This window comes from Oryza brachyantha, chromosome 3 (assembly GCF_000231095.2).
Source record: "Oryza brachyantha chromosome 3, ObraRS2, whole genome shotgun sequence".
Classification (NCBI taxonomy): domain Eukaryota; kingdom Viridiplantae; phylum Streptophyta; class Magnoliopsida; order Poales; family Poaceae; genus Oryza; species Oryza brachyantha.
In genome coordinates this window covers 28,865,691-28,917,546 of record NC_023165.2, presented here as the reverse complement: position 1 = coordinate 28,917,546, position 51,856 = coordinate 28,865,691, and the positions used below count along the sequence as shown (strand labels likewise).

The following is a 51,856-nucleotide window of genomic DNA, read 5'->3' as shown; positions in this document are numbered from 1 at the left end:
TGTGCCCTGCAGCTGCCATTCCCTGTCTTACCAGGACTCAAATGTCTTGTGCTGTTTGGAATCCAGGATTAGCAAAAAGGATCCAGCAAGAACTTACTTACACCTCCTCCTGGAATAAAAAAAAACAACCGAATTTTCTGTGTGTTTCAAAATGGCCATCTAGAAATGGTACATGTGAACCTTCATTTTCTTCTAACATCCAAATTAGTTTCTACATGCAGCCAAAGTTCCAGAAATCTGCAGCAGCATCCACCGTAACAAACAGTGGGGAGACTTGCCGGTTAAGGACCATAAAGCCGGTGATCCACCTCATGAATATGATACAGCCAAGAGTTGGGGGTCCAGTGAGCGAATCCAGCATCATGTGGAGCACAGAGGGTAGCATTGCATTCATTCATTGCTTGCAGATTGCAGAAATTCGCAGTGATTGCACGGGCCACCAATGGGGGCCAAAGGTTTTCGTCCTTGGAATCACAGCCAAGACAGGTGTGAGATGTCTTGCTTTCTTTCTTCCCAGCCAGAGCTGGCTCTCTCTCTGATGAATGTTCAAGTACCATGTTGCCCTAGTACAGCCATTATATTTGCAAGGGAAAGCTACATGTTGACATCAAGAATAGCAGGTGGAGTGATGAGCTGCATTGCATGTTCCTCAGACCGACATTGCCTTGCCGACATTTTCTGTAGTCACCAGGAGTCATCTTGTTAAAGTCTGCCTTTTTCCCCCTGAATTGCGTAGATGTATAGGGTAGCGATAAACAGCAAACAAATCCACAGTTACCAGGGACATTACGCCATTGAAGTATTGAACAAAGCGGCACCTTTACAAATTACAACACTTGATGAGTTAAATACTAACACTAGAGATCTCTTTGTTCTAACAAGGAAACCCAAAAAAAAAAAACTAGAAAGAGAAACAAGGAATTGACAAGCCCTTCAGGCATATTTTAACTCACTACATAATAATGTGCATATTCCTCTATTCCAGACGGCAGATCCATTCCTGCCTTATTGAGAAACAAGTACTGAGTTTTTGTAGATGGTGGAGAGCAATGCAGAATCAAGCAACTTTCTGTTCGGCTCACCCGATCAAATTTCCACCAAACTAATAAAGAATCTGAACAATCAAACACTGGCATTGACTGTATTTTTCGTGGCCGAACTGCACAAGGTTGTCGCAGCCTCCCGTTTGCTCAATATTGCAGATATGAGGCTGAGCTACCACCATGGAACAAAAGAAATGCAAAGTTTTTTTTTCGTGTTTCTATCTACAGAGGAAAAAATGGAAAAAAAATATGGGCACAAACACCTGCAAAAATACTTCTTCAAGCACACACTTGATGGGGAAGTTCACTAGCTGACCTTCTAGTTGCAATCCAAACCACACTCCTCCAGAAGAGGGCCATCATTCTTTGCCAGGAAAGGGTCTATCCGGACCCAGAGGAGCGAGAAGATTGATGCCAGGAGAATAGACCAGACAATAACAATTGTTGGCGTCCTGTTTTGCCTTCCAACCAAACCCTTCAGGAACGGATATAGATGGACAATCACCCAAAATGCAAAGAACAGCTTCCCAAAGAGCGGCCCCCATGATTCGTATCCGTTATTGATTGCATTCGAAACACCAGCCACTACCCCAATGAAGTTTAATAGGAGCAAAGTGGTAGGGGGTATTAACAAGGTTGTCCATTTGAAGGTATACAGCTCTGAGAACTCTTCATCATCTCCACCCTTTGATGTCACAGTGAAGCTTGTATCAATACCAGCTATGACCTTGAGAAGTCCTTGGAAGACGGCAAAGAGATGTGAAGAGACACCTCCAATGACCCAAAACTGCTCATTCCTCCACCAATCATCAATGCCTACACCACTCCATCTCATTTCCAGAATGCCAGTAGCAAAAATACAGATAAAAAGTGACATGAACCATAGGCTGGCGACATTAGTAAGCTGCACAATGGAACAAAAGGAGGAAAGGTAAGGCTCTTATCTTTGGTCTTCTACAATTTCACACCATAGAACTACAAGCTGAACAAACGTTACCTCTGGAGTGATAAATTTTCCCGTTAATAAACAGATGGCAGGCAATGTACAGTAAGCCAATAGTGGAATGGATGTCCAAGGATACACGATGGAATTAATGTAGGAAAATCTTTCCAAAAATTTCAATCCACCACCATACCCATACCAAAGAGGGCAATGGTTGCTGAAGAAAATTTCAATAGATCCAAGAGCCCACCGAAGAACCTGGTGAAGACGGTCAGAAAGATTAAGAGGCGCAGAACCTTTGAAGGCAGCCCGCTTAGGTATGCAGTAAATTGACCGCCAACCATGGCAGTGCATCTTAAACCCAGTAAGAATATCCTCTGTAACAGATCCATAGATCCAGCCAATCTGCAAAAGGAAAGAAAAGTTATGGTTTACTAGGCAATGAAAGATATTCGACCTGTCAACTAACACACAATAACCATGCTTCAAATTTTACCTCTTTTCCCCAGTCTGTCTTGTCCTCGTAGCCACAGCTGATGACATGTATAGCTTCCTTTAAGAGTGATGCTGGGCTTGCACTCTTCAGGGTTCCACCATTCTCAAGAAGTGTGGAGGCAACAAAAACGGAAGATTGGCCAAATTTCTTTTCTAACTTCTGTTGATTTACAATACCAGCCTTTTCATTTTCAGCTCCTGCAGAAACCATTACAAGATTAGGTGTGTTATTACAATGAAGACGAGAGCTTCTAGAATAACCACAAGGTCTTCTTGGAAGTTAAAGTGATACCTGGAGCAGCTTCGTCAATCTCACCAAGAGCATATGCAGGAGACTGATTCTCTGCTCTCTTGAAAAACAACCTCTTTTTCTTCTCTGTTTTAGGTTTCGTGGTCTTCTTCTTGTTTGTCCTGTTACCAAAGCAGCAACAGCAAATGCACCACTTTGGCCAACAGTTGCAAGTCCTTGATGGTGGCTTCTTTGATTTTGGGGCATCATAACCATATAGTGCCTGTCTTCTAAAGACACATCCAGTACCGACATAGATTGGGCCTTGAATACCATCCAAACCTTTCATGTTAATCTGCAAGGAACAAACAATAGGGAAATGTCATCAAGTTTAACTACTCAACGTAAATGATGAACAGAATTCCAGAATATTGGACAAAAATCTTACATCGAAAAAGACGACATTCCTATTAGCATATCGATCATGACGGTCAATGCCATCGAATCTTTGTGGGAATTGCACATAACAAACTTTCTTTCCTACCAAGGGGTCCATCATGAAACACATTGCTTCCTTTATAGCCTTGCTGTTGTTGATGTAGTGATCACAATCCAAGTTCAGCAGGTATGGAGCATTAGTTAGTACAGCAGAGACTCGGACCTGAAAAAGAGAAAGGACATCAAAATCCACCACATGTTGCTACAAGCTATAGAAAGCAGACAAATGCATCGAACGTGTTGTCTTTACCAATGCATTCATAGCACCAGCCTTCTTATGATGGTTATAGCCTGGCCGTTTTTCTCTTGAAACATAAACTAACCGAGGCAGTTCGTTTCCTTCCACATCATGGCCACCACTTTGGCCAAGGAAGACCTATGGTTGCAAAAGTTTGAGCTTTGTTATGGTAAAAGCAAGAGAAGGGAGAAGTAGCCAACATGCCATGTCGCGGATAATTGAGCAGCACCATAAAATGCAAAAGCATACCTGAATCATTCCAGGATGATCACGAACATTGTTTCCAGGCCAGGGAGTTCCATCCTGCATTGTCCAGCCTTCCTCAGGAACTTTCTGTGCTTTAGCAACCAACGCATTGATTCTGATCTTGAATTCCTCATACTCCCTCTGAGAAAGGAATTGAGGCCAGAATTAGCATAAATTTTATCAGCTAAACATCATAGCAAAACATGACAGAAGGGAACACGCAATGCACCTTCATTGCTCTCCTCTCCCTGACAAAGTTTGGTGCCACCTTGTCCTTCAGGTAGTCTATCTTCTGTTGGAAGTACCATTCCGGGGCACGAGGCTCAAGGCTGTACCTCTTGCAGAAAGGAACCCACTTCTTTGCAAATTCAGATGTTTCAGACAGTGCTTCAAATGTCAGCATGGCAGCACCATCATCAGAAACATAGCAAGAGACCTTGTCGACAGGATAATCTACTGCAAGGATGGACAGTACAGTATTTGCTGTGACCAAGGGAGGCTCCTTCAAGGGATCAACCGTACTGACAAAAAAATCAACTGGAGCAAGTTGAGATGGCTGGCCTTCCTTGTCAAACCTATCCAGAAAAAATAAATAGTAAGTCACAGAACTTTTGGAAAGAATAGAGGGCAGGTGATACTAGGTGGCGACAGCAACGAACCTCAATGTCAACCGGTCAAGGTAAGTCTCCCTCTGAATAGGAAACCACTTCGGGAACTGATCAAGAATCCAAGACATGGCAAACCAGATTTCACAGATTACGGATATGAGCCATAATGCAAACGCATCAGGCACTGGATGCATCACTCGATAGTGGAAGAAGAAACCCAGAACCACCAGTCGAATTATGATAATCATCCTATAGGGATTGATCAGGCTTGAAGAAATCGGAATCTTTCTGGACAATGGCTGTCTAGCTTCATCCATTCTGTTGAAATAATCAAGAAAGAAATGATAGTTGAGTCACTACATACATTTTGCAACAGGGAGACGCATATCTACTTAAGCAAATACCAGATGGAAATTATTATTAGCAGTAGCAACAACCACAAAGTTTCTTGGCCACATGCTCAAGTGGCTGACGACGTGGTTCTCTTCATCCAGCAAAACATATATGATGGTTGAACTATGCGACAAATATGAAGCAGCCAGTTTGATTCCGAACTCTAGCGCAGTGACACAATCTTAAACTTTTTCCTTAGTTGGCCGTAACCATAATTATTCCCAATTTAAGGTTTGACCCATGGATGGACACTAAAAGTAGCATATCAGAAGCACCAAACTAATAGAAGTCAAACAAGTTTCCAGTGTCGTACAGTGGTAGATCTGCATCATCGCCATCACCATCCCAATCTTTACCACCACCGTCATTCCTCATCTGGTGTAGCCTCTCCTGCTTCTGCTTCCAGCTTTCCATCCTCTCTTTCCACGCGACACTCCCATACCCATACGCAGCGAGATCCTTGGACGGGTCCATGGATCTTGGTTGCACTGCACAACCACCACCAATTGATTCAATTGAAGCACTATAATACAACTAGAAGCTAGTCCTTGCAACAATCAAGACACGCACCAGGAAGGTTTGCATCCGCATAAGGAAGCGGGTGGATCCTCTTTCCCCCACCGCCCATGAAAGACGGCACGAGGGCGTGTTGCTCCGGCGGGATGTCATCAACCTACAGGCACATCCAGAACAAAGCAATTGAGCAGCCAGCATTAGGGCTGAGACACCTTCTCAATGTGGCAGCAGCGTGGGATTTGCGGTTACCATCTCCCCGTTGGTGAGGAGGGGAACATTGGGGATGGGCTGGAAATGCTGCGGCACGCCATCGAGATCACCGCCCCGGCCATAGCTCATGTGGCCGTGGAGCATGGACTCCGCGACATACTGCGAGTCGTTGTTGTCCATCCAGTTGAACTCGTTCTCCAGGTCGTCGACGCCCTCCTCCTCCTCATCCCCGCGGACGCGGGCGCAACCTGAAACCAAGGCGGGACGTGAGCAACCTACGGTCAAACGGACGGCGGGGAATCCGGCATTGCGCGGCGGCGGGGACTTACCCTTGAGGCGCTTGAAGCGGGTCTTGCACTGGGGGCAGTTCTGCGTGCCCTCGCGGCGCTCGTACTCGTAGCAGTCGCGGCAGACGGGGAAGGCGCACTCGTTGCAGGCGACGAAGGGCTCGCCGTCGGGGTTGAGCCCGACGTCGTCGCCGCAAATCTGGCACACCTGCCCGTTCGTATGCTTCAGCGGCTTCGGCTGCACAGAGAGAAGGCACAAATCAGCACCCAACAAACAACAACAACCCAACTCAGCGGCGCACCAGAAACGGGAGGGCGGCGCGTACCCCGGGCTCCCCGTCGCGGCGGATGACGACGAGCTCGTTCCGGTTGTGGGAGCCGGCGACCAGCCCGGCGCTGGCCTCCATCCCGCAGGCGCACCCGCCACCCCCCGCGCTACCAGATCTCCAGATCCCCCCAACCCAAGCGCGTCCCGGCGGCGGCGGCGGCGGAAGAAGAAGAAGAGAAGGGAAGGGAAGGAGAGAGCACTGGATGCTTCGGCTTGTGCGGCGCGGGGGGGAGGAGTAGAGTAGTACGCGCGTGCGTGCGTGTGTGTGTTGCTACTGCTTGCTCGGCGAGACACAGCTCATCGCTGCTGTTTCTTTCGGTAGGCAGCTTTGCCTTTGCCCCCCACTCACATGCACGCTACTACCGGTGTCGTCTCCTCCTCGTCGTCCCGTGCCGCCGCCGCTGCTGCTGGGTTAATACTACTGCTACTACTATCTTTGCTTGTAATTAACCACGGCCCACCTCCTCTGATCCTCGCGCGCGCGGCGGGGTTTTTCTATGGAGGAGGGAAAACGAGTGGAAGGGATGGATGAAAAGTGTCGGTGACACGGGGCGGGTGGACTGTTGACTTAATTCATTAGAGTGAGTGTGAGGTGGTTAGGATGTCTACCTTAGCAACGCTGTTAGGTTGAGAATTAGTAGGGGACTGTTCGTCGTCAGGAGAAGATTTGCAGTGACAGGCATCACCTTAACTGAAGGTTAAGGTATTTTCTTAGGCTGTATTTACATGTACTCCCTCCGAAAATGAATTTCTGGCTTGTTTTTTCTAGGATGGAGTAAATATGAGTGTATGGATGATCCATTATGAGGGATAGAATGATTTTTAAACATTTTGTAGGGAACTTTTCACAACAGGGAAAAGATGTGCAGATCGCAGGTCATCAAACTTAGCTGAAATTTATGTATTTTCCTAAAAAAGAAAATATATTCATGTTGCTACTATTTCTTATAAGAATTTTTCTCTGTAGTCCAAGGAAATGAAAGAACCTAAGCTCAATCCAACAATGGGTAGTGGCAACTCCCTCCTTTTCAAGTTCAAAGTAATTAGCGCATAATTAATCAGACGCAAATAACTTATCTCGCGTTCGAGAAAAAAAAACTTATCTCGTTTGATGCGAGACAATTTAGTAAGCTCTAACGGCTCAAACAAACTTGCCCTTAGTTTTGCATGAATTCCAGAGCTTCAGTTATGTAGGTAGGAGTGCACACAGAGATTCATGGAGGTGTATCTCATGAGAATTTGCTTTACATTATCATATTCAAAACATGAATTAAAGATATTTTTAGGTTGAGCGAAAAGGAATGCTACCGAAGAAAAGAAAAACAAAAAGAAAGAAACCCACTAACTAACAAAACAAGAAATAATTCATCAGAGGAGGAGCAAAAAGCCGTTAGGTGGAGTGTTATTAGCAGTTGGGGTTAGCACACAAGGCGTGTTTAACTGATTATCCTCCTTCCTTTTTGCACCAACCTTTTTTTTTCTATCACCTTTCTTCTCACTAACCTCTTGTCTCTGTGACACCAGAATATCACTACTGCTCATCATCTTTAACTGTTTCTTTAATATTATAGTTGCTGAACGTAATAAAATACACTAATCGGATTAGTTGTTTATGATAGGAGCGGCAGGTGTCACTGTCAGTGGGCCCGTCACAGGCACTAATGGATGGAAGGAAACACGCCGAAAAAAAGGATTACTGCACGACGAAACGATGCTGGCTGCTGACCAAGCTCGATTAGTTTTTGCCACTACCACCTGCTTTCTCGTGGATCATCTGCTATTATATTCTTCAGAGACGTTACAACACCCCGACTGTAGAAGATGGCTTCAGAGTTTCAGTAATCACAGATCAATACTAGTATACTGCAACCAGCTTACTGCATCCATTTTATATGAGAGAATTTCCTATATACAACTGAAATTATACACAATTCCTTCTATGCCACGTAAAAAATCAAATTTCCCACTGTGTCATTTACTTAATTTTTTCTTCCTTACGTGCCATTGCCGTAAACTTTTCATCCATCTCCGTTAACTTATTTTGCTTATGTTCCTTCTATACCACTGCATGCCAAATGACCCAAAACATAGCACTGGAAATTAATATTTTCAAATAAAATTTGAAATTGAGACAACAGAATTGAAAAATGATATTTTTGAATAAAATTTGAAAATTGATATTTTTAGATAAATTTAAAATGACCCGTAACATAGAATTGAAATTTTGAAAAATATCAATTTCCGTACTTTGAAGAGTACTAAAGAGCAATATTTGACCTCAGTCTCTAACTATCACAGCCTGAGTATCTTTTTTAAACCTTTTGAAAAATTTCAAAACTAAAATGGTTTTAAATCTCTGAAATAAAAATTAACGAGTAAACAAAGTGACAGAAAATCTCTGAAAAATTCTAAGCAGGGAAATTGATATTTTTTTAATTTTTCAATTATATGTTGCGGTTTATTTCAAATTTATCCGAAAATATCATTTTTCAAAATTTATTCAAAAATATCAATTTTCAATTCTACCGTTGTAATTTCAAATTTTATTTATTTGAAAATATCAATTTTCAATTCTATGTTTTGGGCCATTTGGCATGCAGTGGCATAAAAGTGACGTAAGCAAAATAAGTTAACGGAGTTAGATGGAAAACTTAACCGCAGTGGCACGTAAGGAAGAAAAAATTAAGTGAATAGCATAGAGGGAAGTTTGATTTTTTGCATAGCATAAAAGGAACAGGGTATAATTTTAGTGGCATACAGATAATTCTCTCATTTTATATTATAAAATTTTAGAATTTATCTAGATTCATCTATATATGAATGTATATATTTTTTATATGTATCTAAATTTATCAAAATACATATAAATCTATACTAAGAGCAGAAAGTAGTATCACGTGGAACAGAAAGAACAGTAGATAGCATGAAGGTGTATAGTTGTAGTGAGCTGTTGTTTATGATACTTCCACTTGCCTCAAAGTCCGAAGATTTCTACACAATACTAGTAGTTGCAGTATGGCACTCCAGTACAGTGCACTACACTGTGGTGCCGTTGCCACTAAAAAAAGAACGAGAATTTGCTGCATTGATGAGTCTCCATGGGTCGTTACATCCATGTGTCTGCAATTAGTTTCGCATTGAACACAATTAGTCGTCGTCGTCGACCGATTTGCCAATCCAGTTCAGCACGAACGTGACTTAATTTCTGACGCTCTCCATCAATCAAAGCCTCCGGCGATCGACATCTCCTAAATACCGTACCACTGACGATGTTTTGATCCTGCACTTGCACAGGTTGAATTACAATATTGCGCATACGATGACGGTTTAATTTCACACCCCGCGGTTTTAATTCCATGCCGTAACTGAAAAACGCGTTGATGAAATTTCCAGACTCCAGAGCACCACCAACGGGAAGACATTGTGAGAAACAAACTGCCGGCGAACAAATTTGGTTGAAATTTGTTCAGAATTTGAGCGAAATTCAGCTGGAATTCCTCGGCCAGTCACATGCTTTTTTTTTTTTTTACTTTGATCGAGCTGGAACGACTATTGCACGCTTCCCCCCACCTTTTCTCTCTCTAGGTTCGCGGTGGCCGCCGACGCTCTCGCCTGTTTCTCTCTCTTAATCATGGTCGTTTGCAAAGTAAATCTTCGTGTGTTAGTGGGTGGGCCCAGGGTCACTAAATTAATTATACTGTCCCGGATTGTAGACCCCTCCTTCCTTGCTTCGTCTTGCTCTCAAGTCTCGAGCCTCGTGGATCCGCAAGCAGCTTTTTTTTTAAAAAAAAAAAACGCTTGTTTTTCAGATTTCAGAGCTATCTGAATAAGAACATCACTGGAACTCTGCATTTGTTCATAATTCCTTCCAAGCTATTCCTTCAAAGAAAAAACGTGTTAACAATAGAAGGTTGTTAAACATTTAGCACTAAGTATAAAAGATGTCTGGATAAAAGAGATTTGTAGGTTCCTTGCAAATTTGCACGGCTTCTTAGGCAGGAAGGGAACTCAAATTATACGATTCTTTCATCAACTCAACACCTACTTCATACTTTTGCCCCTGAAATCGATGTGATTTCGTGTCATGCAATTGCATCATTGCTTGGTTTACCTGCAGAGGCAGCAGGAGGAGACCCGGTTGTTGCTTCCCGGAAAGCCTGGGTACGTGAGCCTATCTCGACCCTTGATCCCTGCATACCGCCATGCCCACCCTAGGTCATCACAGAAGTATTCTCCATCTGCACAAAAATAAATAATCCTATTGTTATATTGTATATTAGTACTCTCCCCGTTACATGATACAAACGATTTTAATTCCAATTTTTATACTAAAGTATAAGAGATCTTATGATGCGAATGCAACACTTTACTGCACGTTAATTAACTTTTATAATATTTATTCTCCGCTCTTCAACTTTTGTTTACTTTATTTTTCATTCATCAACTTTTATATCATTTTATTCGTCCAACTACCACATTTTATGAGATGACTTGTATATTTTGCTACTTAGTTACTCATAAAATGGCATAACGTAGCTTTGAGAAGCTACAGGAGTATGCATGGCTCACATGAACATTTGACCGGCAAATTGGTTTAGTAGTGCCAACTGGGCAAATTAAGTCCATGCGTCTTGATCTCTTCTTCTGCCAAGTCAACGTGACCCACGCATGTTACTACAAGGAGAAGACAGCTTAGCTCCAGCTCTTCCAGTCAATCTCCTTTTGGCGACGACTAATACCATACTTAATTAGCAGCTTCTTTTCGGCTTGAAGACAAGGGAAAAAAATGCTTATCATATTACACGGATCATATGCTTCCGTTCCCTTTTGCAGATTGTTTGCTCCTTCTCAGAAGCGAAGCACTGGGCATTTCGCCGGCCCGCTAAAAAGCCCATCAAGGTTGGTGCCCGACCATTAGTAGCTTAGGTCAAAGTCTCCCTTTGTGTGGCCCATATGGGCCAAATTTGGCATGGGCCCCAGTGTCGGGAGGACGAGATGGCATTCGACCTTCAAGTACAATGGCAGGCCCGATTTATGTGCCACGTCATTAGGACAGCTGGCATAGGTGTGCCAAGTCGCCGCTGATAAAAATTCAAATTTTATTTTATAAGTATAACCATAAGCAAAAAAAGGGGTCGATAGACTAGTTTTGAGCTGTATTCTCCGCGCAGAAAAAGTTTTGCTCCAAATACCATAAATGCTGAAACCTAACTACACAGACAGTTGTATTTTGCCTACTTTACTTTCTTGCCTATCACAAGTGCTTGTCAGGAGAATATGTACAGCCTCCTGGGTATTCAACTTGGAACCAACGATAAATAATGTAGTGAGAATAATTTGGAAAGTGGAGCGACTTGGTTTCACTGTAGTTGAGCCCATATGAAATACACTGACGAGTGAAAACAAAACAAGCTTGGAAATGATTACACCAACGCTCCTTCCGCTTGCCAACTGGAGTACTTTTTGGAGATTACAGTCTTAAAACAATGCAAAAAAAATATATTTTATGAATAAAAATTTTATATACGTATTCTTAACGATCTAGAACTAAGGCTGAAAAATAAACTTCGGTGAAAAGTCTTAAAATTAGCTCTAAAATTTAAGATTGAAAATTTAAATTTTAGCTTATAGCGTAAAGAGAAGCGAAAAGATGAAGCGTCAAATTGCAGGCCGTGTTTCTTTATACCGATGGCTGGAATAGCTGAATAATTTAGGTAACTTTTAACTATTAAAAAGTTTAGAATAAATTTAAAATAATTTGAGTAAATTCATGAATAGAGTGAATAGAAAGGTTTTATGAAAATCACACTGTTCAGGGGCTCGGAAAACAAAACTTGTTGATATTTTGTTCCACTTTATCCGGAGCAAATGAAAATTCAACGTGATTTTAAGCCAGTTCATTCACGACGCGCGACGCATCAGGGCTTAGGCAAGCCAGAGGCGGCGTTGCTGACTTGCTGTTGAGGTACTCGATCGCGACGGCGGCGTGGAAGGCGGCTCCGACGGGGAGCGCTTCCTCGTCGATGACGAGGTGCGGCGAGTGCAGCCGGTTCGTCTCCCCCGTCCCGCCGCCGTCGGTGGCGGCCCCTACGCCGAAGAAGGCGGCCGGGATCCTCTCCGCGTAGAATCCGAAATCCTCCGCCGCCATGGCCTGGGGACACAGCCTCACGTTGGCCTCCCCGAGCATGCTCTCCGCCACCGCCTTGGCGTGCGCGTACATCCCCTCGTCGTTCACCGTCGCCGGGTACGGCCGGAGCTTCTCCTCCATGAAGTCGACGGCCGCCGCGCAGCGGCTCACGGCGGCTTGCCCCTCTATCACCTTCCAATGCAAATATATATGCTCATAAGAGATACTATTTCCAACATATGCTAAGTATTATTACTTACGTTCTAAAATATAGTCGTCTTTAAATCTGACATGGTTTTTGTGATGCTACTTAATTTGGTTAATAATATATATAAAAATGTATTATTTTAAATAAAAATTACATATTATGATAGTTTGTTTAATGATAAATCTACCAATATTATCTTACATGACCGACTTTTTCTATTAATAGTCAAAATTTAAGATGTTTCACTGTTCTAGAACGCATGTAGTGTTTCTTTAAAAAGAAAATATTGTTATATGTACATACTCCCTCCATTTTTAAGTAAATGATATTAGATACTATTCACCCTTAAATTTAATCCGATATACCTTTTATAAAAGACCGCATAGCTAAATGTATGTCATGTTAGTAATGTGTGTTAAGCATTTACATTTTATTAATAGTCAAAGTTACAATATGGATGCTTAATAGTGACAGTAAATGAGATCGTACCTCGTTGATTCTCTTCATGAGGTAAAACAAGCCATCGGTTGTCATGCTTCTCAAGGTGCCACCCAGAGTGACAGATTCTGGAATCACATTGAAAGCTTCACCTCCCTTGATGAAGGTCACAGACACCACCTGCAATATTGCATGCAAATGCAAGACCAACAAATGCACATCAGCACATGCATGACTGTTTTTTTCTTCTCATCAACATATATTATTGCTCTGTGTAGCATGCAATGCAGGAGCAACAAATGTGCATTGATGCATGACTGTTTGCTCTAAATTATTGCATTAAGTACATTGTTGAGGCACAGTTGAATGAACAATGCATTGCATATTAATTTGCATGCAGCTCAGCTCGATGGATATGTGAGCAATTGATGCATGGAGTACAGCATATCTACCGTGCCTTGGAGGGGATCGGTCTCGCGAGCGACGAGCTGCTGGAGGCTGAGGACGGCGGCGGCGGCGGCCACGACCGGATCGGCGGCGAGGTGGGGCGCGGCGGCGTGCCCGCCTTTGCCGGTGATGGTCGCCGTGAAGCGAGCCGAGCCGGCGAGGTGCGGCCCTGGCCTCGACCGGACTGCGCCCGCCGGCGAATCCGTGTCGACGTGCACACCGAAGATGGCCTGCACGTCGTCGAGGACGCCTTCCCGGAGCACGTGGTACCCGCCGGCGTTGCCTTCCTCCGCCGGCTGGAACACAAGCTTCACCTTGCCCTAATTAATCACTTCCTACAAATTAATCACGTCGTACGATATCGAGAGCATATTGTATATTTGTATTATTGTATATATGCAGTGCTTTTGTTTTTGTTTTGTGTGTGTGAAATTGTTGAAACCTTGAAATGATCTCTGCGAGATTGCAGCAGCTTAGCGGCTCCCAGCAGCATCGCGACATGAGCATCGTGGCCACACGCATGCATCTTGCCATCTTCCAAGCTTTTGAATTCCCATTCTACCGTTTCCTGTCAATTATACATCAGTGCCAATGGATCATCAAGTGTTAATATGGTTAGCTTTCACGAGGATCGTATCAGAATTCGCAAGCAGCAACACGAGTGACAAAAATAATTAAAAAAGGACGCACGATTAACGTGGCTAGTTTCCTATTGGTTGGTCGATCGACCGTGGATTAATTAATTAATTAATTAATGACGCGCGAAATGCATGGAGCTAGCAAGCGAGCGCATTGACCTGGATGGGAAGCGCGTCCATGTCGGCGCGGAGCGCGAACACGGGGCCCGGGCCGGCGGCGCCGGCGATGGTGGCGACGACGCCGGTCCGCGCGACGGGCCACGCGTACGCGACGCCGAGCGCGTCCAGCTCGGCGCGCACGAGCGCGCTGGTGCGGTGCTCCTGGAAGGCGAGCTCCGGGTGCTGGTGGACGCGGCGCCGCAGGCCGCGCAGCCACCCGGCGAACTCCGGCGCGCGCGCCGCCTCCAGGAGGTCGCGCCCCAGCGTCGTCGCCGTCGCCGTCGTCATCGCTGCGTTTGCCTGGATCAATTCTAGCTCGATCGATCACCTGGTTCTTGGTACTTGTGTACTACGGTCTTGTGATATAAGTATCGTCCGTCCCACTGGCAACTTATATGATTTTTTTTAGCTTAAGATTATTATAATTTAGAGTATTGAGTCAGATTATTATAAGCTAAATTGTTATAATAATAAACTGTGAGTTGTTCCTTTTCTAGATTATTATAGCCTAGATTATTGGGTTTGCAAGTCTAAAGAGGAAGTTGAGTGGCACGTGGGTAATTTTTCTTCCAATAAAGTAAAAAAGCTCACCTAAATGAGCTTATTAGATTATAATAAGCTGGACTCCAGATTATAATAAGCTACTTTAATAAATTGTCTGTTTCTTTCAGCTTACTCCTAATAATCTGGAGTATAATAATCTTAAACCGAAAGAAATAAGCTCTTAGTTCATGAGGCAGACAAGGATAGGATTATTGGAATACACGGGTCGTCGATATTTGTTATCGGCAATAATAAATTTGGGGCTACCTGTGTGTGGTTTGGTTGCTCCGATCAATCAATCATTCAATCGTAATCTAGTGCTATACACTACAATATGCCTTTGAAATTAAATAGCGGGTTTGGGCGTGGATTGTAAGCTCTCGAGACTTTGCCATCTAAACAGTAATTACAAACTTCTAAAAATAGAATGATATATTAATATAAGATATATCATTATATAAATATTTATGAATAACTTTTGAATATGACCTTTACAGGTTACAGTAAAAATAACAAGTTAAGCTTTATAGTACAGACATAATCACAATGGTATTTGTTATTTTTGTTTGTGAGGAGATATATTTTATATTAATCTATCTTTTTAAAATAAAAATATTTAATGACTATTTACCTGACATGCAATTAAAGAGAAGATATTTTATCGAGAGTTATAGAATCATTTTCCAGCGCGTTTGCTCAAACTTGTCAGAAAACGACTTGTTAATTATGATCCATCTGTCCCTCCATCCATTTGTTAGACGCCTTGTTACTACGTGTGCCTTTGTTTGAGATAGATTATCGATCGTGTGTAGTTGCGGGTTATCAATTTGATCGTAGGAGAAATTGTATCTTAATATTTAGATTTAACAAATAACTTAAAACAAGAAGTATAAGTAATACAATATAAGAAATATTTTTTAACAGAAATATAATATTTCAAAGTATAAAGTATACAATATATTTCAATAATCAGAACAGGGCATAACTACCGTCCTTCACGTAATACAGTTAATATAATAGTTTCGCTAGATGTATAGTAAGAAATAGTTGTATTTAGAGACAGATAAAAGTAGTTATATGTTGTTGTTTATTTGAAATAGTTGTCGCTTTAGATTTTCTACTATACTTGGACATATTTCGACTGGTACCAATTTATATCTTATCGACGTTTCGGTAGCTTCAACACTAGGGCCTTGTTCAGTTTGTAATTTTTTTCAAAAACATCGTATCGGATAAACGTAGTTTAATTATAAAATAAATTATAGATTCCACCAAGAAACCGCGAGATGAATCTTTTGAGCCTAATTAATCCGTCATTAGCACATGTATGTTACTATAACACTTATAACTAATCACGTACTAATTAGGCTAAAAAATTCATCTCATGATTCCCCTCATAACCGTGTAATCAGTTTTAATGTTCATGTATATTTAATGCTCCATTTAGATGTCCAAAAATCGATATGATATTTTTGGGAAAACTTTTTTTAACTAAACAGAGCCTAATTTGTTGCCATTTGAATTAAAGCCAACCTGTGCTCACGCTAGGCTATGCTCAGTCCTAGCCAGTTACAAATCTGCCCTGCCAAATTTTGTAGCACAAAAATTAACTAGGTCTTGGCACTACCGCACTATTGGGTCTCTTCCTTTTGTTTTTCTTATACTTATAAGCCAAAAATTAAATTTTAAATTTTAAATTTAAAGTTCATTTTTTAAGTAGTTTGTTTTACAATATTTATTTTTACATCACTATGAACACGTATATACGTGTTCATAAGAGAAAAATATTACGTATGATCTTAGCATGATCAAACTAACGGCGTTTATGGGCCCTAAAATCCAATCATAAGAGAAGCATTTCATCGTATCGTAGAAACTTTATAAAAAATCATCATACGTATAACAACGCTGCATATAAAATTTATATTCATAAATTATTATTTATTTATAAATATAGTGTTTACTTTTCCCTCCACAGGCAAGCGATGGCCAGTAGAGCCCTTTTCCTCACGCTACCCGCATTTTAAATTCTGGTGCAAATATGTCTAATGGTGAAGCCCAAATACAAAGGCCACTGTCAACAAGCCCAACACGCCCGCTTTAGCGCAATCGTAATTTCGTGGGAATTCCAATCCAACGCGTCCAAAGGCCCAATCTCCACGGTGGAATGTTGCTGTTTCACACTTTCCTTGATGAAGGTAGCGCACATGGACCAAACTCCTGATTATTTTATAAGCGATGATGACGAGAATGGTAGTAATAAGAAACAAATTATGTCTTTGAAAAATTACCTAGGGCCATAACTTTGGCCATAACTTTTAATTGTAATATTTTGACAAATTTAAATAACTAGAGGTTGCTTTATTACCTTCTAACTTTACCAAACCACATTCTAAGTAATATATATAGCTGTCACAAAAGTGTGACCAAATACTAGCATAATTTAGCCCATATTAATAAGAAATGAGACTATGACATGTCACACAAACCTAACAAGTATCTAGAAATTTGTTGCCTCCTAACCTTTGGTGTGGCAGGTTGAGAATCCCACCAAACAATCACAATATCTTAAGCTAGCAAAGTTTGACACAAGATAATATCTCGCGGTATCATCATAAGAATGTTAAAAGTAACCTACTAACAAACTTACAATTGTATGCGTGGTAAACTGTTGGCGCGATATGAGACGTATTCTCAACAATTCATCAGCAAAAAAGAAAAAATCAAACAAACAAAAAATTTATGACGACGATGTACCTTCCACGAAAAATTAAGTATAAGCGAAAAGATTTTAAAAAATAATTTATAAATGAAGCTGAGATACAATAAATATCCAAAAAACTAAACTATTATAGAAAACCTTTAAAATCAAAAAAATATAGTTTTAAAATTTAACTTATAAACATTTATATAAACGAGAAAATACATGGGCGCAGGCCGTTTCGAAGTCTTCTACAGAAAGGCAGAAACTTCTCCAAAATCATAAGATGGGGAAAAAAGGCAGGGGGAGAAGAAGCAGTCAAACAGAGGGCGGCGGAGGCGGCGGTGGCTGGTGCCTTGTGGCGATCTGCGCGAAGAAATCGAAGAACTCTGCCTCTCCTCCCGCGGAATTCAGCGTCGATTCCCCCAAATTGACCCGCGGGGGCCGCGGTCAGCCGCATCCTGAGATGGTACGGCCTCCTCTCCAGTAGGTTGGGCCGCTCCTGTTCTTTTTTCTCAGTTCCCGTCTATTTGTGTTGGTTGGATGAATTTCGATGGGGCATCGGATCTCTCGGTAATCCGTTTGCGGCTACATGATTATACTTCTTATTTGAGTTCATCCAATTTTAGGATTTTGGTGGTAGGCTCCGCCTTCGAGCTTTTCAGTAAATATTGTAAACTTATGCCTGGTGTCTGCCTGATTCATTCCTCCTGTAGGACGGGAGGTGATCCGTAGGAACTTGATGAATATTATGAACTATGATCATCTTCTGCAGATCTCCTCCCACTCGTAGAATTTTGTGCAAATTTCTAGTGCTCCTTGAAGACCTTTTGTAACTTGTAATTTGTACCTTTTCCTTTTTCTTTGGTTATTAAGAGCACCGAAGGGGGCAAGTTTTGGTGTTGAATCTTTAGATGCCATGGAAATTCTAATCAGCTTATAATGGTATATGTTTCCTTAGGTTTTCTGATTGCTGAGTGGAGTGATGAATTTGAGACCGGTCGTTCTCATCTTCCTCCTGCTTGTGCTCATAATCACATCACAGTTTGAATGGAAGCAGCAGATTGGTGAGGCCGAGGCAAACCCAACAGCTACACGGCGAAGGCAACAAGCACTACTAAGGGAAGATGCTGTTAAGGAGAAAGTGAGCAATCGCCTTTCTTGTTAAACTAGCTGCACTTTTGGTTGATTTTAGGCTTCCAATATTGTAATCCATTGGAAAATTGGGCTACCTTTTTTCGGCCAAAATCACCAGAATATATCGGTAGCATTTGTTTTGTTGCTCTATGAGGTGGTTTAGTCATATGGCAGTTGAACACACACATTGACAACACCAAATAGAAACCTACCCTTTGAAAACTGGCAGGGACTTCTGCTGACTGTAGTTCATTTTACCTGGTACCCTGGTGGTCAACTTAACCTGATTTTTTCTGAAACAACTGTGACATTGCTCCATTGTATACTAATTTTCAACTAGCTACTTATTGCATAAAATTGTAGCTGAATAAAGGCCTCACCAACTCTGAAGACCGATAGCTTGGGGAGTTGTTCAGCATGAGAGTTAAGTGTCAGCAAAATAGTCTTGACTGTTCTTGTATCAGAAATGTATTGTGCCCAACTGCCCATTGGCATTTTAACTTTAACAGTGGCCTACAAGATGAACATTTTGCACACTTGCTCTCACAAGCATTCAGTTCACATATGCAAGTCTTTCTTGCTAAGAAGTCAAGTGAACTTTGGAGTTTCCAGGATAAATATTTATTCACTTCCTGATATATTCGGAGTATATTGCTTTAGTCTCATGTCTTTGTCACTGTGGTTTCTGAACCTTTCTAGTTTTATGTGTATGCTAATAAATCTGGACACATATATAAAACATATTTATTGATCCATAGATGAATCTAGGTAGCGTCAAAACATTTTATAATATGGAATAGAGGGAGTACATACTTGTGCTATGTTACAAATTTTAGCTGCAGATATCTTATATTCATGGTAGAAAGAAAAAAAACACATGGCTGCTTTGGTATTGAAAAAAATAAACAATTGGCTGCTATTATGAAATAATTTATTGACAGAACCTTGTGCAAGGTTTTGTGATGTTTGAGTATTAGTAGCTATGAAAACCTACTTTCTGGACATTTGTTGCTTTTCTTTTTTACGTTAGTTGAAAAGATGGACACTCATAAGTTTATGTTATCTACAGATAATATTGGCACAGGAGAAAAACATTCAACAGCTGAATGTGCTTATCCAGAGCCTTCAGCTGCAGCTACTACATTGTCGTCTCAGTAATAGTACTACTCACACAACCTCAAATCAGTCAACGAACAATAGTGCAGTGGAGGGACATGAGATGATTGATGATTAACCTCTCAGTTGTAATGGCATAATATAGGTAGATAACTTCATGGTATACAGCCAACTCAAGAACAGGTATCTTTCAGGCAAAGAATACCTTTATCGTCATCAAGAAGTAGGACGGTAGAGAATCGTGTTGTTTGATGTATTGATGCTCAAGCATTATCATCACAGTATCATCCTTTTTCTCTGCACAATCTTGTAGAGGATTTTAGTGCGTACCATTTTTTCTCCTGCTTGTGTTGTATCATAATGATTGAAGTTACTTTCCGGGTTAACTTTCAAATATGATTGTGCCAATGTTCCATCTGATTCTTCGTCCGTTTATGAGACCCCTGAATTAACATATGTTCTGTGATCATATTTGGTGGGTCAGTTCATTGTGGTGTCAATTTCATGCTCTGTTTTATGAGACCCCTGAATTTCTCTGGGACCTTTGTGCAACGCAATTTCTCCAATCAAAACAGAGAATACCACCTGGGATTTATTTGTACCAACTTGAACAGTGATTGTTGCTTCTGCAAGAAAGAGATAAAGCACTAAAGCAGAACTGTCTAACATGAAGCAAGGCATTGAATTGCATACACTTTTGAGCTGTTGAGATCGCCGCCATGTTTGCACACCGTTCTTTTACTGATTCTGCATTTCTGTTTCAGTCTCAGGATTGCTTTCTGTGAACCAAAACCTCTGCGTGCATGCGTGTGTATGACTAGGCTTTCTTGAATGGAAAGGATGGCATACCTCGAGACAGCCAATTCATCTAAAGTGCGTGTTGCCACTGGCTACTTTAATTCAGCTTTCTCTAAACAAATATGAAATATGCATAGCCGAAAGGTGAAGTGCATTAACCTATCTGAAGATGGAAGAAAATCAGACAGCAGAAACACACACAGAAGAACTGATTCAACCATAGAACAGAAGAAAAAAGAGAGAGAGAGAACAAACTCAATCAGTCAGAAGTAAATTCAACTATACATGGATGCACGAATTTGTGCAGAGTTAATCATGAACACAAGCATTCACCTCAACCAAAATAAATAATAAAAAAGGAAATAAATCAGAACACGAGTAGTGAGCTGTCTGCTGCACTGCAGCAATGAGATAGTTGGACGATGATCATTCGCATCAGCAGTTCAGCACCCACTCTGCGACGAGCGGAGCACATCGCAGGTGACCTTCTGGAAGACGACGCTGCTGGCGTCGGGCGTGGCGAGCTGCAGCTTGAGCGGGCACTTGGCCTCAAGCCTGCACGACGCCCGGTGCAGCTTGTACTTCACCTCGCCGGACAGGTCCACCTCGACGTCGAACACGCCGGCGGCGGCGCTCTCCTTCTTGTATTCCTGCACGCCGGCGCTCCCCAGCGAGGCCTGGGCCGCGTCGGAGCCGGAGGTGAGGCGGAACACGGCCGTCTTCCTCGCCGCCTGCGTGTAGCCCGGCTGGACGACGGTGACGCTGTCGAAGCGCTTGCCGCTGAAGAGGTAGGACGCCTCGAGGGAGCGGTAGGTGACGCCCATTGCCCAGTTGGGGTTGCGGACGACGAGCGCCACAGTGAGGTTGTAGGCGACGGAGGTGGCGGTCGCCGTGAAGCGCGTGAGGGAGGCGTCGTCGACGGCGACGCTGAGGCGGGAGACGCGGGCGTAGGCGACCACGAGCACGACGGCGGCGGCGGTGGTGGCGAGGATGGCGAGGCCGAACCAGAAGCCGAGCGCGAACCTGCGGTACCGCGACGAGCCGCCGCAGCACTCCGACTCGTAGCACATGGCGCGGCGCCGCCGCTCGTCGTCGTCGGAAGAGGCGGCAGCAGCTAGCAGAGTACACGTAGCTCCGCAACGTCGTGTAACCGTTACGACGGTTTGTGGGGAGCCGTACGTACCCAACTGCTGACTGTTCATAGCTTGTCTGGCCACTCTCTGTATATATATATATGCCCATGTGTAACATATTTACGCCCTATCTTTTCGTTTTTTTATTAAATTTATAAATCAAAATTTAAATTTTTAATCTTAAATTTACAATTGATTTTAAGATTTTTTTATTATAAACTTAGTTTTTAAATTATTATGAACAAGTATGTAAAGTATTATTCATAAATTATACTCCGTCTGGTCTTTTTTAGTTAGCGTAGTTGATTTTTAGATGTACATTTGATCATTCATTTTATTTAAAAAAATTATATAATTATTGATTGTTTTGTTATGATTTGATTAATTGATTTATTACTAAAGTAACTTAAAGTATAATTTATAATATTGTATACTTGAACATAAATTTTAAATAAGGTATAATAGTCAAACATAAATTTAAGAATCAACAATGTTAATTAAAAAGTTGGAGGGAGTTTGTCCGTTTGCATTCAGTAATCAGTACTGAAGGCATCTAGCAGCGTATGTAGTCGATATAGCATCAGAAGTTCAGAACCTGTGCTAAACTTGGATGCAGCGAGCCGTCAGGATTCAGTTGCTTGCAAAAGTATCTGAACGAGTAGCTAGCCAGCATGATTATTCCTAAGGCACTGGAGGTTGATAAAGTGCAAATAAATGTATTAAGGTTTGCTAAATTTAAAGATATTTTAGCTGTTTTTTTCTAACTTGTACTGGCACATTCGCGAAAAAAAAAAGCTATAGGTAAACAAGTCGGAGGGTATAGTTGAAAGCAGGTAGAAAGAAATGTAAGCTTCTGCAATCAACTTGTGTCAACTCGTGTAATAAAAGTAGGCGATAAAAGTAATCTCTATAGTTCCATAATTCCAATTGCTTTTAACTTGATTAATTTTAAACTTTTAAAACATTTATAACCAACATGTAATCACATATAGATGAGTTTTAAAGAAATTAAAGATTTATTTATTATATGTATACACGGTAATTCCTAAAGTTGCCTTTAATGAAAAGCAAGGATTCGACCTTTCTCTTTAAAAAACATGTATACACGCCTACACGGTAATTAGCGGTTGCAGCGTTGCTGGTGATGGATGTACATTGAACTCATAAAGATAGCGAGGAGGAAACGCGTTCATCTTGTCTGTCGAACGATCTTATCCATCGATGTGAGTACGTATACAGCGTGTGGACCAGATAGCCTGCAATTATCTGATCTGAACCGAAATGAGGGGCTGTTTAGTTCCCAAACATTTTTACCTAAAAATATCACATCAAAACTTTACACACCTAAATAGAGTATTAAATATAGATAAAATGAAAAACTAATTACATAGTTATGTGAGAAATCGTGAGACGAATCTGCCTAATTAGCATGTGATTAGCTATAAGTGCTACATTAACCCACATATGCTAATGACGGACTAATTAGACTTAAAAGATTCGTCTCGCGGTTTCCACGCCAATCGTGAAATTTGTTTTTTCATTCATGTCCAAAAAACTCTACCGACATTCGAACAAATGTCTGATGTGGCATATAAAAATTTTCATTTCATCAACTAAACACCCCTGAAATGGAAGCATCATCGTCTTGCTTCTGAAATGAAAGCATCATCCATCGGAAAACAAATTAAAGAACATTGACATCTTTATCCGAATAATGCCTGTGCTGATCACCAGCTTAAATTCATCCGTCAGGCTGTCATCTGTGTAGTATCATCTGTGCCGTGAGCATCGCCCATCGTATTTTGGAGGACAAGGAAAGACGCGATATGGTTTAGCCAAGCAAGGTTTTTGTCCAAGACTTGATGATTCAGCTGCCAGTTTACGGTGTGCTTTACATCCACATCCAGGGCCTTATCGTTTTGATAACTTTATTCAAATATACGTTGAAATTTAAAATTTCACAAGTTGATTTTAGGTTTTCTTTATTTTAAAACGATAAAAACATACAGGTAAAATTTTAACTATAAATCATTTAGAATTAATAACATGGTGTTTCACTCGTGCGAAACGAGTAGTAGTTGTGCACTTCAATTGTTCTGCAGAAAAGGCTAAGCACGAGCACCTGCATCTGCGATAAATAACAATTAGCATTCTTTTTCCTTTTTGAGGAACGCGAACGCGCAAATCAGGAAGAAACTTCTTTCCCTTCTCTATTTAATAACCTATCCGTTCCAAAATAAATTCATATATTTAAATTTAAACTAGAAAAATGAATTTATATTTAAACTAAAAGGCACTCTTTAACGAATCGTGAGTAACTGTTGCTACTACCTACTCTACTCTTTTCCTCGAATAAAAACTCAAAATTTACGACAAAGTTGACAAATTAATGAAGATTTTTGGGGACGAAGAAAATATCTTGGGCTGAGTTGGGCTTTCGACTGCTTGGGTCGAGCTGGCCCATTTACAATCCTTTTCTCTCGTGTAAATCGGACCTTCGACGAAAAGTCAACATCTCTCCCTTTTGACACATACATTGCCTCTGCCGTTTCCGACAGAGGCACAGCCAACGCATCCATAATCATCGGATCATCACAGAAAGCAGATAATCCAATTCTCCAAACAAATACTAGTACAGGTGCACAAAACACAACGAACATTCTACAATCTCTAAACCAAAAAGCAATCCTCCAAATATGCGAGTACATGAAAGCAATCTCTAGCAAAAATTAATCAAAAAGGAAAGAAAATGCTTGAGAAGTTTTGCAGCAGAGGGAGCTAATTAACCCCGGTTAATTATAAAATTTGCAGGTTAATTAGCACCCGGACTTCTTGGCCCGGAGGATGGTGCACTTGGTCCTCTGGAACGCGGTGGCGGCGACCTCCGGGTCGACGAGCTGCAGCTGCAGCGGGCAGATCACGACGAGGGGGCACTTGGTCTTCCGCCCCTTGTACTGCATCGCCGTGTCCAGCCTCATCTCCACGTCGAACTTCCCCGTCGCGTTCTCCGCCCTGAACGCCGACACGCCGGCGGCGGTGAGCTTGACGGGCCTGCCGGCGCCGCCCACCGTGAGGTGGAACGTGGCCGTCTTCCTCGGCCTGTGGTAGAAGGCCGGCACGGTGGCGGACTCGTCGAAGCGGGAGCCGTTGAAGGAGAAGGCCGCCGCGACGGGGTCGTAGCTGATGCCCCGGTACAGGTTGGGGTTGCGCAGCGACAGAGTGGCGGTGACGTTGTAGGACGCGGTGGAGTTGGCCGGCGGCGAGCCGGGCGACACCGCGAAGCGCAGCAGCACGGCGTCGTCGGCCGTGGCCTTGGGCGGGAAGACGAGCGCGAAGGCGAAGATGAGGAGCACGATGAGGCCGCCCACGACGGCGATGGCCGCCGTCCAGATGGCGCACGTCGTCCAGCCGCACTCGCAGTCGCGTCGCTTCTCCCAGCAACCCTCCCAGAAAGCCATGGCCTCTCTCTCTCTCCCTCTCCTCTTGCTTGGCTGGCAGCGTCGCAGAGAGCTAAGCACCGCACCTCGTGGATTCCCCTATTAATGGCGATTGGTAGAGGAGGAAGGAGCTGAGCTGAGCAAGGGGAGAAGAGAAGACTTGGGCGAGGTCTTCGGCTTATTAGCTCGAATCCATCTCCATCTCCTGCTTGACAGTGGGTCATTAAAAATTCAGAAATGGATTGGCCAAAATAGGTGGTGAAAGTGAAAGAATACTCTCCACTGTATGATGAGAACGAGGTTACCGTTGGGATGTAGCCTGTACCAAGTGTAGGAACGGTACTTCTCCGGTTGAACTAACAAATGTAACTGCTGGTGCAGGTGATGGGCCTCACTTTGTTATGACTTGCGTGTCAATAGCATAGCCGACAGAAGTTACGTCAGATGATCCGGTTCCCCACCGGTATGCTAGCAGCAAGATTTTTGGTTATCTATTTTTTTATGATAGCTATGTAGAATATGAATGGCCAAATTAACTAGTTAAAAGTTAAAATTTTGCTTTAGAAATTAGATGACATTTATGTTATTTTTTACGAGACATACACTTGATAAGCATGACTGCAAAAATGCAAAATCTAACCTAGAAAACAAACGGTACAATTTACCCAATTCAAAATGAAGAGAAAGGTTTAAGAGTGGTCTAAAGTAAGAATTTGATAATAAAATGTGGTCTAAAATGCAATACAATCTTTATTTTATTTTTATGATGTCTTATAACGTATATAAGAATCTAAAATTCAGGATGAAGATGTTCGGATTTTTATGAAAAAAAGACAAACGACATATTTATAACGAAAAATAATTTATGAATTAAACTTTTATATATGTATAGTTAGCGATCTAAAAGCTAATACTGCAAAATGAATTTCGGTGAAATACTCTAAAATCAAGGTTAAAAATTTAAATTTTGATATATAAGTATAAACACAAGTAAAATGATAGGGTAGCTTGTACAAAACCCCCCAACAGGCCTATAGTACATGCTTTGCAAAATTGAAAGATTCTGGTGCTAGTGCTAAGCACTTGCGTTTGCATCGTGACAGCCTAACAAGGAGACTGTCAAGCTGACCTGGCAGCATTAGTTGTGTCCCATAATTGCGACCCTCCGGCACTTTCGTGGCCAGGCCAGGTCAAGTCTTCTCCTATTGTATAGCAGGTCTTTCAATGGGACTATGAGTATTTTGTATTCTAACCTTCAGGTTGAGTTCAGGTCTTCTCATCTTATGACAATTTACAGGTCTCTCTCTCTCTCGGAGAGGGCAATTTACAAGTATTTCAATACAACTACTTGTCTACTTTCTGTCATACTCTGTCGTAAAATAGACTTAACTAGTATATCTGGATTCATAGTGATATTATAGGGTGATTGTTTGTTTTTTCAGAAAAAAGTAAAAGGACATATTTATAGATAAATATAATTTACAAATAGATATTTTATATATATATTTTTAGCAATCTAAAAGCTAAGACAAAAATAAACCAGATGAATAAAAGTTTCAAAATATATTCTAAATTTAAAGTTAAAAAATATAAAATTTTAACTTATAAGTATAAGTATAAGCAGAAAAAAAAGATAGGGGTGTACTACGTTCTTTTGTTAGATAAAGATGAAAAATAACAAATTATATGTTTTTTTGATAGCTATTTCATGGTATAAATAACAAAATTAGCTACTACAAATTTTAAAAATCCACTTTAGAAATATGAGACTATCAGCTTATATATAAAAACATTTTACAAAATGTACGATGTTAAGTCGTTCCGGAAGCGTGCGTGTAAATCCGAGCAATAAACAGGTTAAAAAGAACGCGGGGTGCTGTGCTTAGCCGAGGGGTGTGGTTACATTGATTATGATTCTCTAGATTTGTTTATATTGAACGGAGGGGGTGTGGTTGTCACGAGATGATAGAGCCGTTTGCCTGGAAATTTCTTTACAGGCTCACGCGGCAACATCAACATCGAACTCTTCTTTTTCGCTTTAGCTTTTTACTGGGCCCAAGCCCAACTCCGCTGCGGCCTGCAACGGCCCAGGCCAGCCGGGAAGATGGAAGAAACGTGCGTCGGGCATGCGGCCTGCCACAACGGGGCACGGGTGGCCCCCACCCGGTGGAGCGTGGGCCCACCTGTCATGCTTAGAACGGAAATATCTTCCGCTGACGTGGCCGCCGCTGTGAGATTTTAGGGTTCTGCGAGCGATTTCCCCAAATCCCCCTCCCCCTATAAAAAAGTCGTCGTCTTCCTCGCCGCGATCCACATAGACCTCTGAACCAAACCGAGGTCAAGAGCATCCGATTCCCGCCGCCGCCGTCTTCTTCTTCGCTGCAGGTATCCTTCAGTCTCTCTCCCCTGTGTTTTCTGCGATGAAATTCCCTTCTGCTTTGGTCGATCTGTACTGCAGCCGATAGTTTGGTTAGGTTTTTGATGAATACTTTGTACTCTGACCATGAGGAGTGTTAGCTAGTACCTTGTTTGATTGCTTCGTCGCCTCTGCCTTGTTGCCCGCCTTTGGTCGATTTCCCGCTCCCCTCGGGCTTCGGCTCCCGTCTCCTCGCGAGTTCGCCGCCTGCGCTGATCTCCATCCCGTGAGCAGCGGTGCGGAGAGTCCTGCTGCTCCCGCCGCCGGAGAACGCCGCCCGTCGGAACGCACATCATCCGTATCTACCCACAGCCTTTCTCTTTGGTTTAATCTTATTTTTCTCTTATGTTCTAGATCTGAAGCTTTTCTCTAAATTTGCCTTAATCTTAGTACCATGCCCCACGTTAGGTCATAAATTGGAGGATGCAATGCTTTGATATGCCTTTGTTTTGATATTCCTAGTTTGTAGGATTATGACTCGTGAAGTACATATGCAGTTATATATGGGCGAAATACTTGTTAATCACTATCTGAGTAAAAGAACATATATCTTTTGGTTCGTCCTAACATTTTCCCTTGCCCATCTGTTGTTGGCTTGGCTTGTTTTGTCTCTGCTTAGAGATGGCGGACGTGGAGGAGTACCGTTGTTTCATTGGGAATCTGTCCTGGTCCACAACTGATGAAAGCCTTAAGGATGCCTTTGGCAAATTTGGCAACCTCACTGAAGCAAAGGTGACAACATGACTCTGCAAAGTCCTTTGATTATTCATTTTGCGAAGGAACTCGTTCTGCTCATGTGCCAAACTTCTATATTGCTTGCATATTTAACTCCGACCGGGGATGGTTTCTATATATGTTTTTATGCCTGCTAATCAGTATAATCTTGTTCTCAACATTGTCAGGATAGCATCTGTAGAGTGAGTATTATCTGGATTGAAGTTATTGTCTTCAAAGATTGTAATTAATTGCATTAGAGTGGTCAGGCACTATTGTGGTTCCTGCTTTGACGCAGAATGCTGTTCAATGGGGTTCCTAAGAAATTAGTGGATAAGACATTGCTCCTTGCATCGATGTTTTGTGTTACTTGTTTATAGTTCCTCAAAAGAAAATGGGTAGTATGTTGTCTTTATATGATTCAATAGAATCATTCAGTATTTGTAACTCGCAGATACATCGTCTACATGTTTTTTTGTAATTTTGCTTCATGCTTAAGTGATTGTTTAGCATGGATCTGCATATACTAAAAATTTCTGGCAATGCGCAGGTGGTTTTTGACAAGTATTCTGGTCGTTCTCGCGGTTTTGGTTTTGTGACCTTTGATGAGAAGAAAGCCATGGAAGATGCTATTGAAGGAATGAATGGATTGGACTTGGATGGGCGGCCCATCACTGTCGATAAAGCTCAGCCACAAGGACCTGGTAGAGACCGTAATGGTGATCGTGATTACGATCGTGAACGTGGATCACGTTATGACCGTGGTGACCGTGGCCGTGACTTTGGTGGTGGTGGGCGTGCACCGCGTGGCTCAGGTGGCGGCGGGGATTGCTACAAGTGTGGAAAACCTGGCCACTTTGCTAGAGAGTGCCCATCTGGGGATGGTGGTGGTAGAGGTGACAGATATGGTGGCCGAGATGATAGGTATGGTGGTGGTGGTGGTGGCCGTTACGGATCTGACCGTGACCGTGGTGGTGGTGACCGATATTCTGGCCGTAGTCGAGATGGTGGTGGCTATGGTGGAGGTGGGGGCGACCGTTACAGTCGTGACAGGTCTGGTCCCTATTGATGGCCTAGCAGATATCTGAGAGTATGTTCCATCCAGGTATGGAAGTCTTATCTACTATTGTGAGCTGTGTTTGCTTGTGTCTGGAACTTTGTGTTCATGCTGTTTGAGAACTATTATGTATCATGAGAAAGCATCTACTTTATTATCGACTGTATTACTGACCTGCTTATTATTGTTTCCTGCTTGTTGCCAGGCATATGACTTGTTCATAGTGCTTGGCGCTTGGTCCTACATATTTGCTTGATATGCTGTTGGGTGATTCTTTCTTGGTTGAGAGGTGGTTTTTGTCACATTGCTTGTTCACGTTGGTTGTGCTCATGCGGCATAGCACCTTTGGAAGTGGGATACGTGGGATTCGACCAGTAAACAAACTGTTTTGTTTCTGTTTGCTTGGGGGGAGGAAGCTATCCGCTGAACCTTGCTTGAAAACACCATAAGAAAAATCATCTCAGTCCTTAATCATGTCATCTCAAGGCAGGTGACGAGCCATTCATAGGGGAATAAACTGGTAATCTTTAAATCCTTAATCTTCAAGATTGTGTAAACCCATCATTCTCAAATGTTTGTTTTGTTTTGGCAGGTTTATTTGAGTTCTTTGTTCTATTGTTCTGGATTGGTTACTACTGTCTTAACAGCGATTTGTTCTAGTTCAATGACTGGCTTGTTCGTTGGCTCCAATCCATCATGCGCGGTCTAGCTCTGGAAAGTCCACTGCAGCCTTGCATAGTGTTTCTTACTTTGTTACTCTGATTGGCTTTGCTACCTGGTTATTGTTGCTGCGGTTGCGTTGCTTCCTGGGTTGTCCCGTTCCTTGCTACTGCTTGTTACTGCACTGCTGGATCATGTTTTATGCGACCTGAATACCTGAGCGATGCTACCTGGTTGCGGTTCCTTGTCACTTTACGATCATGTTTCTTCGACCTGAATACCTGAGCGACGCTACCTGGTTGCTGTTCCTTGTCACTTTACCACTGGAGTAGCTGCTGCCACTACTTTATTTCTTGGGCAACTGCTACCTTTGTGGGGAGAGGGATTTAAGACTCAGCTTTTTTTTCAACAAAACAGCAGAAATATCAACTATAGAAGAGTATAGAACTAGTCATTTTGTTATTCTGAATTTTGATTACGTATTGAACTCGCGGGCTGTACATGTATGACATAGGATGTCTGGAGTAAGTAACTGACAATTTACAGGATTCCAAAGATTGTGCTAAGCCGATTGATGCATGAAACTACAAATATAATTCATTACGTCTTAGTAGATTTGCCATCCTGTATACAAAGATCTAAGAGCATCTCGTGCTGTTCACTGGCAATGGCTCGTCTTTGATGATGAAGTTGTCAGATGGCGGCGGCGACGATGGGGTACTTGTTCCTGAGCATGCGCACCAGCGTCGGCTGCACCGAGTCGTCGTCTTCTAGCGGCGTCCAGCTGGAAAAGGAAAATGCTTGCATCCATCAGCTTCAGCTAAGCTTTGCTTGAGATCAATCCATGGCTACCTCTACCTGTATCTGCAGACGAGGTGGTGGATGAAGACGCAGATCTCGAGGCGCGCCAGGCTCATCCCGGGGCACATCCGTGGCCCGCTGCCGAATCCCAGGAAGCTGTACGGCTTCAACGTCTCCTGCATACATACATTGCTTTGCAGGCTTAGCTTGCGTCACCAATGACTGCCACTGCCATTGCCAAGCTTTGTAGCTGCAGTGACGCGAGCTAACACTTACTACTTACATCGAATCTGTTGGGATCGAACTTGTAGGGGTCGGCGAAGACGGCCGGGTCATGGTGGATCGACACCACGTCCAGGTTCACCGACGTCCCCTTCTTGATCTCGTACCCTGCCAACAACACAAACAAAATTTCTCAAACTGGTGGTCTCCTTAAGATTTCAAAATGAATTCAGTTCAAACCTCACATGAACTGAGAACCAAGAGTGTTTTTTTTACCATCAATGCTGAAGTCCTGCGCTGCTTTCCGTGAGAACCATGGCAGGATGGTTGCTCTCCTCAGTGTCTCGTTCATCACCTGCAACAATTTAATTTGCGCGTCTGTATTATTGATCTTCTGATGAAGTGTCACGTGAAAAGAATTAATTCATGATCTCCCTAAGGTTAAGGCTTAATTAAGCTTGCCTTGTTGGTGTAAGGCATGGTGTTCACATCTGACCATCTGAGATGTGATGATGAGCCATCCAGCCTCTCCTTGATCCCCAGGTGTTCTTCCTGCACAATTGCACAAACATATATGTACAGCATTTGACACTGAGATAGATAAGTTGCATAACACTCAACAAATATATAAATCGACAAACTATAAGTTATAACAAAAAAATATAACTATAAATAAACCGTATCAACAATAGTTTAATTTATCATTTTTTATCGATAATTTGTAAGAGTTGAATTTGAGCTTGCACGTTTGTTAACGATTACAAATTCAGTTTCTCTATAATATTTGACATGTATTAGCTCCATTTATATTATAAAACATTATGATACTCCATAGATTTATACAGATACCAACGAATATAAACACGTATAATATATTGATCATTGGATTAATTTATATATATGACCAAAACACCTAATAATATGAAAAGGGAAGAGCATAGAAACGCGAACATCATCAATGTACAGTTTGCAATGATGAGGAGACGGCGCTGCTTACTCTGAGTTTCTGCAGGACCTCCGGGTTCTCGCCGAGGAACTTGATGAGCCACGTCAGCCCCGCCGTCGTGGTGTCGTGGCCGGCGACGAGCAGCGTCAGGATGTTGTCCTTGAGCTGCGCGTCCGTCAGCTTATCCGCGTCTCTGCCGTCGTCGTCGGCGCCGACGCCGGCGGCGGCGTGCTTCCGCAGGAGCGTCTGGAGGAAGTCGTTGCGGACCTCGCCGCCGTCCCTTCTCCTGGCGATCACCGAGTCCAGCATCGCGTACATCCGGTTCCTGGCCTTCTCGTCAACAGATCAAGCCATAATTATTGTCAGAAACCATTCATCGATCTCTTCTTGGTCACTGATCCTGATCCTAGCCTTTGTGTTTTCTTTCGATCGAGGAATCGATTGATACCTTGAGGCCGCGGTGAAATGCAGTTCCAGGGATCTTGAGAGGCAGCGACGCGAAGGAAGACGATATGATCTTGAAATTGGCGCGAAACTTCTCCTGCTCCTCTCCCTCTGGCTCCAAGCTCATCAGCATGTTGGCGATCACCTTGAGCGTGAACTGACACGAGCAAGAAACCAAGACTTTGGGGATGATTGTTTGGAAAAAGTTAAACGATATATTTGTAAATAAAAAATATTTGTGAATAATTCTTTTATACATGTATTCTTCGTAATCTAAAAGTCAAGACAACTTTGGTGAAAAAACCCAAATCAAGGCCAAATTTAAAATTTAAAATTTAAACTCTAGCATATAAATATAAGCAGAAGCGAAAAAGACGTGGATGATTAGCTCTAGAAACAAAATTTTAGATTAAATTGTGATATGATGATGTGGTCGCTCACAGAAGAGGCCTCCTCGAGCACAAGAACTCTTCTGCCGAGCCAGGTGTCGAGCGTCTGGACGGCGAGGTCGTCGATGAAGTCCAAGTACTTCTTGAGCGCGTCAATGGAGAGCGGCTCGCCGATGAGGCGCCGCAGCTTCTTGTGCTCCTCGCCGTTGGTGGTGAGGAGGCTGGTCGGCCCGAGCACCTGCTTGCCGGTGTAGAACAGGTTGAGGCTCACCACGCCGTCCTTCCCGGACAGCAGGATCTTGGCCGCCTCCCTCCCCGTCATGAACACCGTGATCCTCCCAAGAACATACGTCTTGAACACCTTGCCGAACCTGACCAGATCAAGCAAACATCACATTCCAGATTTCAGCTCCTGATCATGCTGCTATGAGCTATCTATCATCATCAGTTCATCACTGCACTTTGGGACGCATGGCTGATTGTCTGAAACGCTGAAAGTTTCTACCTCTTCTGTCTGTCACGCATGAAGCTCAGAATGCCGGCCGGGCTCGAGAAGTCGGAGATGAAGGAGACGGTCTCGCCGACGACAGGCCAGCCCATTGTTCCAGGGATGTCTCTCATCTCCTTCGATAGCCTCCTTGACCTCAACCAGATGAGGCCACAGCCCAGTGCCAAGGCTAGAAGCAGAGCAGCTCCAAGCACAGCCATGGCAGAAGAACACTGTCTTCAGAAGTTCAGATAACCGCACAGCTCACAGTCATTCATGCCAGGTGTTTATATATGACCAGTTCTATCTCTACTTCAAGATTTGTTGCTAGTTGTATATATCTCTGATTCATCGGGAGCATCTCTATTTTTTTGTCCTCCTGACTCCATTTTTTTTGTCATCGTTACATCCGAGGTAAACATTTGGTGCCATGCCAAAGGATCATTCAGGTCGCATTGGAATCTTCTCTGTGTTGCGCTTTGTCTTGTTTCTGAATAACTTTTGTGCAGTATCCCACGCTTTCGTCATTGCTTTTAGTGTCTTTGTCGTATTATTCTGTTAAGAGGCTGTTTGGATCCCGTGACTTTTTTTAAATCCATTGTCACATCGAATGTTTAGACGTTAGTTAGGAGTATTAAATATAAACTGATAACAAAACTAATTGCATAAATAAAGACTATTTCATTAGACAATTTTTTAAGCCTAATTAAGCCACGATTAGTAAATGTTTACTGTAGCATCACATTCCCTAATTATAGACTAATTAGGCTCAATAGACTCGTCCCGCGAAATAGTCCAGAGTATGAGGTGTGTTTTATTAATAGTCTATAATTAATACTTTTAATTAGTATCTAAACATTTGATATAACAGAGACTTAAAAAAAAGCCCCTGATATCGTCTAAGTGCTAAGTAAACACGTTTTCTACTATTAGATATTGCAGTCTAGTCGGGTGCAGAAAGTGTGCCATTTGCATATACCTGAAATTTTTTCTCCCTCAATCCCATCATACAGTCTTTGACTAGGACTTACTATTTAATCGCCTAATTGTTATCGCTTCTTCAAATCAACAAACTTCCGGCTATTCATACAAGAGAACAAGAACTATCCTACTCCCTCTAAACGTAACACTTGATTATTCGTTTTATTCAATTTTCTTCGAAATCTTGCTTTGTCATAAAGTTCCTTAAGTATGACTTAATTTTTTTATTATACTATATATATTAATACGATAAATGATCAACCGTTATGTTCAAAAGTTAAAGCGCCGCATATTTAAAAATGGAGGCAGTATTATAGTCGAGTAAGCTGGCACATATTCGCCACTTGGAGCGAGCAGATCAGCAGATGCAACGCCAGTTCTAAAGTGCCATGCCAGATGCAGCTGGCGAGGTTAAGCAATATCCACTGATCTGAATTGGCCATAACCTGCACTAATTCCTTGTTGAATTATTTCGATTTTTCCTGGCTGGCTTGCAATTATGCAGGTATATATATGGACCATTAGATGCATTGCCATCGATGAATTTATTTTTCTCTGAACAGTGACAGCTGATGACTTGGGCAGTTGGGCAACACCGGCCGGTCGCTGTTAGGAAGCAATGCTGAGTTTGGCGACGTGGCCTGGTCGGCTTTGCAGTTGCATTTCCATTCCATCCACATGGAGAAAAAAATATTTTTTATGAATTTGTATTAATATTTATTCTGCGTCCCTGGTTTTTATTATCGGAAAAGTTGATGCTGATCCTGATAGTTAAATTCATTTAATCTTTAGTTGTGAAATTTCCTGACCTAAGCATTGGCTTAACCGCAGACTAAAATGACTTTTTTTTATTGAAAAGAAAAGGAAATACAGATCATAATGTTGTCCTTTTCATCGAAAATCTGGAACACATTGCACTACTAGATCAAAATGCAGATTATTGTCACCTTTTTATTTCATTATCGCCACTTTAATATGTAATCATTTCAGTGTGACAACTGACAACCAAGCAAATCAGTTCTATTCTCCATATGAGCACTTTTACTCTCTCTGTTACATAATATTTTCCATAATATAAAGAATTTGACTCTTAAAAGATTGTGTGATCCCAAAGCATCACTTTGTTCTACACATTAATTTTTATACTACTTTATCCCTCCAATTAATACCTTCTGTGACTACATTTTCTACTTCTTTAATTTTTAACAAAAGAAAACATAATCTCTCATATTATAAAAGGGATGGAGTACTATTTTCATTCCAGAATATAATTATTTCTATGTTTTTTTATGAGAGATTAAGGTTGAGAAAAATATATCATAATGTCCCTTAATAAATATATGATATATGAGTGTAGATAAGTAGGTAGGAATAAAATGCAAAATGATGGATGAGATAACTAATACCGTGTAAATAGTACTTAGAAATACCTATATCTATGACAATACTTAAATCTTAAAAATACTTATATTTTAAAATGTAGAGAATATATCGTCCCAAATATCCAGAATGTGAGAGTAGTACTTTTTTTTTCACGCGGTCCCTGCTCATATAAGTTGAACAGATTTTGTCTCAACCATCCGTGATTTAGCGAAGAGAACCATCCTTTTTTTTATTTTATGCACGGAGTGAATAGAAAATAAATAAATCGATCAACACACTACCTTATTGCTTCTCTTACGTTTTTTCTTATTCATACAGCTCCATAGTACAAAAATAATTTGTTAATTTTTTATTTGAAAGTGCCATGCCAGATGCAGCGTTTATTCCTTCCCTTAGCGGTTAAAAAATACCTCGTAAATTAAAATATAATTAAAGAAGTTTTAAAATTTAAATAGCGTTTAGATTGCAAAAGCTTTTGCAAGAAATGTCACATCACACGTTTGACCAGATGTCGAAAGCGGTTTTCGGACACAAATGAAAAAACAAATTACAGATTCCGACAAGAAACTGTGAGACGAATTTTTTGAGCCTAATTAATCCGTCATTACCACATGTTAGTTACTGTAGCACTTATGACTAATCATAGTCTAATTAGGCTCAAAAGATTCGTCTCACGATTTCTCACATAACTATGTAATTAGTTTTTTTTCATCTATATTTAATGTTTCATTTATGTGTCCAAAGATTCGATATGATGTTTTTGTAAAATTTGCGAACTAAACCGGGCCTAAGCATAAATAAGAACCTAGTACACCATACGTTGTATATATTTACCATTCCACTGTGAGGAAGGACAGTTAGGGGGTGTTTGTTTCTAGGAGCTAAATTTTAGCCTTTAGTCATATCGGATGTTTGGATAGTTATTAAAATAGTAAACGTAGTCTATTAATAAAACCCATCCATAATATTGGACTAATTCGCGAGACGAATCTAATGAGCCTAATTAATCTTTGATTAGCCTATGTGATGCTACAGTAAACATTTGCTAACTATGGATTAATGAGGCTAAAAAATTCGTCTCGCGGATTAGCTCTTATTTATGAAATTAGTTTTTTTATTAGTCTATATTTAATACTTCAAATTAGTGCCTAAGACATGAAACAACCCCTTAGACATAACTGTTTTTTTTTTCGTTTGAAATGAGGACAGGTAGACAGTTGGAGGCATGCGTTCCTACGCAGTGCGGCAAATCCGTTTAAAATTTGCACCACTTTTACAAAAACGACCCTCCCATTCCAAATCCAGGAGGAAAAAAAAATACGGAGAGGCGACGTGGTCCAAAATCCAGCTCCAGTCCACGCTTGCTGTGGTGGCGGCGGCGGAGGAGTATTTAACACGACACAGCCGAGGCTACTCTACTCCAACCTTCTCCTCCTCCTCCTCGCCTCGCCTCGCCTCCTCCTCCGCCGCCACCGCCGCCGCCAGCCTCTCGCTCGACAAGGTACGCTCCCCTCCCCCGCCCCCCTCTCTGCTCGCGCCGCTCGTGGATCTGATCGGGGGCTCGATCGCCGCGCGCCCTGCGCAGCGTTTTTATTTATGTTTCTCGGGAGTTGTTTGTTTTGGGTGGGGATGGGGAGGTGTTGTTTGTTGTTGTGTGGTGGATTTGGTGAGGTCGATTTGGGTGGATCTGTCGATGCGACCTCGTTCTCGTCGTCGTTGTTGTTGTCATAGGCACAATGGATTGGGTTTTGTCTTGCGGTGCGATATCGTCGAGGGGATGTTGCGGATCTGCCCATGTCGTCACTGTTCGTGCCGGTTTTGGACTGAATGCGATCGATGCGGGTTTGGTTGATCTAGTGATCCTCAGATCGGGGATGAGACGCTGGTTGTGTTTGCAATTGCGAAGCGATCTTCCTGTCTCAGTAGTACTGCGCGATTTGCTGCTATTTTTAAGCTAGTTTCAGTTAAATTTCTCCTGAGTTTTGCATATATTGGTTGGATCGGGAGATCGGCTATTGTAATATGCTGGAAATATAATTTGTTTTCTGCAATATGAAGTAGTCGTGCTGCTGTTGGTGTTAGGTTCGTCGGATCTGTTACCGAACTGTTTTGTAAACTGGGAGGGGAGGTCCCTTCGTTCCAACTTCCAAGGGTTTTCATATGTTTACTATGGATCATTGCGTCCTTGGAAGCACAATTGGGTCTGGGTCATCTGCTTGGATGAAGAGATTGAACTAGGCTTCAGTGCAAATTTAAAATAAATCACAGCCAAATCCACCCATCGGAACATTCATGGTCATGAATGATAGTTTCAAGTGTCTTTTTCAGTACATGTTATAAAAAAGAAAACATATATGAAACTTTTCAGTTATGTACAGCGCCTGCGGTAGTAAATGTAACTTTTTTATCTTGTGCTGGTATGCATCGCGCTGGATAATTTTTGTTTTATCGTTGCTCAATATATAACCTTATACAGAGCTTTTCTCTTTAGTTTCTTGGGAGCAACACAATACTTTCGCATATCGATTGCTCGTTACTGCTAAGTTCAACTAGAATCCATGTGCTATTTGTTAGTCACAAGATCTTGGAGCAATAGTACAGCCTATATATTGCATATTAATGCCCAATTACTAAGTTTGTCTATAAAAAAGTCATGTTCAGAGTTCCTTTTGCCAGTAGGAAATAGAACGTGAATGGCACTACTTGCTGACACTTCAACTTTAAACCTCCACAATTGTATGTTTGATGGACAGATATTGATATCTAACTACTAGGCTGGATGTTCAGAAACTGCAATAATTGTGATCTAGTACTGTTGTGGTTTTATTCAACTTTGGTAGGCACACTGGCACAGTAGCACATGGGTAAGCATGTCTCTGCCTGACAGGACAGCTTATTTTACCTTTAGTTTCTTGAGCTTAAAGGGACCATTAATGTCATTTAAGTGTTATATACTTTCATCTTCAAAGCTGTTATTAGTGATTTCGCTTGTCCGTATTTTTTTCAGTAACTTTACCAATAGAGACAATGCCTACTACGACTAAGCTAGAGAAGTAGACTTGCTAAATGCAGCAGTAACTTCCCTTTATTTTATTATGAAAAATTGTGTTAGTTTTTACTATTAGATAACTGAAGTTCCCTTTTAAAAATTGTAAGATTTGCTTTATTATTTTGCTCATGAATCATAATTCTAACCTGCAACCAGTCTAGCATGAAATATATTCAAATTTTCTCTGTAACAAATACATGATTGAGATGCCCTATGGTTTCTTTTCTCAGATTAATGGCTGACGGCGAGGATATCCAGCCACTTGTATGCGACAATGGCACTGGAATGGTCAAGGTTTGATTCTCATAATTTGTTCATTCATTTTCTTTGAAATGCATGAAGTTGTTAAAAAGAGTAACACATTCTCTCTCTAGGCTGGTTTTGCTGGTGATGATGCCCCCAGAGCAGTGTTCCCTAGTATAGTTGGCCGCCCTCGGCACACAGGTGTCATGGTTGGAATGGGCCAAAAAGATGCCTATGTGGGTGATGAAGCCCAGTCCAAAAGAGGTATCTTGACCTTGAAATACCCTATTGAGCATGGTATTGTGAACAACTGGGATGACATGGAGAAAATCTGGCATCACACCTTCTACAATGAGCTGCGTGTTGCCCCTGAGGAGCATCCAATTTTGCTAACAGAAGCTCCTTTAAACCCAAAGGCTAACAGAGAGAAGATGACCCAAATCATGTTTGAGACATTCAACGCACCAGCAATGTATGTGGCTATTCAAGCTGTTCTTTCTCTATATGCCAGTGGTCGTACAACAGGCATGTGCCCATTTTCTCCTATTCGAAATGATTCTCTGTACATTTACATCTCATCTCTTCATTGGTGATATGACCCCAGTGCACTATGGCTTGTGCAGGTATTGTGCTTGATTCTGGTGATGGTGTGACCCATACCGTTCCAATCTATGAAGGATATGCACTTCCTCATGCCATTCTTCGTTTGGATCTTGCTGGTCGTGATCTAACTGACTGCCTGATGAAGATCCTTACAGAAAGAGGTTATTCCTTCACAACAACCGCAGAGCGGGAAATTGTGAGAGACATTAAAGAGAAGCTTGCATATGTCGCTCTTGATTATGAGCAGGAACTTGAGACTGCTAAGAGCAGCTCCTCTGTTGAGAAGAGCTATGAGTTGCCAGATGGACAAGTTATCACAATTGGCGCCGAGAGGTTCAGGTGCCCAGAGGTGCTATACCAGCCCTCACTGATTGGGATGGAAGCTCCAGGGATCCATGAGACCACCTACAACTCTATCATGAAGTGTGATGTGGATATCAGGAAGGATCTTTATGGTAACATTGTGCTTAGTGGAGGAACGACCATGTTCCCTGGTATTGCTGACAGGATGAGCAAGGAGATCACTGCCCTTGCACCCAGCAGTATGAAGATCAAGGTCGTGGCACCTCCTGAGAGAAAATACAGTGTCTGGATTGGCGGTTCTATCCTTGCCTCCCTCAGCACGTTCCAACAGGTACATATTTACACGCTTCTTAATTCTGCGGTCATGACATCTGGGCATTTTCTGGCCATCCTGGGTAAATTTATTATATGTTCTCTTTTAAGTGAAGAACATGTTGCAAATTGATCTTGCGATCCCTGATAAATCAGAAGACATTATATTTTGAAATAGAAGAAAGCAAAGGGAAAATATGTCATTTCCTATATTATGATCTACTCCCTCCGTCCCAAATTATATGAGATTTTGACTTTCTGTTTCTATTTGTAATCTTTGACTACTTGTCTTATTAAAAAAATTGAAAGTATTATTTATTTTGTTTATTATTTTCTTTATTATTAAAAAGTAGTTTAAGTATTACTTATAATTTTTTATATTTACATTAAATTTTTCTTTTTGAATAAGTGAATAGTTAGAATCCTCTATATTATGGGACAGAGGTAGTAATAAATTAGGTCATAATTTTTTATGGCAAACGATAGATAAAGACACTTAACCTGGTTCTTTCTCCTGTCGCAGATGTGGATATCTAAGGGAGAGTACGATGAATCTGGCCCTTCAATCGTCCACAGGAAATGCTTCTAAACCTTCCATCGAGCCCTTGTTCTCAGTATTTTCGGTGTGCCTCCGTTGTCAGTATTTTCAGTCTTTATGAGCTTTGCATGCTTGGGCGTGTCTCGATGCTTTCGTCATCAGTATATTTCAAGTTTCTGCGAGCGTTTTTTGCAGATATACTAGTATTACTGGATGAAGAAATGGTAGATCCAAGCTTTGAGATATGTTCTGCTTTAGTGATTTCAGATGGTGTGTGTTGTGATATGTTGATATTAGTGAGTGAGAACTGTATTGGTTTGGCCTCCTCGGCTGTTCTGTGACTGCGGAACATTAGCTATGTATGTATATTTCCCTAAGTATTGGCTGTATTACTATGGTGGTTTTCCATGTAGTGGTTTCTAAATCTACCTGCCTGTCCCTCGAATGCTTTACATGTTAGACTTCACTGCTGCTGTGCGTCAATATTTTGCAAACTGGCAATAATGGTGCGGGAGGGTCGTTTGGATTTCGTGAACAAAACTTTTATATAGATTTTATATAGAATTTTTAGCGATTTAAAAGCTAAAGCTAGAAAATAAACTATGTTGAAACTAACTCTTAACTAATGCTAACCTTTGTCTATTTAATTTCTTATACCTTTTCATTTAACTACTCACAATCATTTCTCACACAATCTTAATTTTTTCAAATAGTGGCACAAGTGAAGTATTTTTGAGACAAAAATAGTATGTGTTCATTTTTAGGGTTTCGGAGAAAAAAACTAAATGATATATTTGCAAACAGAAAATAATTACGAATAAAATTTTCATGTAGATGCTCATAGTGATAAAAACAAAAACTAGAAAATAAGCTACAATTAAAAAATCCTTTAAATCAACTTTAAATTTTAAGATTAAAAAAGTTCAAATTTTAGTTTATAAGTATAAGGAAAACCAAAAGAGAAGATGTACAACTCAGGATTTGTAGTGTGTGTGTTTTCAGAAAAGCTACTCCTATATCAATACTATATATCATGTCATCCCGTAAGGTTCCAGACTCCGACCAGGCCACCACCACACACCCTCTGGCCTTCTTTGAAATTTTTTCGTTTGTGATTTTCTCCTATTTCATTTCAAATTCTTCAGGCCTCCTCGTTTCACAAAAATTTTATTAGAATTTTAGAGAAAACAGTTTAATTTCTCCAGTTTTCCTGTAAAAATCCTTTGAAACGAAGAGGCCCGAATCCAGGTTTCCACGAATCTGATGATACGTTCACGACTTCTTGATACGTTAATAATCGTGGGTTAATCACCTGTGATACTTCATACTAGTACCGTACGTTTTATATTAGTATCATGGTAATATATACTTAAGGTATCATTATAATATCTTTGTGAATTTTTCCCTCAATTCCCTGTGGTGCCTCAACGATACTCATCGATTATATAATGACACTCATGATTCCCCTGTGATACTCGATGATATGTATCATGATATCCACTAGTTACCCTCGACTTGGGAACAACTATTTTTTGTTACAAATAAAATGAAACTTGTGTGAAGTGGAACACGAGGAAAATGCAAAATGTGAGGTGCATGCATCTCTTGGCCATGGAGCTTGCACCACCAACTGAAAGCGTCACCAGTTCAATTTAAGAGCTCCGGGACAAAAGCCAAACACGACTAAATCATCAACCACCACGCCAAAGCTGCCGGTGCAAACAAAAGAAAGAAGCTTCCAAGGCAACAACTCGCTGTCAACACAAGGAACGGCAGCGTACTCCGCAGCCGTAGCCTTCAGCATCTCCGAACCTCTCACAAGTTGGGATTCCTGGCACAGAAATCATGTCTTTTCTATGAGCTCAGAACTCACATTTTTCTGCTTTTCGTTTACACTATCAGGCATGCCTCAGCTTATGTCGAGAGCAAGCACAGCACAGCATTCATCATAAAGTTAGTCAACAACTTCATGGGTAAATTTGCACACGGTTGGTGGATTGAAAATAAAGCAAAGTAGGCAGATCATTTTGCAGAGACATTCAGAATCAAGTACTGAAGATAACATTGCGAATTATATCCAAAACCATGCATTGTATTTATGCCATAGCAGCTGGTAATTATTGACTACTTAGCTAGTATTTCCATGGGTTCCCAATCTCTTAAAGCACCAACCTTGAACTCATACTAACGAAACACAAAATACAACCACCATCAAAGTCCGATTTTAGTTGAGAGTTGAGACACAACTGGTACACGATGGACCTTGACAACATCGAGAGTTTTTGCCTCTTGGCAGAAAATTTCAAGGAAAAAACCCCCTTAGTAAAGGTCTCCTTCCTTGTGGGTGTGGATGACACAGTCCGACTTAGGGTAGGAGACGCATGTCAGCACATAGCCTTCTTCCTGCTGCGCATCATCAAGGAATGACCCGTCCGACTGGTCGACGGTGCCAGCCTCAATCTTACCAGCACAGGTAGAGCATGCTCCAGCACGGCATGAGTAGGGCAGCTCCACTCCGGCGGTCTCGGCAGCATCAAGGATGTAGGTGTCATCCGGAGCCTCGAACTCGTGCTCCTGCCCTTCTGGTGTGATGAGTTTAACCTTGTAGGTGGCCATTGCCGAGACGTCAAGTTTCTTGGAGGTCTTAAGGCTGGGAAACTGCATGCCTTGGGCGAGGAAGCTTAGAGACGCCGGGCTCTTGGCCGCCACCTTGGAGGCCTGAGTTCTAACGTTGCTCACGGGCATGCACGAAATTGCCAATGTGCATGTCGCCATCTTGAGACCTACAATTGTTCAAATCCACAAGGAACACAGTCAGTATCTCAACTATTAAGGCCTATAGCAGTAAAAGCATACTCCTGACTTTGATAGAGTTTAGGACATCACACAGGACATATATGTTCAGGGCATCGATTTGCGACATGATGAGCGAGCAACGTTTGAGCGAACCATGGCACAAATTTCATACTAACATCACCTAACAGTGGAAACAAAAGAACGTTATGCTAATTGCAACCACAATTTTTTCACTAAAGCTCATTTCCACTACAACTTATGAAGAAAGGTCACATGCCAACACTAACGCAGTATGTAGTCGATTCTTTCTAGAATAAAACTATTCTTTATAGCACAAAAGATGCAAAAAGCAAAGGCACGAGGACATAATATGTAAGCCAACGGCATCTCTACCAATAAATGGAAGGAAAAAGGGTCACAAAGACCATCAATTCCTCCATGAGAAGGCCAAAAATCACTCTCTGGAGCAGTATGAGAAAGGCAGGCATTGCATGCGCTCCCCACCCTTCACTCGAAGCTCCATGGACCCAATACAGTCGATTTCTTCCCCCCCCCCCCCCCCCTTTTCCCCAGTAATTCATCCGAACTCCCGATTTCACGATCTACTTGAGAAAAATTCGAAAACACGAGTCAAAAGAGTCAGAGGTAACCATGCATGTGGATTAAATTTCTCTGTTGTTCATGCGCATACAGAATCCCAGAAACCTAAATCTCTAAATCGCCACAAAAGAAGAGGAAAACAAACCGTGTTCATACGGAACGCCCCCGAATCTAAGCACCGTTTCCATCTCATCAAAATTCCAAAACAGCAACGCACCAACCCCCTCTGATCCGCCTTCTCTTCTCCAGCGAAGAGGAACACAAGATCCCATCCACCCTGGAGACGGGACGAGAGATGCTCCCCCATCCCCCAAAACCCCAATCAAACCCTGACGAACCAAGAGAACCGAATGGAAAACAAGGCCTCGCGTGCGGAAGGGGGATATACCTCGCGACCGATCGGAAGGCGCAGGGCGGCGGCGGTGGAGGGGCGTCGCGGGAGCCTCCTCGCGCGTGCGTATGCGGGAGTAGTGGGAGGAGGAGTGCGCGGCCGAGGCGGCGGCGGCGGCGGCCCCTCCCCTCCTTTTAATAGCGTCTCCGCAGCGCAAGGTGGTGGTCGTGCTGGTTGGTGAGTTTTCCTTTTTTTTTTCCTTTTTTTTTGCTTCCCGTGTTTTCTCTAGTAAAATAATAAGTACAACTTTGTTCGATATTACAATATGTTTATTTACATTCATCCATATATAAATAAATACTGTAACTATCTAAAATATTTGTATTTTTAAGATGTTTAAGTATATGGATTAAGATTAAAAATAAGAAAAAAGACAATGTTGTTTATTGATATATAAGAAATGGATGAAAATGAGAGAGTAAACAAATAAAATGAGAATAAGTTTGAAAAAAATCATTGATGGATAAATAATATTATAAATAGTATTATACATTCGAGATTCCAACGTTTAAAATAATTATATTTAAAATGGATGGTATATTTTATATACATGTAGGCCATATAAATTTAAGAACGAATATAATATATTAAAGGAAGATAATAATTAAAAAATTAGCTGGAAGCCTGGGACATAGGGATGTGGTGCGCCGCCCGTGATGGCGAGTGAATCCGGGTGCTGCTGCGGCTGCTTTGGTGGTTTCCAGTTTTGAACTACTCACTGTTCACTCCATGGAAGTTTCTAGAATCGTTCGAGATCCATCGAGAAATATACCACACTGACACTGTACTAGCCCTACTGGATTTGGGCCTACCGATCGACATTTTCTTCTCCACAGCAACTCCCGCATAGAACTATAGGAGTACTTGGCATTTCCATCACCAAAAACAACTGAAAAACATATAATGGCTCGAATCGGTTCGTTTATTATAACAATAAACTTACCACCTATTAGCACTAACAACTAATTTACGTAAAATTTTTATACATATGTCCGTATAGGTTTATGAGAAAATGTTATAAAATAGACTATGAATAATAACCACAAAATAAACTCCAAAATTATTTTTAAAAATTAATTTTTGTCTTATAAACAAAAGTAAAGAAAAAACAATATTTACATAATCATTTTTGAGGTGTTTCTTCTTCGAAAATTATGACGAAACACGACAAGTGGCAACTGAAAACATGTGATGAGTCTAGTAAAACCATGTGTCCCCTGATTTTTCAAACAAACCGTTTAGTTGGAATTTTTGTCCTCCAAACTCCAGAAGTCCCCAAGCTATCTCCGCAGTCCGCACCACGTGAAGTCGCCGTTGCCCCCATCCAACAACGCATGCATCATGGGTGTCCAAGTTCAATACATGTGCGTCGCCCAGATGGCCGCCACTACTCCCGTATCAAATTAATTTTAACAAAATCGATATGACAATCGACATCACTAATTAATGTACAATTATTTGGTGAACAAAGGAAGGAAAAGGATACACATCAAGGTGACCAAACGTGAAGTGCCTTCCTGCTGCCAGCTTCTCGGAATCTGCCACCCAGGAGTTGTCGCTTTCGATTTCTTTAGGAAGTTGTATCATGTAGGTTTCTCACTTTCTTGACATGATTCTATAGATATTGTTGACCCTCTCTTCAAATAAATAATCCTCGAAAGTGTGGTAACTTAGGCATGCCTATGTTGTAAACGATTTTGAGCAGGGAGCAAAGCTCTGACCAAGTTCTGAAGATCATGAAATCATGGCATGTATGCTGCTATGTTTCCTTGCCTTCCTCAGATGTTCCCTGCTGATATGAATGTACTCGTCAACAGATGAGCTCAACAAGATGAGTATGTCATCCAACACATGTCGATGAAGATGATGCGCAACAGAGCTACAGAAAACCGAGTATTTTATGACCATGAAAGTAAGAAAAATGTCCTAACACAACGGTTGAGCTCAGAAGCGCCTACCAAGTAGAGAGTCAAAATTCAGATGCTATCCCAGCCTCAAGTAGAAATCAGCTTTCTATACTCCATCAACAAGATGGGGATGTCATCCATCCTTAGCTGAAGTACATCAGAGATTGAAGGCACTAAGTCAGTGATAAGTACGAGAAAATGGCAAAAAAGCATCATAAACCACCTGATAGAATGTGGCCATCTGCAGTGGATTATATGTGACTATACCTCAGAAGCAGTTTTCAAATGGAAAAAGCGGTGAGCTTCCCTCTCACAGGAAGATGGACTTTCCCTGTACCATTCAAGAAGGAATAAAATCATAATCAATTCAAAAGTTCTTTTGAAGAAAAATAAATTCAAAGTTTACTAGCAAATATTTAATGATTAGATGGAGAAATATGATTGTTTTATAATTTATAAAAACTCCGAGCCTCTGATAATGACAGGCAAGTTACTTGAACATGCTCATATGTTACTACTGAGCATAACAGATTGCAAAAAAAAAAGGTCCATATGCACAACTCACAGATGTTTGTGCAAGCAAAACAAATCGTTTGTCTAGAAGTTCAGATTATCACCATGACAACATTATAATTCATTTTCTGGAAGAGGGATGATCTGCAAATCCATGTCATAACACATTGCTTCTTGATTTATAGAAATGCAAGTTAAAAGAATGTAAATAATACATGTACAGAAAAAATGGAAGAATGGAACCATACAGATAGCGGCGGAGAATAAGACGTTGATAGTCCCTCAGTAAAGGGCCTAGTTCCTGGAGCTGCATTGAGTTTGCTTGAATACTTGACCAATGATCACGAAGCGCCTGCACATCATGGAAATAAACATCATCTTTTACTCGTAAACCAATGCAAGTGGGTCTTATTATAGAACGGCCAAGAAATAAGCACCTGAATGCATCCATGCTGGTCAGCAGTGGGGGGTGATTCAACAAAAAGCATAGATGATAATTCAATTAGTTCTTTGTCATTGATCTCATCAACAAAACTTGCTGAAGCATCCAAAGAAAGTGGAATTCCCAATCGTTTTGCCAAGTCAGTCAATGGAGATTCCCCAGCTTGTGATTCCTGCAGTAACTGAGTCTATTAATAATTGCAACATTTTACCAATACCTCAAGTTTCCTGATTGGTTTCTCACTTTTACTCTCCAAGAAACCTTCTGAACCTCAGGTAAATCATTGCTCGCATACCAATGCAAAAATACATACCTGTGATGCGGAATGTTCAGCGCCACCAATCACATTGCTAGGTTTGCTGTCTGAATCGACATTAGGAACCAAGTCTCGTTTCGCAATAGGATCATCTGAACATTCAGTCAGGTAGAGTTTTCAGAAGGGAACATCAAGCATTATGGAGTAAAACTGTAGGAATAAAGACAACATAGGTACTAACAGAAAGAAAATGACAATGCTAGTACCTTCAGGAACAAGCCACCACAAATCCCCGAATGTATTTTTCCCGTCAAAGCCACCAAATAAAAGAAATCGAGACCCTATGCAAGTCATAGAATGATATGCTCGAGGAGGGGGTGGCTCGTTACTTGTTGATAAACGCTTCCATTGAACAGAGACTGAGAGAACAAATTATTAGTTGGCTAAAAATTGTAAGTAATGCTGGTTGCTATAAAAGAAGAATATAAATTAATGGAAGAATTGTAGAAAACTAAATTAGATGGACAAGTCCATACTAACAATTTAACACGCATAAGCTCTATATGCTAGTCATAAGCAACGTGTTGGTCTGTCCGAGATGATATTTGGGATTGTCTGGACTCTGGTGTTAAGATATTAGGGTAATTTTGGTTTTTTTCGCATCTCTCATGTACACAGCATATGTATCATTTGTCCCAACTTAATGTAACTAAGATTAGTCCCCAAATTTCTTTCCTCAAGTGACATCTGGAACATGAAGATCAGGGTAGTGGACGCACGTGATGACATTTTCACACAGCAGCACAGAGCGGATATATGATGTATATGGCTATGCTGAATGAGTGCAGGACATGTACAGTGGTTAGCCATAACTTGAGGAGAGCCATATGTTTTCTGTTAGTGAATCGATAGTCATTACTGTTATAAGTTGTCAAGGTTGCAGCATTACCCTTATGGGTGTCAAATCCCATGCAAAAAAAGAAGAAGAAAGAAAGGGAAAAAACTTATAAGACTTAAGGATGTTGCTATGAAGCATGTGATTGAGTACCATAGTAAAAACTTAACTGTACCAACTAGGAAAACTGGAGACCCTAACGACAAGCAAGCTGAGTTGTCTAATGCTTGCTTGGTAGTAATGATCAAGAGTAATCCATAACAACCAGTTTTAACTTTTCCCTTCTCCCAGTTTCATTTGCAAATGTTTTGTCGAAGCGCCTCTGTCTTAGGCTGAGTTCAGCAGCTCGTTTATTAACGAGCGCGGAAATATGGTAATAGATTAGTATATGATTAATTAATTATTAACTATAAAAAATTAGAAAAATAGATTAATCTGAATTTTTAAAGCAACTTTCATATAGAAAATTTTCGTAAAACACACACCGTTTAGCATGAGAGGTAGATTTTGTGTCATCGTGCGCGCGAAAAACGAGAGAATCTATGAATAGGAGGAGGGGAAATGAACAGAGCTTTAGTATGAGAGGTAGATTTTGTGTCACTGTTGCAGAATCACATCTTATTTTTATTTACCAGAACACACTCTTTTGCGATGAAACCCATCTATGTCAACAAGATCACCCAGTGCAGGTTCACAGCAATACGAAAAGAAAAGAAAACCAATCAGAAGAAAATTATCGGTGCTTACCCCTGTCTAAAATAATACAATCATTGTAGTACACATCATATCTACTTAGCCAACCACCAGTTCCATGTCCTCCAAACAGCAAGAGCTAACCAAGACACAGGCGCTGTTAGTTTGGACAATGAAATAAAAGTTTAGACAATGAGATGTCTAACAGCATCGTTCCAGGGAAGAAATCGATCTTCTGATTACATAAACTCTAGAACAATCAACTAAGAGTGATAAACTTGAAGTATATGATACTCAATTGAATATAAACAAATAGATATGAATGCAACTAGAAAGAGAAACAACACGAAAGCAAGTATAAGGACACCAAATTGCGTACATAAGGTCCACCAGATGTTACTGAGTGACCACAGCGTGGAGCTGGAGGTTGTCCTGGGAGCTTCAGTTGTGTCCAACCTGGTGTCTCATTGTCTTCCAAAATAAAATAAACAGCGTCAGGTGCCCGCAATAACAAATTTGTGTAATCTCATTGAAGGAATAAAGAATATAAGCACACTTCAGTAGTTAGTAATATTCAGGTTTATCATTTCCAGTGAACCATAGCTCACATCGACTAAGAAACACAAGTTATTCTAAAATAATAAATATGGGCTTACCACTGCAACTGGAGAAATATCAAACATGCAAAAGATTTGGTCAAACCATCAAAGTGGCAATACATGGAGCATGCACATCTATTAAGTGGCATATTATCAACCAGTTCCTACTGAGAGGCAAATCAAATGGCTAAAACCACCAACTATTGTGTGGCAGATGTTGAATTTTCCAGCAGTTAGGATCCCTCCCTCTCGGTATAAGTAGATTTACAAGCATGTAGGAATAAATACCTTCTTCAGTGACACCTTTTAAAGCCCATAAATCACTCATTATGGGCCCAGCTCCACCTAATGAAAATAAGATATGAAATAATCAGAAAAAAATGTTGATGGACAAAAGTTATGCATTAATTCATTAATAATTAAAAATCGTCAATGAATCATAGATGAACTCATGAAACAAAAGAAGAAATGGATGTTACCCCTGCCACCAAATATAAGCAACCTCTTCTCAATCATTGTGGCAGAATGTCCACATCTTGGAGGTGGCACTGATCCAGTAACTGATAATTCTGTCCACTCGAGTGACACTATCCAATAGAGAATGTCATTATTACTGAACATTTTTATTACCATCCTGAACAAAATAAATTCAATACTCTGCCCTGATTGAAGAAGAGCAGCAGTTAGCTTACTTGTGTCCATGATGTATACATCTGCCAACCATTTTTTGCCATCCCAACCACCATACCTGAATCAATATGAACAAAAACGTTCTTCATAGCTCATAAGCTACGGTACCCAAAAATGAAAAGGAAATTTGCATTAAATGAAATGCTTACATAACAATCTTTCTGTTTCCTATGGCTGAAGCAGCAGCAAACTCCCGAGGTGATGGCAGATCACCAAAGCCGGTTAGCTCTGACCACTGCCATATGTCTGAATATGAAAGAAGTATCGTGCCAGTTATTATAGTAATTACAGAACCCTCCACTATGTGTGGAAACAAATGAAGGAAGGGATAAAAGAATTGCTTGATGAAGTGTAAAGGTTTACCGGTATCAAGCATCCAAAAATCACCTAACCTGCGCAATGGACATCACATCATAAACAACAAAAAGGAAATTCTTCATGGTTCAAACCCCAGCAAATAGCCGAATGTATCGCAGACCTCTTGCCGCCTGAACGACCGCCGAAGATGAACATGTTACAGTCAATGACGACAGCTACATGGAAGGCCCTTGGACTGGGGCCTAGCTGCCCATCCGAGCCATTCCCAGTGCATTCAGGCGTGTACCATAGCCTATTCTCTGCAAATCCAAAGCGCATCCAGAGGTACACACAACGAGGTTCAGTACTCTCTCGTATTGCTCTCGAAGCTGAAATCAATCGTCGAATCGAGGCACCTGCAATCAAGCGAAGGAACTAAGCAGGAGGCGGGCGGCTTACCAACGTCATAGACGGCGACGTCGGAGAGGAAGCGCTTGTCGGCGAATCCGCCGAAGATGACCACCTTGGACTTTCCGATGCTCACCGCCGTGTGCCCGCTGCAGAGGCACGAATTCGAGGGACTTGAGCGGGGATTCGGGACGGCGGCCGGCGATGAGGGATGGATCGGATCGAGGGATTACCTGCGAGGGGCGGGGATTTCGCCTCCGAAGTCGGAGGCGTCGGCCCTCGCCCAGTGCATCTGCTTCGGCGTCATTGCTCTCTTCTTCTTCTTCTTCTCGCTCCCGGAGTCTCGCGTTCCGAGTCCACGGCGGCGCGCCTCGGCGGTGAGCAGCACGGCGGCAGCACCCCCGCCGGTTGGAATTGGGGATTCCTCTCGGCGGTGAGCTGACAACTCGTATCCGTCTAACGACGTATGGTATATTGGTATTTAGTAGAAAAAAAACGACGTTTTTTTATGGGACAAGGAGTACAAATTTGCTACATATTCCAATCGATATTGCACATTTATCATTATTAAAATATTATAGATAGATCACTATAGCTATCATTCAAGTTGTATGTAGCAATATACAAAAACAAGTAATAATTTGTAAAAGTCTTTTTTTAATGGTTATATCTTTTGAATATTGTGAAAGAGCAATAAAGCATGTAGCCCGGCGGTTCCAGTTATCTATGTAGCACCCAAGGTCAAGGGCACATAGAGACCAGGTAAAAATACCCTTCTCTAATTAAAAATATATATCTTTTGAATGGTCTGCTTATAGCAAACCCATCAACTCATGATAATATGAAGAGAAAAATATGCTCTAGCAAGTCATGCATCCATCATGCAAAAAAAAATGGCTATCTAA

General features: G+C 41.5%; 10 protein-coding genes across 15 annotated transcripts; 3 read left to right on the top strand and 7 right to left on the bottom strand.

Annotated features, from left to right (window-relative positions):
- Positions 1-778: 778 nt before the first annotated feature.
- Positions 779-6,155, bottom strand: LOC102699676 (probable cellulose synthase A catalytic subunit 5 [UDP-forming]). Its single transcript, XM_006651934.3, has 14 exons — positions 6,033-6,155; positions 5,749-5,944; positions 5,459-5,667; positions 5,264-5,366; positions 5,007-5,181; positions 4,352-4,618; positions 3,922-4,267; positions 3,696-3,833; positions 3,459-3,584; positions 3,159-3,371; positions 2,774-3,065; positions 2,483-2,679; positions 2,041-2,391; positions 779-1,947 (listed from the first exon to the last, which is right to left on the bottom strand). The coding sequence occupies exons 1-14, from the start codon at positions 6,111-6,113 to the stop codon at positions 1,363-1,365; spliced, it is 3,279 nt and encodes a 1,092-aa protein (XP_006651997.2). The 5' UTR covers positions 6,114-6,155; the 3' UTR covers positions 779-1,362.
- Positions 6,156-11,921: 5,766 nt separating this feature from the next.
- LOC102699393 (IAA-amino acid hydrolase ILR1-like 3) lies at positions 11,922-14,339 on the bottom strand. Its single transcript, XM_040521827.1, has 5 exons — positions 14,052-14,339; positions 13,697-13,822; positions 13,260-13,574; positions 12,859-12,987; positions 11,922-12,353 (listed from the first exon to the last, which is right to left on the bottom strand). The coding sequence occupies exons 1-5, from the start codon at positions 14,337-14,339 to the stop codon at positions 11,922-11,924; spliced, it is 1,290 nt and encodes a 429-aa protein (XP_040377761.1).
- A 3,223-nt stretch (positions 14,340-17,562) lies between these two features.
- On the top strand, positions 17,563-20,013 carry LOC102704600. Of its 2 annotated transcripts, none has more exons than XM_015835785.2 (3): positions 17,563-17,764; positions 18,341-18,439; positions 19,502-20,013. In XM_015835785.2, exons 1-3 carry the CDS (start codon positions 17,582-17,584, stop codon positions 19,664-19,666), a joined length of 447 nt encoding a protein of 148 aa, XP_015691271.1. In that variant the 5' UTR covers positions 17,563-17,581; the 3' UTR covers positions 19,667-20,013. The 2 variants fall into 2 exon arrangements, 1 of the variants encoding a protein (XP_015691271.1); XR_423342.3 differs by having other exon boundaries at positions 17,567-17,764; positions 18,257-18,439; positions 19,502-19,968.
- Positions 20,014-20,539: 526 nt separating this feature from the next.
- Positions 20,540-21,432, bottom strand: LOC102704321 (NDR1/HIN1-like protein 10). Its single transcript, XM_006650803.3, has one exon. It carries the CDS (start codon positions 21,414-21,416, stop codon positions 20,790-20,792), a length of 627 nt encoding a protein of 208 aa, XP_006650866.2. The 5' UTR covers positions 21,417-21,432; the 3' UTR covers positions 20,540-20,789.
- Positions 21,433-23,885: 2,453 nt separating this feature from the next.
- LOC102704042 lies at positions 23,886-25,102 on the bottom strand. The gene has a single exon (XM_040522440.1). It carries the CDS (start codon positions 24,935-24,937, stop codon positions 24,296-24,298), a length of 642 nt encoding a protein of 213 aa, XP_040378374.1. The 5' UTR covers positions 24,938-25,102; the 3' UTR covers positions 23,886-24,295.
- A 2,079-nt stretch (positions 25,103-27,181) lies between these two features.
- On the top strand, positions 27,182-29,346 carry LOC102703762 (glycine-rich RNA-binding protein RZ1A). Its single transcript, XM_040521917.1, has 3 exons — positions 27,182-27,301; positions 27,952-28,064; positions 28,597-29,346. Exons 2-3 carry the CDS (start codon positions 27,954-27,956, stop codon positions 29,113-29,115), a joined length of 630 nt encoding a protein of 209 aa, XP_040377851.1. The 5' UTR covers positions 27,182-27,301; positions 27,952-27,953; the 3' UTR covers positions 29,116-29,346.
- Positions 29,347-29,890: 544 nt separating this feature from the next.
- Positions 29,891-33,273, bottom strand: LOC102722949 (abscisic acid 8'-hydroxylase 1-like). Its single transcript, XM_015835623.2, has 9 exons — positions 33,071-33,273; positions 32,618-32,936; positions 32,181-32,333; positions 31,784-32,062; positions 31,249-31,338; positions 31,063-31,141; positions 30,848-30,954; positions 30,622-30,740; positions 29,891-30,547 (listed from the first exon to the last, which is right to left on the bottom strand). The coding sequence occupies exons 1-9, from the start codon at positions 33,271-33,273 to the stop codon at positions 30,457-30,459; spliced, it is 1,440 nt and encodes a 479-aa protein (XP_015691109.1). The 3' UTR covers positions 29,891-30,456.
- A 3,597-nt stretch (positions 33,274-36,870) lies between these two features.
- Positions 36,871-40,892, top strand: LOC102703474 (actin-3). The gene is made up of 5 exons (XM_006650801.3): positions 36,871-36,917; positions 38,696-38,759; positions 38,840-39,233; positions 39,332-39,945; positions 40,450-40,892. Exons 2-5 carry the CDS (start codon positions 38,700-38,702, stop codon positions 40,513-40,515), a joined length of 1,134 nt encoding a protein of 377 aa, XP_006650864.1. The 5' UTR covers positions 36,871-36,917; positions 38,696-38,699; the 3' UTR covers positions 40,516-40,892.
- A 1,624-nt stretch (positions 40,893-42,516) lies between these two features.
- On the bottom strand, positions 42,517-44,391 carry LOC102703021 (ferredoxin-3, chloroplastic-like). 2 transcript variants are annotated; one of them, XM_006650799.3, is made up of 3 exons: positions 44,249-44,391; positions 44,006-44,137; positions 42,517-43,247 (listed from the first exon to the last, which is right to left on the bottom strand). In XM_006650799.3, exons 2-3 carry the CDS (start codon positions 44,130-44,132, stop codon positions 42,784-42,786), a joined length of 591 nt encoding a protein of 196 aa, XP_006650862.1. In that variant the 5' UTR covers positions 44,133-44,137; positions 44,249-44,391; the 3' UTR covers positions 42,517-42,783. The 2 variants fall into 2 exon arrangements, with proteins under 2 accessions (XP_006650862.1, XP_006650863.1); XM_006650800.3 differs by lacking the exon at positions 44,006-44,137 and having other exon boundaries at positions 44,249-44,383.
- A 951-nt stretch (positions 44,392-45,342) lies between these two features.
- On the bottom strand, positions 45,343-51,418 carry LOC102722666 (protein GLUTELIN PRECURSOR ACCUMULATION 3). Of its 4 annotated transcripts, XR_001549894.2 has the most exons (18): positions 51,185-51,418; positions 51,003-51,100; positions 50,725-50,863; positions 50,610-50,638; positions 50,396-50,492; positions 50,249-50,304; positions 50,036-50,143; positions 49,845-49,901; positions 49,337-49,428; positions 49,012-49,096; positions 47,636-47,788; positions 47,427-47,521; positions 47,109-47,285; positions 46,920-47,023; positions 46,426-46,489; positions 46,210-46,305; positions 45,738-46,130; positions 45,343-45,638 (listed from the first exon to the last, which is right to left on the bottom strand). XR_001549894.2 is itself a non-coding variant. In XM_015835292.2 (17 exons), exons 1-16 carry the CDS (start codon positions 51,256-51,258, stop codon positions 46,246-46,248), a joined length of 1,488 nt encoding a protein of 495 aa, XP_015690778.1. In that variant the 5' UTR covers positions 51,259-51,418; the 3' UTR covers positions 45,343-46,130; positions 46,210-46,245. The 4 variants fall into 4 exon arrangements, 3 of the variants coding, with proteins under 3 accessions (XP_015690778.1, XP_006651995.1, XP_015690779.1); XM_015835292.2 differs by having other exon boundaries at positions 45,343-46,130; XM_006651932.3 differs by having other exon boundaries at positions 45,343-46,043.
- Positions 51,419-51,856: the final 438 nt, after the last annotated feature.

What these genes read in the sequence shown, in the direction of transcription:
- LOC102699676 (XM_006651934.3), bottom strand. Translation starts at nt 6,113, where the DNA reads ATGGAGGCCAGCGCCGGGCTGGTCGCCGGCTCCCACAACCGGAACGAG. An exon ending in CTTGACCGGTTGACATTGAG is followed by an intron (nt 4,268 to 4,351) that starts GTTCGTTGCTGT and finishes TTTTCTGGATAG; the next exon opens with GTTTGACAAGGAAGGCCAGC. An exon ending in AGACAGACTGGGGAAAAGAG is followed by an intron (nt 2,392 to 2,482) that starts GTAAAATTTGAA and finishes TTCCTTTTGCAG; the next exon opens with ATTGGCTGGATCTATGGATC.
- LOC102699393 (XM_040521827.1), bottom strand. Translation starts at nt 14,339, where the DNA reads ATGACGACGGCGACGGCGACGACGCTGGGGCGCGACCTCCTGGAGGCG. An exon ending in CTCGCAGAGATCATTTCAAG is followed by an intron (nt 13,575 to 13,696) that starts GTTTCAACAATT and finishes GTGATTAATTAG; the next exon opens with GGCAAGGTGAAGCTTGTGTT. An exon ending in CCGATCCCCTCCAAGGCACG is followed by an intron (nt 12,988 to 13,259) that starts GTAGATATGCTG and finishes GCAATATTGCAG; the next exon opens with GTGGTGTCTGTGACCTTCAT.
- LOC102704600 (XM_015835785.2), top strand. Translation starts at nt 17,582, where the DNA reads ATGGGGAAAAAAGGCAGGGGGAGAAGAAGCAGTCAAACAGAGGGCGGC. An exon ending in GTCAGCCGCATCCTGAGATG is followed by an intron (nt 17,765 to 18,340) that starts GTACGGCCTCCT and finishes ATCACATCACAG; the next exon opens with TTTGAATGGAAGCAGCAGAT. An exon ending in AAGATGCTGTTAAGGAGAAA is followed by an intron (nt 18,440 to 19,501) that starts GTGAGCAATCGC and finishes TGTTATCTACAG; the next exon opens with ATAATATTGGCACAGGAGAA.
- LOC102704321 (XM_006650803.3), bottom strand. Translation starts at nt 21,416, where the DNA reads ATGTGCTACGAGTCGGAGTGCTGCGGCGGCTCGTCGCGGTACCGCAGG.
- LOC102704042 (XM_040522440.1), bottom strand. Translation starts at nt 24,937, where the DNA reads ATGGCTTTCTGGGAGGGTTGCTGGGAGAAGCGACGCGACTGCGAGTGC.
- LOC102703762 (XM_040521917.1), top strand. Translation starts at nt 27,954, where the DNA reads ATGGCGGACGTGGAGGAGTACCGTTGTTTCATTGGGAATCTGTCCTGG. An exon ending in GCAACCTCACTGAAGCAAAG is followed by an intron (nt 28,065 to 28,596) that starts GTGACAACATGA and finishes GGCAATGCGCAG; the next exon opens with GTGGTTTTTGACAAGTATTC.
- LOC102722949 (XM_015835623.2), bottom strand. Translation starts at nt 33,273, where the DNA reads ATGGCTGTGCTTGGAGCTGCTCTGCTTCTAGCCTTGGCACTGGGCTGT. An exon ending in TGCTCGAGGAGGCCTCTTCT is followed by an intron (nt 32,334 to 32,617) that starts GTGAGCGACCAC and finishes TGCTCGTGTCAG; the next exon opens with TTCACGCTCAAGGTGATCGC. An exon ending in CCATGCCTTACACCAACAAG is followed by an intron (nt 31,142 to 31,248) that starts GCAAGCTTAATT and finishes AAATTGTTGCAG; the next exon opens with GTGATGAACGAGACACTGAG.
- LOC102703474 (XM_006650801.3), top strand. Translation starts at nt 38,700, where the DNA reads ATGGCTGACGGCGAGGATATCCAGCCACTTGTATGCGACAATGGCACT. An exon ending in ATGGCACTGGAATGGTCAAG is followed by an intron (nt 38,760 to 38,839) that starts GTTTGATTCTCA and finishes TTCTCTCTCTAG; the next exon opens with GCTGGTTTTGCTGGTGATGA. An exon ending in CCCTCAGCACGTTCCAACAG is followed by an intron (nt 39,946 to 40,449) that starts GTACATATTTAC and finishes CTCCTGTCGCAG; the next exon opens with ATGTGGATATCTAAGGGAGA.
- LOC102703021 (XM_006650799.3), bottom strand. Translation starts at nt 44,132, where the DNA reads ATGGGATCTTGTGTTCCTCTTCGCTGGAGAAGAGAAGGCGGATCAGAG. An exon ending in GGGCGTTCCGTATGAACACG is followed by an intron (nt 43,248 to 44,005) that starts GTTTGTTTTCCT and finishes GAACAATTGTAG; the next exon opens with GTCTCAAGATGGCGACATGC.
- LOC102722666 (XM_015835292.2), bottom strand. Translation starts at nt 51,258, where the DNA reads ATGACGCCGAAGCAGATGCACTGGGCGAGGGCCGACGCCTCCGACTTC. An exon ending in TTGTATTATTTTAGACAGGG is followed by an intron (nt 47,789 to 49,011) that starts GTAAGCACCGAT and finishes TTGTTCTCTCAG; the next exon opens with TCTCTGTTCAATGGAAGCGT. An exon ending in GTGGTGGCTTGTTCCTGAAG is followed by an intron (nt 47,522 to 47,635) that starts GTACTAGCATTG and finishes CTGAATGTTCAG; the next exon opens with ATGATCCTATTGCGAAACGA.